General features: G+C 33.3%; 7 protein-coding genes and 1 long non-coding RNA gene across 13 annotated transcripts; 4 read left to right on the forward strand and 4 right to left on the reverse strand.

The window, feature by feature from the left end:
• Window positions 1-8481: 8481 nt before the first annotated feature.
• Window positions 8482-21809, reverse strand: LOC100776763 (clathrin heavy chain 1). Its single transcript, XM_003544252.5, has 30 exons — window positions 21583-21809; window positions 21148-21352; window positions 20829-20917; window positions 20434-20512; window positions 20131-20258; window positions 18721-18819; window positions 18513-18621; window positions 17916-17995; window positions 17600-17827; window positions 17449-17514; window positions 16851-16967; window positions 16485-16682; window positions 15554-15670; window positions 15348-15407; window positions 14987-15073; window positions 14326-14409; window positions 14091-14225; window positions 13946-14008; window positions 13765-13869; window positions 13536-13648; window positions 13176-13428; window positions 12919-13055; window positions 12567-12845; window positions 11477-12479; window positions 10744-11229; window positions 10448-10618; window positions 9700-9885; window positions 9356-9478; window positions 9151-9261; window positions 8482-9023 (listed from the first exon to the last, which is right to left on the reverse strand). Exons 1-30 carry the CDS (start codon window positions 21622-21624, stop codon window positions 8865-8867), a joined length of 5112 nt encoding a protein of 1703 aa, XP_003544300.1. The 5' UTR covers window positions 21625-21809; the 3' UTR covers window positions 8482-8864.
• A 2804-nt stretch (window positions 21810-24613) lies between these two features.
• Window positions 24614-27261, forward strand: LOC100777303 (protein CHUP1, chloroplastic). 4 transcript variants are annotated; one of them, XM_006596367.4, is made up of 5 exons: window positions 24614-25431; window positions 25541-25857; window positions 25946-26057; window positions 26516-26647; window positions 26714-27261. In XM_006596367.4, the coding sequence occupies exons 1-5, from the start codon at window positions 24760-24762 to the stop codon at window positions 26768-26770; spliced, it is 1290 nt and encodes a 429-aa protein (XP_006596430.1). In that variant the 5' UTR covers window positions 24614-24759; the 3' UTR covers window positions 26771-27261. The 4 variants fall into 4 exon arrangements, 3 of the variants coding, with proteins under 3 accessions (XP_006596430.1, XP_006596431.1, XP_003544301.2); XM_006596368.4 differs by having other exon boundaries at window positions 24615-25431; window positions 26729-27260; XM_003544253.5 differs by having other exon boundaries at window positions 24616-25431; window positions 26722-27258.
• Window positions 27262-29017: 1756 nt separating this feature from the next.
• Window positions 29018-40824, forward strand: LOC100796785 (6-phosphofructo-2-kinase/fructose-2,6-bisphosphatase). Of its 2 annotated transcripts, XM_003544844.5 has the most exons (23): window positions 29019-29321; window positions 29421-29484; window positions 29729-30024; window positions 30552-30749; window positions 31412-31621; window positions 31763-31858; window positions 32097-32195; window positions 32310-32339; window positions 33394-33447; window positions 34280-34333; window positions 34414-34491; window positions 34609-34700; window positions 34788-34845; window positions 34930-35004; window positions 36010-36057; window positions 38517-38614; window positions 39406-39481; window positions 39556-39618; window positions 39703-39794; window positions 39946-40014; window positions 40102-40165; window positions 40253-40318; window positions 40544-40824. In XM_003544844.5, the coding sequence occupies exons 1-23, from the start codon at window positions 29154-29156 to the stop codon at window positions 40619-40621; spliced, it is 2226 nt and encodes a 741-aa protein (XP_003544892.1). In that variant the 5' UTR covers window positions 29019-29153; the 3' UTR covers window positions 40622-40824. The 2 variants fall into 2 exon arrangements, with proteins under 2 accessions (XP_006596432.1, XP_003544892.1); XM_006596369.4 differs by lacking the exon at window positions 36010-36057 and having other exon boundaries at window positions 29018-29321.
• A 138-nt stretch (window positions 40825-40962) lies between these two features.
• Window positions 40963-44027, forward strand: LOC100777829 (RING-H2 finger protein ATL63). The gene has a single exon (XM_006596370.4). It carries the CDS (start codon window positions 42401-42403, stop codon window positions 43124-43126), a length of 726 nt encoding a protein of 241 aa, XP_006596433.1. The 5' UTR covers window positions 40963-42400; the 3' UTR covers window positions 43127-44027.
• Window positions 44028-46771: 2744 nt separating this feature from the next.
• LOC100778360 (CASP-like protein 1C1) lies at window positions 46772-48194 on the forward strand. The gene is made up of 3 exons (XM_003544255.5): window positions 46772-47313; window positions 47529-47631; window positions 47816-48194. The coding sequence occupies exons 1-3, from the start codon at window positions 47159-47161 to the stop codon at window positions 48059-48061; spliced, it is 504 nt and encodes a 167-aa protein (XP_003544303.1). The 5' UTR covers window positions 46772-47158; the 3' UTR covers window positions 48062-48194.
• Window positions 48195-53629: 5435 nt separating this feature from the next.
• LOC100797310 (zinc transporter 6, chloroplastic) lies at window positions 53630-56853 on the reverse strand. The gene is made up of 2 exons (XM_003544845.5): window positions 55821-56853; window positions 53630-54020 (listed from the first exon to the last, which is right to left on the reverse strand). Exons 1-2 carry the CDS (start codon window positions 56478-56480, stop codon window positions 53706-53708), a joined length of 975 nt encoding a protein of 324 aa, XP_003544893.1. The 5' UTR covers window positions 56481-56853; the 3' UTR covers window positions 53630-53705.
• Window positions 56854-58330: 1477 nt separating this feature from the next.
• On the reverse strand, window positions 58331-59175 carry LOC106795926 (uncharacterized). Of its 2 annotated transcripts, none has more exons than XR_001384547.3 (2): window positions 58828-59175; window positions 58331-58693 (listed from the first exon to the last, which is right to left on the reverse strand). It is a non-coding gene; the product is annotated as an uncharacterized lncRNA (long non-coding RNA). The 2 variants fall into 2 exon arrangements; XR_005888242.1 differs by having other exon boundaries at window positions 58807-59175.
• Window positions 59176-63007: 3832 nt separating this feature from the next.
• Window positions 63008-68346, reverse strand: LOC100797857 (uncharacterized). The gene is given in 12 exon segments (NM_001254178.2): window positions 63008-63312; window positions 63599-63675; window positions 63775-63841; window positions 64079-64201; window positions 64282-64401; window positions 64842-64933; window positions 65035-65145; window positions 65245-65325; window positions 65433-65458; window positions 65550-65586; window positions 65764-65942; window positions 68081-68346. Coding segments are annotated over 12 exon segments (1089 nt in total). The 5' UTR covers window positions 68250-68346; the 3' UTR covers window positions 63008-63305.
• Window positions 68347-69176: the final 830 nt, after the last annotated feature.

The following is a 69176-nucleotide window of genomic DNA, read 5'->3' on the forward strand; positions in this document are numbered from 1 at the left end:
TAGTCTCTTTATTTTAAAAAGAAACATTTAGGTCTCCAATTATGTTAAATTTATAATTGTTATCCTTCCATCAAATTCAAAAAACATATTTTGATAAGAAATTAATTTGGTGTGACCCAAAACATTATACAAGATTATTTTTTTTATTTACGTTGTAGGCAACCTTAATCTCTTAACCATTAACACTTTCAGTTTGATAGAAATGTCAAAATTGCAAACTTTACTAAAATGAGAAACTAAATGTAAAATAAGAAAACTAAAATTGTAAATGTTGAAAAATAGAAAGACTAAATGTCTCTATTTTAAAATAAGAGAATCAAAATTGTAAATTTTTAAAAATAAGATAACCAAATTACATTTAAGCCTATTTTTCATTACAATCACACTTTTTTTTTTCTATTTGGGTTGATATTTTCTAACAAGGTAACTAGTTTTCTGTAAATTAATAATGAAATCTAATATCTATAATTATTTGTGATATCTACTTTTTGTTTTCATATTTTTTTTAGCTTTTTTATCCCTGAACTAACATTATAAATTACATCACTATTATATTTTAACTGAAAAATGAAAAAAAAACACTATTGTGTTTTTAACTGCAAAGAAAAAAAAATCCCATCTCCCCACTGACTACATATAAATTCGAATTCCAAAATAACTATAAACTCTTACAATGACCACATCTTCTTCTTCTCTTAGTTTATTTTTATTTTAAAAAATAGAATCACAAAATACCTCTTTTTCCCTAGTCATTATAGTGGGAATTGATGAGAAGACAAAGCAAATATATATATAAATAGAAAATTGAATTAAAGTAGAAATAGAAAAGTGATGAGACCAAACTTAAACCTAACATGCTAGTTTTCCCATTACCGACGTGTTATAAAATTTACCATAAAAGAGGCAGAAATTATGAGCCACTCAAAATTAATGACAATGAAAGAGTCCACTTTTTTGTGGTATGTTTTTTGAGTGCGAGGGACAAATAGGGAGTATTCTGTTTTAATTGCGGCTCATATCACACGAAGCAAACATAAAGTGTGATAAGGGTTAGGAGGATTATCAGCACATGGAACTTGCAATGTGGTGTGTTTTTTTCTTTGTTGAATTTACCACAAATTCAAATTGGGCAACCCACATGTTAGGCAGGACAAGGTCACAAGAAGCATGCCTCATGGTCATGCCTACGCCGCAATAACGCTTTTTTACATTGGGCCAACATTTGCATATGGCAAATGGATAGGGAAATCCAATTAGTGAGTTTAATGTTGAGACAAAAAGAAAAGAAAATAAAAGGAGTTGAGAAGGTTGATAATAAAATGAAATGCAAGATGAAATTGGATTTGATGTGTTTGGACCTTAGTACCTACAACTTCCGTGATATTTTTGCCATGAATTAAGGTCGGTGTTACTTAATAACCCATCACTTCAGGTGCCAAACTTATCTACATGTAGCAGAAAGATGTATAAAGACATCATCAAAGGATCAATTAATGCTAGAGCAAAGTGAACATGAATGTTGCCATTGTCTTTATAAAACAAATGACCGTTTAGATTGAATAATTTGTAAAAATTAAAAAAGCAACACAGTTTGATTTTGCCTGAAAAAACTATTTTTTATTTTATTTTATGAAATAGTCTGTAAGATATGGATGCATCAAGAGTGGACTGGTCGTAAGCTTAAGAACAAATGTACTGTTATATTTGGCATTTGTTAAGATATGTATATCAAAGTTTAAATTAAAAGTTGTTTACTAACCTGCAAATAGTGGAGTGGGTTTAAAAAATATGGGCCTCTTCGGTTTTTTAAAAAAGTATTTTTTTTTTATTTTAAAAAAAGCATATTTTCTCTTCTAAAAAAATAGTATAAAAAACAATAGAAAAACATATTTTGATGTTTTCATTATTTATTTTCAAATCTTTGAAAACATGTAAAACTAAAATTGTTTTTTAATTATTAATAAAAATAAAAATTATAAAATACCATCTCAAACTAAAGATCAAATTTGAATATGGATGCGAGATTATCCTATTTCAAACCAATAATTTAAATAATTGCTAGAGGAGAAAAAAATTCCAAAGGCTATGTTTGGCGTCAAAGAGATGACAAGAAATAGAGGAGGAGCGTGAAAATAGGAGAGTATGAAGTGAGCTTGTTTGATATATTTAAATTTGAGTGGAAAGACATGCACGATTACATTATCTATAATCGATTTTGGATGATAGCATAAATAATTTTGTACAATATGTGCTATCAGTTTACATCTACCTATATCTTACGAAGTTTGATGAACTCACAATTACATTATCAGTCTCTTATTTTACTATAATCTTCAATGTTTCCTAAAACACACACGATGACCTTATTAATTCTCTCATTATTTGAGATTGTCCCATCTTACACCCAGTGTTCCTCAAATCACATACACGTATCAATTGTTGTATCAACTGACACCCACCTACATCTTGCACCATTAGATGAATGCACAATCTATGTCTCTCTTGTTTCGATACAATTTTCACTGCTTTCTAAAAATACATGCCCATCAAATTTCATTAGTTTCCTCTTATTTAAGCAAACACTTAATAAAAATCCCATTCATTTTTTACTTATTTCCATTAACTTTTTACGTTCTTTCCTATTTCTCACATATTTTTTGTCCTCCTACCAAACGGAGCGAGTATGGAAGAACTTCTCGCAGTGCAAAACGGTTTGCAAAGTTGTTGATATTTGAGTATATTCTCCTCTTACTCAATGGCGATGAGGTTGAAATAATCACCTAAACCTATGCAAGCAATGACAAAAAAAAAAAAAAACTTATGTTGGGTTAAAACACACCTGCTCAATGTAAAGGCACCGAAACAAGCTATATTTTTCAACGCTGTTCGATTTTTTTATTTTTATTTTTATATTTTATGGGGGTTAGTGTCAGTGAAGCATTTAACTGCGTTGTGGCTTAGGTTGCCAATTCAACAAAGTTCACCTAATTGGCTAATTCTAAAAAACGTGAACTTTGTCTTTAGAAGCAAGCTAATTAATCAAATTTGAATTTACACAAATTATTGCGTGCATGTTAGATTTTCACGTTACTTATAATAAACTCACATGATTTATTCTTGATATATGAACATTAAAGAGCAGATACCACACTGTACTAGAAGTGAAATATTATCTAATGCTTTTATCCTTTTTCTAAAAAATAGTTCAACCATTACTGCAGTTCGTTGGTCCTTTCTGTTGAACTTTCAAGCCTCTTTCCCAGCTTTGCGGAGAAAGATTATGGTAATTAAATCAAATGTTACGATAACTGCAATGAGTTTGTAGATTTTTTTTTTTTTTTTCTATTAAGCTGAGTCTCCGAAGGTGGTTCGATTCGGCCCACTTGAGGATTAAAGATGAAGCTGAATATTGATCCAAGAAAAAGGTGAGGGGTTTGAAAGACTTATAAGAGCACTCTAACACTCTTCATTAGTATTCGAACCCACAAAATAACAATATATTGATAAATGATAGAACAAATTATATTCATCTTTTCTTTTTCGTTTTTAAGACTTATTATACTTGTATTTTTTTATTAAAATATATTTCTTTTGCTTTTCATGAAATATCACTGTTACTAATGATGTTAGATTTTAATTGAAATATGTCTTAAATACCCTTTTAGTTAATTCTCATTAGAGATGACAATGGATAATATCTTGATAGGATTTTATCGTATTTGTTCTCATACATGTATTTTAAAATACTCATACATAATATTAAAAACAAGCAAGCATAACATTGATTCATTTAAACTCAAGTCATAAATAAATAACATTACAAATATAATCATTTAACTTGGATATAGTGGTTCTTAAAGTTTATAATGTTCTAATCGTTTAACAAAAATTCTAATTAAACTTAGACATTAGAGCAATTTTAGTAGTAGATTACAAATTGAGATCTTAGACAATTTTTTGGTGGACCCCACAACGCCACGTAGGATTGGAGATCTTTCTTATTTTTTTCCTTTAGTGCTAAATCTAATTTTTGGATCTTATATAACTTTTTATAAGTCCCATGTGGACCCCACTTTTTGTACGTGACCATCACTTTTTTTTTTTTTCAATTTTGTCTCTTGCCTCTTCTTCTTCCTTTCTTCTGTCCCTCCCCCTTCTTCCTTCCACGACCCACTCCCCCTTCTTCTTCCTTTTCCTTCAACGGTCTCCCCTCCCCCATCTTCCTTTTCCCTTCCGCCCCCACCCATGGCCTCCCTCCTCCTTTGTGGCCTCCACGCAAGTCCATTTTTTTTGTTCTTCCTTTTCTGTTGGTTTTTTTTTTCCTTTAGTGCTAAATCTAATTTTTGGATCTTATATAACTTTTTATAAGTCCCATGTGGACCCCACTTTTTGTACGTGACCATCACTTTTTTTTTTCAATTTTGTCTCTTGCCTCTTCTTCTTCCTTTCTTCTGCCCCTCCCCCTTCTTCCTTCCACGACCTACTCCCTCTTCTTCTTCCTTTTCCTTCAACGGTCTCCCCTCCCCCATCTTCCTTTTCCCTTCCGCCCCCACCCATGGCCTCCCTCCTCCTCTGTGGCCTCCACGCAAGTCCATTTTTTTTGTTCTTCCTTTTCTGTTGGTTTTTTTTTCCTTCATTGACCTTCTTTTCACGGGTTGCAATTGGTTAGTTTTTGTTTTAAAGTATTTTTTTTTTGTTTTTTAAAGCTTGTGCAGAGATCTTCAAGATTCTTGTACAAGAACTCATTTTGCACCCTAAAAATCTCTGCTACACCTTTATTGCAAGATCCATACAAGACCAGATCTTGAACTCAAGATCCTTACTCATGATCTGACACTAAAGTTGTTCTTATGTGATGACAGTACTTTTTAAGACTTATATATTATAAATTATAAAAAAGCACAAATTGATAGAATATTTGACCCCATCATTAGAATCAATAATTAAAACTACCAATAGAAGATTATTATAAAAAATCACAAATGAGAGGATTAGATTTAGGGTTTTACTCCACTACTTTATAGCTTTATTATAGATACAGTATTAGTCCCAAAATAAAAATACATAATTATTTTTCACATATATAATACATATTATTTATTAATGTAACAAATTATAACATGCAAGGTGGGACAGATATTATAATACTAGTACTCGCATTGATACTCACATTTATATCTGTGTAAATTTATGGTTAAATATCATCTCGTGCCCAATCTCAATATGTATGTGAATAATTATCCTTTTTGCTTGTAGATATTCTTATATACACCCATAGGACTCCGTGTAGATTGTCATTCCTAAGCCTGACGATTGCCTCTTCATCCACCGCTTCTTCATCCTCTACCCTCACCGCCACACCCCTCCATAACGACCACTAAACTTTGCGTCGCACTCTGTCCATAACCACAACCACCACCACCTTCGTGCCTCTGCTTCATTGTCAAATATGCACTCCATTGCCAGATCTAAACTCATCATCACCAGATCGAACCTCTTTGTCGCCTGATCTAGACTATGAACCGCATAGGATCTCACCTCTCTCTCTTTCTCTCTCTGACGCCTACTTTTCCTTTCTCCTGCACAATCACGCAACACATCCATGGTGATGGGAGCGTGTGCGAGTCACAACGACCTTTTCAAGTTAGGAAGAGGGAAAGACGGATATCTATTCATTTTTTAGATCTAGGTTGTCTCACAGTGTGTTTGTGTTTGAATGTTCTTTAATGGTGAAGGACCGAAGTGAGGTGAGTGATTATCAAGCTTTTTTATGCAACTTAAGAAGTCATTTTATTTCCTGGGACTAAAAAACTACACAATCGTTTATTTTGGCCATGCACCTCACCCACGTGTTCCCAGACTAATCCTACATTCCTACTAATTGATCTTCTTGTTTATGTTAAAAGTAATTAAATTTGCATATGAAAAGATTCAAAAATTGTATTGAAAGTCATGTTTTAGTCTCAAATGGAGGTTGACGGGGCTTATTTGAATTAATGGTGCTGCTAGAAATATAAAAAAAATCTTATTGTGTATCAAGTTGCAAGTAATTTATCAAGTTTTTCTGGGTTTAGGGTTAAGTGAGGAGAGCTTTTGAATGTCATTGTTTATGGTGTTCTTGGCCTTCATATACAACGTGTTCTTGGCCAAATTCAAAGTTGATCTTCCCACAAACAACGTTTGAACCAAAGCTTTGAAGGACCTTGGTAGTGAGACCAACAACAACAACGCATGCTCCTCATCAAAGAGTTTATCATCTGCATTAAAAAATTGACTTACTAGTTGATTGAACTTGTTGATGTGGTCATGGAGATCTCCTTCCATCTCCTTTTTGAGTTGATACAACTCCATATTCAAACAGAGGCGATTGGTTAGTGACTTTGACGCATAGATATTCTCAAGCTTCTCCTATTAGGCCTTTGGTGTTGTCTCCTTCAATGCGTTGTGTTTTATCTCGGGAGCAAGGGCTAACAGAATCGTGCTCACAACCCTCCTTTGGATCTTAGTCCACTTGATTTCATTTATAGAAGTCGGCCTTTCATCTTCTAACGCCTAATCAAGACCTTGTTGCACCAAAAGGTCTTGAATAAAGTACTCTGTCAAATCATAAAATTTATTTTTCCATCAACCAACGATATCTCGAACCTTTGTGTGCTCCAGGCCATAGCTCTGATACTACTGTTGGGTAATCAACTCTCACACAAACAAAAAATTACCCACACTCATTAAGGATTGTGAGAATACAACAAAATTACACTGTAGGAAAATTAATAACAAACACAAGAATTTAACGTGGTTTGACACCTTTTGCCTAAGCCCACGAAACCGTCTAAAAAAGTATTTCCATATCACAAAAATGATTACAAGATTATAACTCATCCTAAAAATAGTGTATCACTCTACAAACTTGAGTACCTCACTCAATGGTTACAAGAAATGATAATACTTTCACACAAAGATAATTTTCTCTCAACAAAGTAACTTTGTTTCACAATCTTTCTTCTCACACACTCTTTCTTCACGTGTGTTATTTCTCCACTAATTATGTTCTCTATTTATAGTGAAGATTGCTACCAACTATAATAAATAAGTTCTCTTGAAAGTTGAAACAAAAACAACTTCCAATACATCCATTTAAATAAGCTTCATATAGTAAAATACAATCTTCCACTTTGCATTTAAACCACCTAAACCTTAGTGATAAAAAAAATTCAATTCCCACTTTTGGCTTGGAACTTTACACAGAGGATGAAGATAAGAACATTTTTGCCCAAAATTTTCATTAAATATGCATGTATGTAGCACATGACAATGACAAACGGAAAGAGGTCCATTATGGGATAAATGTGTCTCTAGAAGAAAATTCAAATAATAAGAAAATTTTGTATAGGATCAAAGAAAGGAGTCAATTTGAATGTAAATAACTAATAAGTGTTAAACATAAGAATTGAGTATAATTTGCTCTAAAAGATAAACTTCTAGACAACTTTGTTGTAGGTGGTGAGTAACAACCAAGTTAGTCAAGTACTATCATGAGATAATTCCTTAAAATTATGAATATTTTAACATTGTTAAATGTGAATAACGTGAACGTAGGAAACTTCCTTCCTAATTAGGGCGTGTGTGCGTGAAGTACCAAGTAAGACAGACCTTGATTGTTTGAACCATGACATTGGCCCCTTTTGAACCTCGTTGGTGTTTTGGGTAATATTGAGCCTTTGTTATTTGATCCGAAACAAATTTTACAGCGAAAAGATCGTCAGCATCCTATGGAATTTTCTATTGTATATTTTGTAATGAAAAATAACTTTCTCTTCAAAAAGGTAAATTCTATCTTTAAAAAATGGTAACTTTTCGCCAAGAAAATCTTTTATTTTCCTGTTAAAGTAAACTGTTTTCTTGTGTTTTGTATAATATAAAATAACTTTGGAGTTTGGATTATTGTCAATAGTTTTGGTCCTGTTATGGAAATCTCCTATGGAAAATGTCTTTCCTTTCTATTTTTAACACACTTTTTTTTTTCTTTTCTAATCATGGAGGAGTCAGTCAATTCATACCTATCGGGTGAAAATCATGAAAGTAATGAGCACGGTTCAAGCATGACCCACCTTTCAAAGTTTTGAAAGAGGCCTAGCTATTGGCACCGCCCCTTTTGTTCTTCACATTGCTCACCATTTTTTTTTAAAAAAAAACTTTCATTACGTATCTTAACAAAACAGAAACTAGTTTTGTTAAGGGTATTTTTTGTCAAGAAAATATATATAAAAAAAGTGGGCAGTGTGTAAGTAGCAGGACCCTTTGAAAAGGAGTGCCCGAATTGGTTTATATGAATTTAACTCCAGGCTTAACACTGGTTCTTAAATGATATTTGAGGGTTTTATCATGAAATACAAATTTCAGTTCTCCAAATAAACATGGATATTCAGAATAAGGTAACTTACGGAACTAGTAAACAACAAAAACAAATCAAATAAACCAAACTTGTCAGTGAAAGGCAGAAGGGAAACCAACCTGCACAAAGAGAACATTACTAATATTTGATGAATATTTATATACCAAATTAACCGAACAAAATTTGAGTGAAATCCTAATCAGAATACACATGACTACACAACTAAGAAAACAATTATTTGTGAGAAAGAATCAACTATACATACAGAAACCAAACTAAAGCCTCAGAAGATTCAATCATCTCACAGGATTGATCAGACAACCCAATCTATTCAGCAATTGACTAACTTTCCATGCAAAAAAGCCACAGTCGTCAGAAGGGCTAAGGTAGATGCTTTCATTCATCGTGTTAATGTACCTAGCTTCTCCAATAAAATTTATAGCAAAAATTTCTCCTGTCTTGAATAGAGAGATCAGTAGGAGCCGCTGCCACCGCCCATTGGAGGCATGCCAAAAGGGGGCATCGGAGGCATCCCCATACCACCAATAGGGGGTGTTGGTGGTGCATACCCTCCTCCACCCATACTTGGTGGTGCAGGCAAAGCAAGTGGTAGTAACTGGGCATACATATTCTGGAGATAATTGAAACTAGTATTAATTTGATAGCCAAATATAAGATAAAATATGTGCCCAAAAGAAAAAGGATATTATCTGACTTCATTAGGAAAGGATTTGATATTGGGGGAGGGGGGAGAGTACCTGCTGTGCAAGAACTTCCTTCTCTTCCTTCTCTTTAGCTTTCTCCACTTTTTGTGCTTCAATTTTGTCCTTGATAAGCTCATCAACTTTACCAGTATACTCTCGAATAAACTAGGGGGGAAATATTAAAAAATGATTATCATTAAAAGGAAGAAAAATCATCCAGTAATAAATATAGTGAACGAAACCCCAGTGGAAAATATACCTGTAAGAGGTATGGGAAAGCAAAATCAATCATATTGTTCATCCAAGCTAGCTCAAGAGCAACATCTGGCCGTATTATATCATAACAGACAAAGAGGCAAGATGCAAAACATTCTTTCTTCTCCTGGAAAGATACAGGGAATAATATTAACATAACTCCTTTGTTAAAATTTAAAATTAAGACCAAAGAAGCATGACAAAGAAAACAAAGGTGAGGTGAAGCAATGTATTTATGAAAGCTATTTAATTTTTAGCAGAGGTCAAACCACAAAGTGGGACCTGGCAAGGTTTTGAGATATGAATAGAAGAGTTTGGTATTTCAAGGAAGGGAATAAGAAAATAGACCTGCTCAATAAAGTAAACAAGCAAATCCTCCGAGAGTTCACGGTCACCAGATTGAGAGCAAGTTTCCATACAGTCCTTGTAAAGATTGTCTTTTTTTGACAAAGCAATGGACTGCTTCCATCTTCCAGCTTTCTTATAAATGTAAGCAGCAACACGCCTCATCTCAAGAAGCTCATGCTTCTCAATCTGCACATACACATTGTTAAAGCCAATCACTAATTGTCAAACTTTAAGGCTATGCTTGGTTTAACAAAATGTTTTATGTCTTCACTTCTAATTACAAAAATGTAACCTTGTTTCCATTTCAAATATTTGTATAGGAAACAATAAAACTTGTGATTTCACAGTTTTCTGTTATAAAAAACTTCGTACCCCATTGCCCAGAGGCTCTTCGCTATGCGAAGGTATGGGGGAGGGATGTTGTACGCAGCCTTACCCTTGCATATGCAAAGAGGCTGTTTCCGGATTCGAACCCATGACCAACAAGTCACCAAGGCACAACTTTACCGCTGCACCAGGGCTCGCCCTCTCACAGTTTTCTGTTATAATTACAAAAAATTCTGTTTCCACTGTTATATAAACTTTTGAAATTAGGAAACAAAATGAAAATAAAGTGATATTTTTGTAATTAAATGTAAAAATAGAAACAGAAAAAAAAAAAAACATTTCTTCAAACCAAATGACCCCTAAGTTTCTCAGTAAGATTCAGATTTCAATTTTAGCAATTTGAAAGATACGGAAGATTCACCTTCTGTGCAAGACCTATCTGATCGAAGTTGTCATGCAGATCTATTGATTCATGAAGTCTATCATAGTCCTCCTCCTCAACATAAATTTCATTCAAAGCTTCATTAACAGCAGACACATTATTGCTTTGAACTGCAACCAAGTACGGCTTAACCAATCGGATGTGGCCAGCCTAAAAACCAGAAAAAATCAAGCAACAAATAAGAATATTGCATAAAATATTTTCAAACAGTTATTAACTTCACCAAAAGAAGATTAAAACTTAACACATTAGAAAATAGAATGAGACCTACAGACCTTCCGCATTATATCCACAACACGGGTGTGGTCCACACGAAGGGCAAGTACATTAAGAAGATCATTTATAATATCAGGATGTTCTTGCAAGTAGAAGTGAACAGCCTTATAGTAGAGCTCCACACTTGCAACCTTAACTATAATATCTTTGAATTGCATGTGGTCCCATGCTTCAGGAGAGTGATTCATTACAGTAGTTGCAGCATTATCAAACTCATCATATTGGATGTATAAGTATGTAAGTTCCATCCAATGCTGCTGCTCATCACAGGCTCGAATAAGCTTGGGAATGTTAAGCCGAGTTGAGAACAGCTTAATGTGCTCCATTAACTTCTCAGGACGATATCTTGCATAAAGAACTCCCAACTCAGTAAAGATACCCATATGGGCACGCTCCAGTCCAAGTCCACTCTCCATTAGAGATATGAGTTCATTAAAGCATCCTCTGTTCTGATAAAACTCACTAACCTCTTCCAAATCATCCACCTTCATAATAATAAAGAGAATTAGCAGTCAAACAACAGAAAATAACAAACTAATCAACAGTCTATCTGGCACTTGTTGCCAATGTTCTACATTTCCCAATTTTCATAACACAACTCATTAACTTGCACATAGAGATTTGCAACATGATTAGTAAATTTTTATATTCAAAATTTGAGGGAGGCAGGGGTAACTGGATTATCAGGATAAAGATAAAAATGTAAAAATATTCTAGAAAAAAGAATGCCACCTGAATGATGACATTAAGACCACAAATCTGAGCCAATCGGAATTCCTCAGCATCAACACAGGCAAAACAAACTTCCTTCCATGTTTTTGAACTGTTTGCTTTCCTAGCAGCATCAACAGCACCTTGGAATTGTTTAAGCTTCACCAATGTCACTGCTAACTTAGCCCAGTTTGAAATAAAAGCAAATATAATTTTTGCAGCCTCATAGAGAGCCTCATCATACAAACGGTCTCCAACATTTGGTAAATTAGCAACATTTGGCATCAATATAAACTCTTCAATTTCTCCAAGTTGGTCAATCTTTGCATATGCATATATGAGCTCACTGTCCACCTTGGGCTCTTTGGTATTCTGCCTAACCATGAGAAGGTACCTTACTAGGTCATGGTATACTTCTGCATCTTCGGAAGCTTTTATAACCTCTAAGAAGTGAGTGGAATCATCTGCACGGATGAATGACTCAATTGCATCACTTACTAAGCCTTCTCTTAGTTGTGCCTTAGCCACTTGGCTCCATACAGCCTCTTCTTCAACCCGGAATGCAAACTCCACAGCTCGATCAATGGTCCGAAGGTTATCTAGTAGGACATTAACAGCTTGAACATTCAAATTAAATTTTTTGAAAATGGCAAAAGCTTCTTCATATAGGTTTGCTTCTACTGCCACCTCCCCAACAGCAGGGCCATCAAAGTTGTCCAGCCTATTAATGTAATCCATGACTCTTGAGGGGTCTGCCTTGATTGCAGTGAGGATCAGCAAATTTTGCAGATTAAAGTTTCCACTGAAAGCAGAATTTTGTAAGACAATCTTTTCAAGAAGCTCAATCAACTCATGGGGAAGATCAGCAGTCATAAAAGCTTTCACTGCAGCTGAAACTTGATCAGGACTCTGGCTTTCAGGCAAAGCAGTGGACACCACTTGATCAATCAACTGCCTTCTGAACTCATTCTCAGGATTAAGAACTTTCTCCCAGAGGTCAGCATCCATACGCTCCACGACATATCTGATACAAACATCAAGAAATAACATGAGTGTCCCAAACTAACATTATGAAATACAATGACACCTTAATGAAGGACAGTACACACACCTGGCTTGGAGTTTGAACAAGGAATTTTTATTGGTAACATTAACAAGCTCATCATCACATTGCCCCCTTCGGTAAGCAACAACAGCAAGTGTAGGATCCCGCTTCTCACAATATTTACCAACAACACGAGAATCATAATATGGGTTGGTTGTAAGAAAATGCTCAGGATTGTTATTGCTGTCAATGATAATTTTACCCAGAGCATTATGTACATGCACATCCTGGCTTCCCTCACTTACAAGATGCTCCAAAAACTGAGTAAGCAAGCGAAGACGATTTCTGCGCATAGAAAGTGCAATGAGAAAAAATAATATGGTAATTTGGGGATGCAGGGTGGAAAAAACTTGCACACCTCTTCTCACATTCTTCAACTAAAGGCTCAACTGGAAGAAGAGAACGAACTGAAAGTATAAGACCTTTAATGAAATCTTCAGGGCATTCATCATCTAATAATTGTCCAACAACTAGAGGAGCATTTCCTGGATTCACCTATAGCAAGAAGGATAACATAAGAAATTCATGTTTGATATCAGCGTAGAAAGATTTGAAATACACTCCAATGAGAATCATAAAAATTAAATACCACACTTTACAAGTCACAACAAATACCTTCTGAACATATCCTTCAATATAACGAAGCATGTTGCTGGTATAGAGATAATGGGTGAGATCCGGAACAAAACCAAAACGATCACACACGTTTATCAATGGTCGTGCATCTGGAAGCTTGGTCTCCATTAGAAAGTTCTTGGTCTTCTCAGCATCATAAAAGTTTGATTCCCGAGTAACACGCTCCACCTCCTTAATTTGTCCAGTTTTAGCAGCTGCTTCAATATACTTGAAGTGAATATCAGGATCCTCACTGTACAAGACAGAATAAAAAGCCAAAATTAGAAAAGTAAATAGAACTTGAAAAGCAATAGTTTGTGTAGAGAACTGGTGTCATGTACATTGCTTCTTAAGAAATACCTAGAGCTCAAATATGCACCCAAGAAAAAGTATAGTCCTTCATAGGACTTGAATTGCTCAAAGAGTTTAATGCATGCATCAACACCCAGCTGTTCACAATATTCCTTAGCAGTCTGCAAATCATGTACTAGTAAGATTCTTTTATTGAAATTATAAAAAAACCAAAAAAAGATAATTGTTAAAAATATCATGGAAACATTATACCGACTACCAAGCCCTAATACAGTACCTGCACAATTATTTGAAGGTTGCCCCTAAGGTTGACCAGTAAAAGATCTTTCATGCACTCTAGCGCCCATTCTTTTGAAAGGGTTCCAAAGAACTCAACTAGAGCCTGAAAATCATTTCATGATAAGAATAAATAACAATTTTTAGATAGATCCAGTCACTTTAGCACTTGAAATTCAAACCTGCGGTTCGATGGCATGTGTATTCACAATGACACGTTTGATGTCAGGCAACTCGGAATAATGCTGCACAAGCAACACACAAGAAGGTTCAAGAAATTATTCTGACAAGAAATAACAGTCAGTCATAAGAATAGAAGCAAAGAACCTGAAGAGCCCGAATGAAAAGGCCGGCCTTTTCACAAAGCTGAGCAATCCGTGGACGGTCATAATGACTAAACATGCCATTGGCCAATATAGCATCAGCAACATTTGGAAAGGTCACAAGATTAATTTCCAGTACCTAAAAATAGTAAATATTTAAAAAAATATAAAAACAAAACAAAACTATATAACACCAATTGGCTCATGGATAGAGATTACAGCAAAGAAAGTAAGAGAACCTTCGTTTGAAGATATCCATGTTCTGGTAGGTTTGGCTTCAGCACATCCAATAAAAAGGCAGTTGCCTCGCGGATTAAATTCCTCTAAAAAGCCACAGAAGAAACATATAAACAAAAATAAGGGTAAACAATTCCAGCACATAAATAAATTTGAAACATAAGGGAATAATTGGTTCTTACTTTAACAAATTGTCCCCAATTATCAAAATTAAAGGAATAATATACCAATATCTTAGCCTGAGTAGGATAGTTATAGAAAAACACTAACCCAAGTTTAAAGAAACAGAAGGCCTGGTTTAATATAGATTCTTATATTCAATATTCAACTAAGTGGAAGACAGGTTTTAAGAAAGGGAAGGCCTGGTTTAATATAGATTGTCATTTCCAATTTCGAACTACGTGGAAGATAAAGTTACTGCATTCTCGAGCATTTTTCATTCTTCCATTTAAAACATTACACTAATGGTTTTTCAAAAACAACAGTAGAATGGGCTCAAGTAATCAAGCAATAGTGCTTCTATAAAGGATAGTGCAACAGAGGGAGGGGAATTGGGTAGGACTATATGTGATACTTCATTCTTTAAATGGTGGATCGAAATATAAATGATAGAAGAGGACAATGAACCCAACATCATTAAAGCAATAGAAGAAATAGATAAACCTGAAGAAAGAGATCGGTTATTGTGTTATAGTCAACAGGGCAACCCCCCTCCATTTGAGACATCATCAGAGCAAAATTTACAGCACCCTGCAATAAAACGAGTTCTAAATAAACAAATAAAAAAAGAGTAAACTGGCAAGATATTAGATATTGTATAAAGGTAACTAGGTAAGCATCATAAACAATATAGAATCATCACCGTTAGGATGCATTTAATTTAACTGTCAACTGTCATTCATGACTGCTATTATTTTATGCAGGTTAAACTATGATTAGAACAGAAACAAGTGTACCATATAAGAATTTCATAGAAGGTAAGGCATAAGCACTTCAAATTTTATTTTTAAAAGAAACCACTAACCTGGGCATCTGCCCTTAATATTGTTTGCAGAAGGAACATGTAATCAGGAGTGTATCCAACCTTCAGCAATTAAAAGGAAAAAATTACATTTAACATCTACTATAAAAAAAATTATTAGATTATGTAATGAGACCAAAATATAACTCATATTACTACTATTTTATGGTTCTATAAAATAAAGCCTAATAAAAAATTTGTTTCATTACCTGCTTTGAGTATATCAGAATCTTGTCAAATTCCCTCCTCTCAGCAAATGCTGCCACAACTTTCGGTGTGGCTCTGGCTTTGATAAATATTTTCAATGCAAGGTCATTATCCACTGTCTGCATTATATGCATGTCTCATAAGATTAAAAAGATCAGCAAAATAAAAAATAAAGCAAACTGAACAGACATTTAATTCCCTCCAAGGAAATAAAAAAGGCAGTAACATAAATATCTGTTCATGGATAAACAGCTTAAGAAGTACTTGATGGAGCTAATTAAAGAAGCTCTAGTGCTCTACTGTCATGTCGTAACTGCGGTCCAACTAAATAAGTTTAATAGAGTATGAATAGATATTTCAGCAGACAACAAAATCTTATAAAGGAATTTGATAATTTTTTTTATGGTAAAATTAAATTAGTCAATACCTATTGCCTAAACAATTACCTTCCTAAGCTGTATTCAGCTTTCATGGAGGCTTATTTTCATAATAATTTTCAATTTATAGCTTGCGAAAACAAGAAAAAACAGATCATACAGTTGTTTCAAAAGTTATTTTAATAAGCTCAAGTGCCCAGAGTTTGAAAACTGAAATTAATATTAGTATCCTCAAAGTGAACTAAAGCAGTAACCAGAAGAGCGAGAAGATGGAGAATGTTACAGTTTATGTTAAGTGATAGGTTATCCTTTCAATTATAAAAAGAACAGTTGCTTTTTGTAATTTCATAATAATTAGTCTCAAATTTATATGAATGGTAATCAGAGCCTTCAATAAGCAAAGGAACATGGATCACAGGAAATAACTTGTGTTCTAGCCCTAACCCTAAACTAAAATATTATATGTGTGTGTGTGTGTGTGTGTGTGTGTGTGTGTATCTGTGTGTACTCAAATGATAAAGTGATAGAGAGAATCAATTTAAGTTTCTATCACAACCTTCACAAGGTCACCAAGCTCTTCGCTGCATTCAAGTTTGTCCTCTGCTAGCCAATTTTCCAGAAGATTCTTTTTGTTTTGATTTACCACAAGCCGTGACAATTCCAATGACTCATAAGAATTGAGTTTTCCCCTGGTTAACAGAGTACCAAAGTACTGTAACAGTGGTGGTGTCTGCCCAGCTTGCACAGGTACACTCTGAAAAAAATTGATAAAAGAAATCAAGAACTAGATGAAAAAAAAGCATATTGAACTCCCATATAAATTGCCACAATGAATAAACACCACACAACTAAGAGAAAACACTTAACAGGAGCAAGAAGCACTGGCATGTACAACAGAGAAAATCTAGATACGAAAGTGTACCTGAAATTTAGCAACAGTGTCAGGAGTTCGAAGAATTCCTTGTGGAGATTCTGCAGCAAGTTCTGCAGCTTCCTTATACTTGGTCTGAGCAAATAATTCTTGAAACCGCTTGACAACCTGAGAAAAAGGCAGAAACATGACAATCATTGAAGGTCAATTATAAAACCAATAGAAAAACAAACAACAAAAAAGCCATGCTTCCCAGTTTCCACTTTATCAAATCAACTAGGAAGAAAAAAAAAGTTCATAAAAGATAAATTATACGCTAATACAATTAAAATAAAAATCAGGTACCTTGAACTTGAAGCTGTAAAGTGACCTTTCTAGTAGTACTCAACATAAAAAAAACTACACACACATAATATTGTTTGTAGTTCTCATGCACTTTTATGTCAGTCACCTAGCTGATAATTGTTCAGATCACACCCCTGGAATGCTTTTCAGAAAAAACATCCCCAGAAAATTGAAAAATATTCTAGATCTCATAAAGCATTCATTCAACTCAATAAAATCAGTAAGTCTCAAAAGTCCATATGCATGTGTATAGTTTGGCAACATTGTTAACAGCACAATATTAATCAAATGTAAATCAAGTTACCAATTCTTCTGCACCAGGGAGGTTTCCTCTTTTAGCCAGATTAACTGCAAGTTCCAAATTATTTAGCTGCAAAAATTCCAGAAACATTTAGTAGGTTCCAAAGAAATTATTCCCATAATTCTGTTACCCAAAAACATACTATATAAATTACCTGGCCACTAACAAAAGGTACAATGGCTGCCTCATTTATAGTAGCAAGCAACACCTGGCCACGTCTATTGATGGCATAAAACCCCCCTACTGAAGGTGCTTCTGTGGTCAAAAATATAGGATCGGGACTGATTCGGTTTCTATAAACTGCGGTGGAAGTCTCCAGATCATAGACAAATAACAGCCCAAGCTTTGTGATAACGTAAATCAGTCCATATTTATTTGAAATCTGCACAACAGAGCATGATAAATATTTTACAAGATGTCTATCAAGAAAGGAGAAAATATTAATTGATCATTGAAGTTCACACTTATACCTGCATTGACACAGGAAAGTCATCAGCAAAGTCTGGAGGGAAGAACAGATCTGCTTGTTTCTTAGTAAATGATGGTTTGCCTAACAACAAATGCCACAATATACCAGATGGTATCAAGAAGTATGAATTTCTAAGGAAAAAAACATTTACTTAATATGTCTCATTTTAAAATGATTCACCTGTTTAAATCATCAAAAGAAAAGAACAAACCCACTATAAATTAAGCCAAAAATAGAGAAGCCTAAACTCAGAAGTCAGAATGCATATGAAGTAGTTAAATATAATACCAATAAAAGACACTCAATCATAGCTTTCAATTATATCTTTTTGAGATAGTTTAGTCCAAAGTATTTTTAGGTTTTACTCCATTTGAAGAGGGTAGTTAACTGTGTACAATGTTAATGACCTCTGGCACTTCATATTACACAACCTCTGTTATTATTAATTTGTTGAATCAATATTACAAAAAATATATCTACTTGGAAGAAAATTTTCTGAAGATTACATAGGTTAACATTGTTCATATCAATCCATAGGAATGCCCCAACAGGTTGGTAATAGATAGATAGTCTATACAATGATCTAGCTGTCTTATACCTGGCTGGGCACCAAGTTCAATGACATGCATCTTTGATGTAACCTGTCCAGCATTCATACTCTTTGATGCAAAACAAATAAGAGTAGAATCCTTATCATTCCCAGCCACCTACACGTTGCATAAATTAAAAATGTCCATTGATTTAGAAGCAAAACTAAAATAACATTTGATATCCAAATAAATGAATCACAAAGGAGACAAAATTACTCTAAACGAAGCAAATGAGGCAGCATGTGCTTCAAGAGCCTGACTACGTTGCTGATCCACAGAGAAGAGTTGCATGTTTCCTTTTACTAGTTGTGGTCTCTACAACAAACAAAATGTGATAAAATTATTCTTACAATTAATAATCTCACAAGGTTTGATGTTCAGAAATTTAAATAACACAAAAATGTAAGCTTCGGGAACTTTTAATTTTAAAAAATATGTGCACTTCTTAACCATAAAATATAAGTCGATAATTCATTAATTAATAAAAACAATTCTATTAATAAGGTACAAGAACTAGTTTAAGGAGGATAACAATGCTTCTTAAGATAGAAACAGAAAACTCATTAGCTTAAAAAGAAAAAGTATACATAACCTTTTTGTAGTTAGTACTCATAGTTAAGAAAATCCTTTAAATGTTTTAACTGGTAACGGGAAAAAATACAAGCTTGAGCAAAAATAATACAAAATAAAAGCTTGAGAGAATATAGATACAAACCATCAAGTGAATAATTAGAAATACGTCAGGTTTATTTACTTCGTAAGAAAAACTTGAATATCTTAATTTGATTCATTGGAAAGCTTCCATAATTGTGGTTACCCCTAAACCACCTTAACCATGGTCACCCCTAATCCAAACCTGCCTTAATTGCAGCCTTCAGAACTTTCATTGTGCAAGGTGTGAGAGGGTGTGTTTAGTCTGACATCACTATTGATATGACCTAAGTAAGTAGTGCTGGTAAGGCTCGAGCAGTCCTCTTTTTACAAGCTGATTTTGTAGGGTTGAGTTCAACTCTCAAATTTTAAGAAGTTACCAGAGTCTATCCTAGATTCATTGTTGGGTCACCCGCATTTTCCATGCTCTAGGTCCATGGCCCTAGGCGTGAGGGGGCATGTTGTTGATATTTATATATCTTAATATTACATGTGTAAAACCCTTAAAAAGTTTCCGAGTAGATGAAAAATATATATCTAATTCATAAAATTACAAAAGGAAACATTAATATTTTGTAACTCAGTGCTTTGACATGTTTGTCGGCATAGATTCATAACAAGCTTGTGATCTATAATACATTTTGGTAAAAGATCAGACAGGAACTGCCTACTTACATTACCAACACATACCCATCAAAAAGAGATTTTTTGAGAGCATAACTTCTAAAGGTGGGGGAGAGGAACAGGGAGGTTGTTAGATCACCCCATAGTTTGCAAAAAATTTCTAACTAGGTGAACAAGTAAAGGTAGCACCTATAGTATTTCAAGAGACAATGCCAATGTCATTCTTACAAATGGCCACTATGAACAGGTAAGATTGCCAGAAATTTTCAGCCTATTAATATGCTGATAGGAGGAATTTCTAGCACCTAAAAATCAATGCCTGAAAATCATTAACAGAAAGAAACTGCATACCTCTGCTGAACCAGGAGCTATTCCAATCAAAACCAACCACTTTTCATTAGGATCACAACGATAACTAATAATTTGGTTATTAGCCAGATTAGCTGTTCGGTCAAACATCTTCATTGGCTCACCATTGCCTAAGATATGAGAAATGGTAAAGATATTAAATACACAAACCTAAAGTGTTCCAGGGCATACTATGAAGATGGTGTATAAGATGTTCAAATATAAAATTTAGATAGAAAATAGAATTCCATAAGAGAACAGGCAATTAAAACATCTGTTTCGTAATGGAAAATCATAAAAACTCACCTTCAACTGACCAATGATATACAGACATCTGAGTGACAATTCCCAGTGTATTTGGAGTTATCCACTTCCAAAAGACAACCTATAGGAAATGGAACATAAAAACACAATATAATTAATAATCACGTATACAATCCAACACATTGTCTTACAAAAAAATATTTACAAGGTAAGATCCAAGGATTTAAATTGCAAATCACATCATGCAATGCAGCCACAACATCTTGGCTGCGGTGGCTGCCACAACCACATAAAGTCATGATTGCTACAACTGCATAAAGTCATGACTCGTGATTGTGGATCAGATCCAATTGACCCCAATTGGCCATTTGGCCTGCATCAACCCGCAACATTGCCTTGATCGTATCTTATTCTAAATCATTATGACAAATTCACACCTGTTCTTTCATCTGATGCGAGTTCATCTTTGCTTTCGTTTCAATGTTAAAAACTTGCAAATGATCCTGAGTGGTTCCTGGAACTTGGGCTGCATATAGAACCTCGTATTCATGAGACATACAAAACACATATTTACACAAGCTACAGTTATCCAAATCATTAACTATCACAATGACGTGAACCGCATTGATCATTCAACATGATCAAATGTGTACACACAACTTGTGGATTTCGATTCTTCCCATAACCACAAAATCAGAGTACATACATAAGATGCAATTGGGAAATACCAACACAAATCAGAGCCTCCAACGTTACCTTTGAGAGCAAGAATTCTGGAATTGGGGTTCATCAAAGCCGAATCAGCGGTTATGGGCCGTCTCAAAGGCTGCATTGGCATGCTCATGTCAATGATAACAACACTGTTCTGAGGTCCAGTTTCCCTGACACAAATGTATTTATCCGATTCCATTGTCACATGAGTAAATGTAATGAACTGCTGGTTGATTCCAACGCTTCCCAGCTGCAAAAGAACGCCGAATCGCAAATCAAAAAATAGAAACACAAAAAATGTGGAAACTTCACAATGGGGTCACTAATGAAAATGGTGACAATGTTGTGTGGCATTGGGATCTGAAGAAGGAAAGGAACAAGACAGACAACCCCATTTTCTGAAAATGAAAAAAGCTTTGATTTTTGGTATGGAAATGGGAAATTAAGAAGTGGGTAGGAATGGGAAACAGAGACACTAACCGTGAAGGTCTCTTTCATGGTGATAGGAGCGTTTGCAGCCATTGCGCATGAACCAGAGCTTCAGAGAGAGAGAGAGAGAGATTTGATAGAAAGAGAATGCTGAAGTTTAGAGGAAGAAATTTGTTACGCTGCGAGTGCGAGATCTGATGCAGCGAAGCCCAAGAAGAGAGGGAGGATGAAGAGAGAAGAGTGTGACGGACGAACAGAACAGGAGAAACCGGGAGGGTATAATGGGAAATTCACATCAAACTCAGTCTGTTATAAATGCTTGGGCCTAGAAATCTGTGCTTTGGGCTAATCATTTACGGACTTAGAATACATATCGCAAAGTAAAACCAACAATGTTATTTCCACTCTTTTATGTTAAGTTCACACCCCACTTTATTTTTTTTAACATACATTTCCTAATATCCAAATATAAAGTGCCTAAAAAATAAATAAATCATTTCCAACAAGAATGGTAGCGTACTTAATACTATATACCCTACTGAGGGTCTTCACGCTACCATGCATCGTGTACTTTTATTTTTACATTACCCTTTCTAATGATAGCATTTAATTCGTAACCATAAGTTTATTTGACAGTTTCACTATCCAAGCTTTGAAATTATCAAATTAGTTTTTAGTGACACAAATGTATTAGGAACATGCTCAACTCTAGCCAGCATCTTTTGTATCGTCATATGTGGACTTGATGTTCCGAGGTGGAAGAATAGTAAATTGATTGGAAGGCAGAAACAAAAGTATTTAGTGGGCTAAAACTATTTTGCAAATTTGATATTGAAATTTGAAAAAATTTAAAGAAATTTGTGTTAGTTTTAAATTTGTCAACTGAGAAATCCTTCTTGTTTATTTTCTCACCTTTCTTCAATTAATTCATTTTTCATCAAATAAATAAGAGATATGATATGCATACAACAATTTATACAATATCATTTTTAGCGTTTATATCACAAGTGATATATATATATATATATATATATATATATATATATATATATATATATATATATAAACACTTATGAAAGTTGGTGATTTTTTCTCTTCTAAAATACATTTTTGGTTCTTTACCTTTTTAGCAAAATTAGTTTTAATCTTTTATTTTTTATTTTAATCAGTCCAAAGGATCAAAACTTATGCGAATATTTTGGGGTCTTATAGGAGAGGTAAAGATCGTAACTACGGTGATTGAAACAAAAAAAAATGATTGTGTAAAAATCTTTTAATAGTGTATGAAAATTAAAGTTTTTTATTATTAAATAAAATTTATACAAGTTCTATTAAATAATAAATAAAACTAGACAGGAAAGTATAACTCACAATATTATCTATTTATTGGACCTACGTGAATTTAACTCAGTAATAAATATAATGTGTTGAACAACGAAAAAGAAAAGTGTGCTACAAAGATATATATGTTGTTTGCATTTCTTCCCTCATCAATGTTATGTACATTATTTGTGTGGATAAGAATGATATATAAGATTTGGACGTAAAACAGCCTGCAAGGCTGGACAGTGGGGCTATATAGAAACATTTTTGAAAGGTTACGCATGTTCCATATTCATCTATGTAGGAACCCAATTTGATATTCTTAGTCTTTGATGTGTTGACCCAACAATATTCAAATTCAATGTGTACAATCTAGCCAACTATATACAGCTCCAACCGCGCAATAAATGTTAACAGAATCATAGCTGTCATTGAAACTTCACAAGAATTCCCAAATGCTGCATGAGGTGTAGACTTCTTCCCTCATATTCAGGGCATCTACATATCAACTTTACATTATTTCTTATTTCTCTAAGTTGATACTATATTTTAATTGATGCAACTTTTATAATGTGCTTGCTCTACACTGTTCTTTTTTCGAGTTAGAAAGAAAGAAGAAAGAAAGGAAGGATGAGATAAGCTACCTACCCCCAAGAGAAAAAAAACAAATTTGTTCCCTAAAAATTACTGTTAGTGATGGTAAAGAGAATGGAATGACATATAGTTTAATATATATGATGTTTTGAACAAATATTTTAAGGAGTTGGAACAATGTTTCTGATTACTTTCACGTTCTTCACCTAAAGCATAAACAGTACCAATCTACATCAATTCAATTCACACTTTCGGTAGTGGAAAGGGTAGAAGGGGTGGTGAATTTAAGTCCATGGTATTAGGAGTAGAAATGAAGAAAAGGGGCTAAGGATTTCAGGAGGGGTTTTGAGACAACATAATTAATTGGAAAAAAAATGTAGATATCATAAGGATCTTATTTGGTATGTTGTAGTAATCACCACCTTTCCTTATGAATATTTTCACGTACCCTTCTAGGAATTTCACTATGTGAGATACATTTTCCTACCTCCTTTGTCCTTTCTTTTCATTGCTTCATATGCAAAGAATGGCCAAATGCCAATCAACTAGAAGAAGAAGGGCACTTCTCAAATGATGGAAAGAAAGGTAACCATCACAATGGAGCTAGGCTGACCCAATGACACTCCAATTCCACATGTTACACTTGTACATGACAGATTTGTAAAGATTAAAGAGAGTTCCATATAGGTAGGTATTAGGAATTTGTAACCAGTTCGGTATACTAACTAGTTTTTTTGCCACGTGTATTGTAAATAGAAAATCTGAATTGAATTAAGAGTTGACATGATTAAAAAATAGAAATTAATGAGACAAGACAAACATATACTCACTAATGCCAAATAACCTCACTTGGCAAAATTTTGTGGTAAAGGTGTACCGCTAAACCCTCAAAGATATGACACCATAACAAATTAGAAAGCAAGAAATCTCAGCCCGCAAAAGATTAATCTAAAATCAAAAGCATTAAAGTAGAGTAAATTTGACCAAAGAATTTAAGGTTGTACCTAACATGACACTCTAAGTGCAGCTATCACATACTAGCGCTGCCATCAAGCCCAAGTAATCTCCTATCCCCCATAAAATTTGTCACAAAGAAATCATAATGAGTCTTTATAGCAAAGTGCATTAAAGTAGTGTGAAATGTCCAAAGCATCCTTATCAAGACTATTGTTCCTCTCATGTCCATAAAGCCATTGCAAGCATCTTCAGGGGCATTCTTGAAGATTTAACTCCTACATACCAACCTTACTTCAAAAGCAAGACCAAATTTAGAAGAAAAACAAGCAAGACCATCTAATAGCTATCTTTCTGATGAGGGAAGGGGAGACAATGCTACAGGAAGAGAATGAGTCTGAGATCACTTCTCTCAAGAAAAAACTTGAAGTCCACATGGCAAGAAATGAGTTACTACAGAATGAAAACCAGGAACTTAGAGAAGAAGTAGTTCGTTTAAAGTCACAGATAATTTCACTTAAAGCACACAACATGGAGAGGAAATCCGTTCTATGGAAGAAGTTACAGAAATCCATAGACGACAACAACAATTCAGAAGCACATCAACAACATAAAGCACCACCAGTTCAGGTAATCACATGTGAAAAGAGTTCACAAAATGAGAATGTGCATACAAATCCAGGTTTCCAAGACTCAGCAGCACCTAGAAAAGACAAACCAGCAATAGTTCCACCAGCTCCTCCACCAAGGCCTTCTCCCACCCTCCTTCTTCCTCCTTTACATAAAAAAGAGAAAGGACTTAAAGTTCAGCCAACAATAGCACCACCACCACCTCCAACACCGCCAAAATTATCATTGGTTGGGTTAAAATCAGTGCGCCGTGTGCCTGAAGTAATTGAATTGTATCGTTCCCTTACACGAAAGGATGCTAACATGGAAAACAGGATACATTCCAATGGAATTCCCACAGTAGCATTCACCAGAAACATGATTGAGGAAATTGAAAACCGCTCAACTTATCTCTCAGCTGTAAGTTTAGTTCCAAACTGCTCAATGCTCATCATATTTATGTGTCAAATTTTCTTATGTAGATTAATCTACATCTATTCTCATTGATACTATGCACATTCCTGGACAGATAAAATCAGAAGTTCAAAGACAAGGGGAGTTCATCAGTTTCTTAATTAAGGAGGTAGAGTCCACCTCTTTTGCAGATGTTTCTGAGGTGGAATCATTTGTCAAATGGCTAGATGGGGAACTATCTTCATTGGTGGATGAAAGGTCAGTGCTAAAACATTTTCCTCAATGGCCAGAACAAAAAGTAGATGCACTCAGGGAAGCAGCTTGTAACTACAGAGATCTGAAGAACCTTGAGTCTGAAGTTTCATCCTATGATGACAATCCCAAAGAGCCATTGGTTCAGACTTTGAGAAAGATACAAGCACTGCAAGACAGGCGAGCATGTACAAAATTTACAATCTGCTAAGTAAAACTTTTGAGCAATACTTAAAATCAATTGAAAGTGCCACTTTCAAATGTGCAGATTGGAGAGAAGTGTGAGTGCTAAAGAGAGGATGAGGGAGAGTACTAGCAAGAGATACAGGAATTTCCATATCCCTTGGGAATGGATGCTGGACACAGGCATTATTGGTCAGGTGGGGAGTAGATAGCTTACTTATGCCTTAAGACCACAATATAACACAACCTTTTTACAAAATAATGTTCATTGGTTAGTATGCTTTGCTTACTAATGATGATGTGTGTTTTGTTCTACATAAACGAGGTTTATTGGTCAATATGCTTAAACTCAAGCTTATGTGAAATCAAGAAGAAAAAAAGTTATTTATTGGCTACTATGTGTCTATGCCTAAACACGAGTTTATACAAAAAAGAAAAATGTTATGTATTGTAACCTAGAGTCTAGAATAGAGCTAACAAGACACTAAATGAAATCATGCTGGTGAATGACCCTTTGTGATTGTCCAAACAACCGGAAAATTGATTGGTATATAATGTTCTTGCCTCATACCCTCTATGTTATACATTTTTGTAGATGGGTCTAGTTATTACCATCAAAACCAATTGAAAGGCTTTATCTTGTTATTGACTGCAGATGAAGCTAAGTTCATTGAAGATGGCAAAGGAATTCATGAAACGGATAACCAAGGAATTAGAGTCAAATGAACTTTTGCAGGAAGATAACCTCTTTGTACAAGGAGTTAAGTTTGCATTCAGAGTGCACCAGGTAGAGTACATTCCTCAAACACCCCTAAGTTAACATTTCCTCTTATCCAACTCATCAGCCATGAAGCCTTTCAGTTTGCAGGTGGCTTTGATACTGAGACCATTGAAGCATTTGAAGAATTGAAGAAGATTGGTTGTGCTATACCAAGCTATAGTAATCTGATTAAATTCCCCATACTTGTTAAAACTTGCCAGAAACCTATATCTTAACTTAAATTGTCTTCTCTTAATTATTTGATGTATACACATTAGCCGCGGAATTGAGAAAATGTATATGCTCCTCTATGTGACTTCTTAAAGCATTGCCTACTTTTGGATAGTAGGTATATGCTTTCTTAATTATGCAAGAGATAAATCCTCATTACAGTCTGTGCTTCAAAAAGCAAACCATTTCCAAAATGAGGACCATATAGTACTTAATAGGCTGTAGTACCAAGACATGGTTGGCAGTAAAATCCCATTAAATTAAAAAGAAATAAGTTAAAATATGTTTTTCTTCCATGTAACATTATCAAAGTATGTATATCATCTTTCCAAAAAAATTCATCTATTTTTTCATCTTCACAAAATTAAAATATAGTATTTTATGATCGAGAGCAAAACTCAATTGATTCCCATACTTATGTGTCACTCTCCTTCTTAGGTGTTAATTTCTCATTAAGTGCACCCCTCACAGTGAAGCATCCAAATCCCAAAATATTATTTCCGTTTGAAGCTACTGCAAATCAGAAAACACTCACATTCTTTGTCCCTTATCTGCAAAGGTTTGCTCCTATACAAAACATAAACGAAAAAACAATGATAAATTTCATCAAGATCATCACAGCTTATTTCCCAAACAGACATGTGAAACAAAGACCCAAAAAACAAAACATACCCAGAGCTGTATAAAATGGAAAGAAATCCAGATTGGAATGTGTTCTTGAACATCTTCCGCACCATCAAACCGACAAAACATCAATAGCAAATTTTAAAAACCAAAATAAAATAAAAATGAGAAAAAACAAGACACGGAAAAAAAAAAGTAAACGAAAATTAGATGTGTGAAAGAGATGAACAAACACGCGAAAGTAGCAATCTGAAATCCTACTATAAAGGAACACAAAAAAGAGATGAACACAAATTGGTCTTAGTCATCATCCCATGTTTTTATGATAATTCAGTTCAGGGTGGTCAAGGATTAAAAAAAAAGTTTAATTAGTTTTTCCAGTTTTTAAACTTATCTGTTTTGGTTTGAGTAACAAGTGGATCTTTAGTTCACTAAGTTTCATAATCAATTTTTTAGTACCTTAAATTTATATTTTAATTTTTAAAAAGTTTCTATAATTAAATTTTTTTAACTTGTTAGTTGGAATAGACATTTTGAAAATTAAAATATAAATTTCAGAAACTAAAAAATTCATTTATTAATTATAAGAACTAAAATAAATTAGTTTTAAAACTATAAAAACTAAATGAATAATTAAACCTTAAAAAAATTTCAAATTCTCGTCTTGTTAAAAAAAACTATTTTTTCTAATGAAAAAGTATATCTATAAAATAAAATAATATTATATAGGATTAATTACATTTTTTATTCTTGACTTTTTAATTTTTGACAAATTTTACCTCAACAAATATAGGAGATATCACCACATGTGTTAAATGATGTTAAATGGGATGAAAATAATTATATGAATGATGTCTCCCATTAATTATACATAATATGACACCTCTTAATAGTAACTAAACCCTGAAATTTTAGTTAGTATAAGTAAATAATTTTCTAAAATATCCATACTAATAAGTAGTTTAGTGAAATTACCCATTTTAATAAATAAAAAAATCCTGATTTGGTGAGAAAAAAGAAGGACGCAGGTGAGCTTCATATTTCAGCTACTCAATTGAGCCTATGAGAATGAGATACATCACTTTGGACCTTTTTGTCTTCAATGCGTCATTTCTCCCTTGTACACTAATCCCTCCCTCTTCCACGAATCTTCCACCTATTATTATTGGCAGTAGCACAGAATATATTTTGATGCGATCTTACCTATTTTTTTCATTCCTTCACTTTTTGGAGTATCTCAAATTGAGGGAAGAATTTGCTTTTGCCATCTTTTATCTCGACCATTTCTTAAAAAATCTACAATTCCATACGTGCTGTTAATAAAAATTTATGATAATGATCAAATTTCTCGTACATCTTAATTGTATTTTTTTAAAATAAGAGGCTAATATCACATTTTCAATCACAAGTTAAGGAAATGCTTTTTAATTCATTATTCTTATTAGGTTAACTGAAACCTAATAATAATTAAATATAATATTTACGGAAATCTTAAAAAAAAGATTTTGTCCTTTTTAATTCTCTCTTTCCGTGTCACACTGTTAACAGTTAGACACTTGATAAAGATTTTTCGTACACATATGTAACACACATCGTTAAGAACCTTCCATTCCGTTTCAGTTCAGTTGCTGCTGCTAGTGCTATCGCACTGTCACGATCACGAAACTCTGAAGAATCAATGGTGGGGAATAGTGAAGAAGACCGAGATGGCCTTCACCAATCGCCGTTACGAATCCCGGAATTGCTCTATGTTTCGGTGAAGATGGAGAATCCCAATCTCACTCTCTCTGGGGACCTTCTCCCTCACATATCTGGCTCTTGCCCTTCTGGGGATCCTTCCAAAGCTGTAATTTTGATTCATACCCATTTCGCCATTTCGTTCCTATTATTCTGGGTCTCTCTTAGTTTTTCTTATTGTTGTTGTTTTTTGGTGTAAAATTTTCAGCTTTCTATGGAACGGGAATCAGCGTCAGTGTGGGAGTTGAGCTTTGTTGTTCCACCTAATCACGGTAATGCTTTCTCATATGCTTGATGTTTGCCTTTTCTTTTTAGGTTAAAGTTATATAATTTCTGCAAAACAGAGATTTTTTTTTAAGTGCAAAGTTTTACTGTGAGTATTGAGTGATAGCTTTATTGAGATGGTATTAAGATGTCTTGCAGGTTAGTTTTGGTGATTGTCTGGCTGAAGTGAAAGGGGTTGTGTACTAGACTGCGTTTCTAACCTGAAGTTTTGATTTTGTTTGGAATTTTCAGAAGCTTTAGAGTTTAAGTTCCTTTTGAAGCCCAAGTACATCGATAATCCTTGTTTTGTTGAGGAGGGTCCAAGTCGAGTACTTATTGGGGGAGCATTGCAATATGGTGACAGGCTGGCTTTGTTTAGGCTTGATAATGATCAAGTTCTTGAGTATCGAGTATTTGTGGAAGCAAAAAGGGCTTCTCCCTTTGATCTTGCAGCTAGTTGGAGGGCTTATCAGGAGAATTTTCGTCTTTCAACTGTACGTGGGATACCTGATGTCAGCATAAATTCAGAAGTTCAGACAGGTAGTGAGGTAAGACTCCAATTACCAGTTTTCTTTATTTGTTTTTCACTTTGGAAGATGGGGTTGTGGTTGTGGTGCAGGGGTGCATGACATTAAGAATCAGGTTTTCTAGCCATGGTCACTGTGATAGCCCAATTAATGTCTCCTCTCCTCTTTTTGATACACAATTAATTTCTCTTTCAGTTGTGTGAGCATTTTCAGGACTCAGGTTTTTTTTTTTCTTCTTCTTTAATACCAGCCAATTTTAGTTGTCATTATCTTATAGACCTGTAATTTTTTCTGTGGTACTTTTTAAATTGATAGTGCAAAACATTTATCGTCAATGGTCAAGTGATTAGTCAGGTGAAATTCAATAGTTTCTCGTAGAAGTGCATGTCTGTATCTTACATTACCAGTGCTTATCATGTATCGTAACTGATGCTCTTTATATTCCCCACTCTTTTCTCTTTTTCCAACTTTCAGTTAATATGTATATAAAAAAACTTTTTGCTAACAATTACACTGTATCTCATGCTTAATTTTTACTTTTTATTCAGAACATCTCATCTGTGAGTTTGGAACTTGATCTTGAGCATTATATTGTTCCATCTCCCCCAGTTTCTGCAAGTTCAGCACTTGTATATGCTGCTAACATGACTGAGAATCCCAGGTCACTAGATAGTGGGTTTGCCAGCATTTCGTCTTCTACTGTAGATGGTGGTGTTCCTATGATTGATCAACCAGAAACAGTAAAGGTTTAACTTTCATATTCACATTTCAAATTCATAATTTTACTTTCTAAAATGATTGGTATAAAAACATGTAAAATCAGTGCAGAGGTATTTTGACATAATTTCGATGAATCTGTGGTTATCTGTGACGTATTCAGAAGTCTTTTTACCTGAACCAGAAGCTGTGATGGATTTGTAGTTGTATTTACCTTAAAAGACTTTAATTGGTTGAGGAAGTAGATTCTTATGCTCTACATCTTAGACACATCTTCTGTACTTCTAAAGTGTGATGCTGACTAGTATGTTGAGGCTTGGAAGTGTAATGTGTTAAGTTTACTCTTTATCTCTATCTCTGTTTTCCTTTGATAAGTAACTAAAGCTGTGTTAAAAGGGTTGGAAAGTATCTCCAATTTAGACAAAATCTCTTCTACTCTGGTCCTGTATATTTGTGCTAATAATTAGGATTTTATTTCTATATTTTTGGAATTATTTTCCTGCATTACTAGTTTCATGAAATTGGGGATTGTAGATCATTTTATAACTTACAAGTAACTGCACAAATGATGTTTAAAACGCCAATTGCCTCTTCTGGAGGTGATGAGAAAAAAAAGTAAGCTAATGGATTATGTGGATTCTTGATAATGCAATATATCACATCTAATAGGCTATGTTGATGTTCCAACTAGTTTATGGAGGTTAATGCCCCTGATCCAGCTAAGGTGTACCAAAGTCCTGGAATGGTTAAATCTCAGTCAGCAGGAACCATTTTACCTCTGCAAAAGGAAGGTGATATGAGAGGACTTCTTGTTGATAGGGGTGTTGGAGTTCCCAGACTTGTAAAATCTTCTAGCTCATATGCTTTCACTACTAATCTTAATTTGTATACTGATACTAAGGTTTGTATAAAATGATTTCCATTTTTTGTTTATTATTAAAATTTATTTCCACTGGATTAATTTATGTTGCATCAAACATTTCACTTGAGGTTATTAACAAATAGTTGCTTCTGCTCCCCTCCCCTCCTGGTTTTATGGCAGAATTCAATTCCAGCTGCTGCTGGAGCTGTTGCAGCTGCTGCGATTGCAGATCAGATGCTAGGTCCCAAGGAGCATAGACATTTGGCGATTGTCATGGTATTGTTCTTGCTTGATGAATAATTACACAAACTTTTTTAGCAATACTGGTTATCACTTTGTTATGGGATTTGAGTTGGAGTTTTGAGAGAGATTCAAAATGAGACAATATATCTTGAGAAGTTAAAATTTTGGAAGTACCTGGAAAAAAAAATGCCACATTCCCATCTGTAGTTCATCTAATTTAGTAAAATAAAATATTTGAAAATGAATAATTTCATTAGTTTCTTTTCCTTAGGTGAGTTTGCCAGCTCGAGGCAAGACTTACACTGCAGCTAAACTAACAAGATATCTTCGATGGTTAGGTCATAATACCAAACACTTCAATGTTGGTAAGGTTGTTCACATTCTTGACTCATTCTTCTTAGTAATCAATCATCTTGTTGTATCTAACGAAAGGCAGGAAATATGTCAAGTTTGAATTTAACACACTTATGTTTCAATGTTGCAGTATCGTCGCCTTAAGCATGGTTCTAGTCAGGTAAACTTAATGTAGAAGAGTCAATTGAATGGTTTATGCTTTCTCATGTAATGTTTATCTACATTATATGGCAGAATAATTTTCATTAGTGCATAAATTTATTCTGATATTTAATATATATTGTGTATTTTTTAATGTTAAATGTATATCTTATTGCATGATACACTGTGCTGTTTGTCATAAGAATTAATATGGTTCATGTTAGTGTAGATTAGAGGATTTGGTCGGTGAAAATAATTCCTGTGTCTGAGAATTCTTTATCTAGAGATTGTTATTTTTCTGAAGTTTAATGGGTGACATCTATGGGTTCTTAGTTGATTTTGAGGATACAAGAATGATTATTGGAGTTTTAAAAAAAAAAGTTAGTTGGTTAAATCTGCCCTTATTACAGGAAATATGAGAAACCAATCTGTTAGGACCTCTATCAAAATATGTAAGAATAAGAATAAATAGAAAGAAATCAGGTTCTAATTGTGTTAATTATGCCACGTGACAGGCATGATTCCAATACAATGGACTTTTTGTGTTCTCTAATGTTTGCTAACAGCTCTAAGACTTTTTTAATGGCTGAAAATGGAACATGGCTTTAAATTTTTCAATAATTCAGTTTGTTCATCATGAGGATTCACAGAGGAACCACTTGGACTAAACTCAAGCTATTAAATTTTGACCAAAGAATTTTATAATTCCAAACATCCCTTCAAATTAAAGCTCATTGGGCAGAAAATGTTAAGATAACATAGGGTTACCGTTTCCTTGTACTAAACTTATAAGTTAAAACTACTATGCACTGAATTGTAATAAATAAGATGGGGGCAGTGGTCAGTACTGAACTTTATTCTGGTCAAAGAGAACTGGGGCATTACCCTAAAAATAATTAAGTTAAATCAAACATCACCAATTCTTTGATAAAATCTGTCATCCATTGAAATGTCATTAACCATGGGTGCTTGATTCCCTGGTTTATGTTAGTTTCATTCTTGGACTCATGATGTTATGGTACTGTCATGCTTTCTAGGAAAACTTACAATCCATGTCATATTCTTCTCTGCAGTCTGCTGATTTCTTTCGAGCTGACAATCCTGAAGGTGTGGAGGCACGTAATGAGGTAACTCCTGGCCAATAATATTTTTTATTTGAATACCTGAAAGAATAATTTAAATTGGTTGTGTATAATTAGGTCGTTGATGTGTATAATCAGGGAGCATTTGTAAGAGTTTATTTTAAACTTATTTATAGTATAAGCACTTGTGTAAGTGTTTAAGAGAACTTATTAAAATAACTTATGATATGTCCATAAGTTGTTTTAAAGATTATTTCAATAAGCTTTCTCGGAAAGCTTAAGAAAAAACTTACAGCTTATATGAAAGCAATTTAATTCCTTTTCAATTATGGAAACGTGTACATAAGTACTTACATGATAAGTACTTATTCAACAAGCTCCTATTTAATTTGTTTCCCAAACAAACCCTTAGTTGAAGATGATGCTTCTAGACTTTATACCATCTTATTACATTCAACTAATTATTTTTTGACTCTTAACTTTTTAATATATATTTTTTATGTAGTCACAAACAATTAACTGTGTTCAAATTATTTTATGACTAATGATCTGGTACATGTAGGAGAATAAATTTCAGAAACTATTTCTTTTATGAATTTTATAGTCTTTCAATAAGAGGTTAGTTGCTGTTTTGGTTTTGAAGCATATCCTTTGAGAGAGAAACCCATATGGTTAAAATCGTGTCTCAACTCAACTACACCATGTACTCCATATTTAAATAATGAACATAGTAAATGAAACAATATGTATTTATTTTACTGAATGTTAAGATGTGTAGACTGAACCTAGCAATTTGTCTTAGATGATTCTAGTAAAATGTAACTCCATGTCAACCTTTCTCTATGTAAAATAGTTTTAATATGTCATGTACCACTAGGTAGCAAAGATGGCATTTGAAGATATGATATCTTGGATGCAAGAAGGTGGCCAGGTAAATTCATTCTTTTAGATAACTTTGTTACTTAAGCCTTCTTTCAAATTTTTTCAACTTAAGTTTTAATTTGGATATAGGTTGGGATATTTGATGCCACAAACAGTAGCAAGCAGCGAAGAAACATGCTGATGAAATTGGCTGAAGGTAGATGCAAGGTATTGTAGTCAGTGTCTCACAGATGGGTACTGCTATGTAATATGTATGATAATTGATATGAAAATGATATTTTTAATTTTGAAGTCTTCCAATGTATCCTTGTGTTTTTGTTGCAGATCATTTTTCTGGAAACGATATGCAATGATGTTGACATAATTGAGAGGAATATACGCTTTAAAATTCAGCAGAGTCCCGACTATGCAGAAGTGTAATGTTTCCTTTTAAACCAGTGACATCTTATCCTAATGAGTAAATGGAACTGTAGATACATATACGATTAGCTTTTCTTTTGCAGATCAGATTTTGAGGCTGGGTTGCGAGACTTTAAAGAACGTGTCGCCAATTATGAGAAGGCAAGTCTTTCATATGTACTTTTAAATTTTAATGGCTATTCAAGGTGAGCTTTTGCTTTAAATAATGTTGATTTCATATACCAGGTTTATGAGACCGTAGAAGAAGGATCTTACATAAAAATGATTGACATGGCCAGTGGACATGGAGGGCAAATACAAGTAAGGTTTACATTTAATTATGTCATTTTATGTGGCAAACTGAACCATTTTACATAAATCATTGTCTGGTTAGCTAGTATTGCAAGTTTGATAATTGGTATGCATCATGCATGTTTGTTGTCCTTATAGTAGCTGTTGTTTGGGTTAGTAACATTTTTAATAGATTCTGATAGTTTAACTAGATGTAAAACCTTGGTGTGGGAAAATGACATGGTTTCACTTTCACCTCTAACTTTAAAATTTAAATAACTTATGTTGTATCCTTGAGTCCACTCTGTGCCTGTCTTAAATCTTAATTATTATTTCATGGTTCACTGCGAGTGTAGAATTGAAAGTGTGCTTGTTCTGCAAAGAACCAGTGTTTGAAAGGTATATCACTACCATATGAATGCATTAAGTTTATACAGATCACTTACCAGTATCTGAACTATACAACATATTATAACACAGACAAATTAGAAAGACTCATTAGTCAGCTCTAAACTTTGTTGGGTGACAAACTTATGATCAGAAGATAGGCTCTAAAATACGAATTGAACCGTGGGCATCTTGGTTGACCAAGCTGCGATACCATGTCAACAAACCACTCGATCTAAAAGTTATGCCAAGTAGTAAGGTGTGTGTGTATGTATGCATGTGTTTTTTTGTGTGTTCATATATATATATATATATATATATATATAAACTGTATTGTAAATAGAATTATACCATGAGTTCACATTACCTGAGTGGAACTTGAAAGGGGGACCAAAATGTGGCATAGTACCATAGCCATATACTTTATGATAAAGTGTAATGTACAAGTCATTTGTCTAACATTTAAGCACAGATGATATTAATATAATTTCTTTGTTTGAAAAATATTATAGGGAGGCTGCTCTGATATTTTGGAATTCTTGCAAATATTTGTGCATCTCCTTGAATTTTTCTATAGCCATTTAGAAACATGGTTTACAGGGTGACTTTAATTTATTAATGATTTGTAAGTTCTATCTTTTGGTTTAGGTGAAAAATATCAGTGGCTACCTACCTGGCCGGATAGTATGTTTCTTGGTAAGTTTCTTTGAAGAATGTAGTGAATTACTGTCAAAGCTTCATTGATACACAGATAAACAAAACAAATGATTAAGTTAATTAATAATATGTAACCCGGTAAGACAATATTGAGAAATGTCATAGACCGACTATCCAAAATACTCAAGCTATTAAATGAAAGCATATCAATGATTTTTTATTTATTAATTTATTTGATTTATGAATGGTTTTTGTGAAATATATGATTTGATATATTTTAATATGGGATTATTTCCCTTATTACTCATTATTTAGTTTTCCTATTTTGTAAACCTTCTTCATTATAAATAAGAGTATTTTGTGTGGTCTGATAACACACAACAGTAAATAATTCTTACATGGTATCAAAACTTAGGTTATTTTTTACAAAGGACTAACGAAAGTCGTTCTCCACCGGGGACCCTATTGTCCTCGGTAGACCTCTCTATTAGTCGTCCTACTTCAGGTGACCTATTTCCACATTCCGGTGGACCTCTCTTTGCTTGTCGTCCTATTTTCGATGACCTATTTCCACATTCCGGTGGACCTCTCTTTGCTTGTCATCCTATTTTCGATGACCTATTTCCACATTCCGGTGGACCTTTCTACTCGCCACACCTTTTCCAGCGATCTTCTTTTACTTATTTCCCCTTTCTGCCGCAACGTTCCTTTTGCCTGAAAAGTAATGTGCATGTTGTGAGCGTGCTTACACTGCCACCACACTTCCATCTCGCTGGAGTCTCCCCTCCTGACGACAACCGTGCACGCTGTCGTGTTGCAGTCTAATGACGCACACGCCATTTGGTGTGACACCTTTTCCGGCGTGATCCACTGTTTGGCGATCGATCCACCATCCTCCTCTTCCTCCGTCGACACTATTTCACTTTCTTTGGCCCTGTTTAGGTTCTGTTTGGCCTTGTTTCCCTGTGTTTCATGACCTCTACCAACCCTCCTTTAGAATTCGCTTCCGCGACAACACTCACAAATGTTCCTCGCTCAGACATATCTGTGTGCAGCTTTCTTTGCAGGTGAACAGTACCAGCACCCACTGTTGGGTCTGTTTGGCAGCCAGTGTGCCACCTTCTTGTCTTCAAGAATGCCATGCCATCCACATGCACAACCAACTCAACACACCTCTGCAGTGACCCCAGCCAGGGCTCTTTTCCGGCGAGAGAAGTTCACGCACATGACGAGTGACGCATCTTCTGTGAGCATCACACTAGAACCACCTCCTTCTGCCTCAAGGCGTGCTTTATTAACAGGTGAACACCCATTGCAACTACGGGCCTTTGTTGGCTGTCATGGAGGTTTTTCGGCACAACCACACGATTGGAACCGTCTTTATTTTCATTTCTGTTGGGTTTACCACATTTGTAGCAAGCTTGGTTCATATGACATACATGCTCCTGCTTGAGGGAGAGTGTGAAATATATGATTTGATATGTTTTAATTACAGCAGGTTAGTATGGGATTATTTCCCTTATTACTCATTATTTAGTTTCCTTATTTTGTAAGCCTCTTTCATTATAAATAAGAGTATTTCGTGTGGTCTGATAAGACAACACACAACAGTATATAATTCTTACGGTTTTGTATTTATATCACACCCCCTGACATGAACTTTGGGTTTGAAGTATCTAGCAACCCTGTACTGGAACCCAACATTTTGTTTAGGGAATTTAAGGCGGGGAGGGGGGACTTCAAAAAAGTTTTAACTCTTGATCAAAGATTCTGGTCTCATGTCATGGGCCAACTATATCGTAAGTTTTAGCTATGAAGTCAGGATACACGAATGGTTTTATATCTCTTACAAGAAAATATAGAAGGAATTTGCTGTAATTCTGACCTTTTGCCCTTCGAAGATAGACAAATTCCCTACTAATTCCCATATTGCACACATAGTGTGTTTGATTGGATTCATATAACGAAATTTATAATTGAACTTCTGTAATTGAATGGTATTTTAGGAACAATTTCAAGTCTGATTATTCTGTTGATTTTTTGGTCCCCAGTTCGTGGAGTGTCGTGCCTTTCAAGGTGGCCAAAAAGATTTTATTAATATGATGCTGGATGTGACATAAATATGTTCATATAGAAAATTTGAGTTATAATTGAGAAAAACTAATACTAATATTTAATAACATTGAAGTCGTAAATGATTAGTTTAGAACATCTTGAGCGCTTAAACAGCATTAGTGGATTTTTTGGAGGCTGATAGAGCTGGAGGGAAACATTAATGGCATTTCAAAACATAAAGAACAAACTTATAACAAATAAAGCTTGTGTGACAAAAATGAAGTTTGAAAATAAGCTTAGGGCAAAGTGTATTTTTGCTTAACTTCTGTGATAATGGTTTTTGTTGGAAGATTAATAATGTGATTTGTTATTATCTTGCATTCAGTAAATGCAACTGCAAATCACTTGTAAGCTTGTATGAGTGATTTGTTATTATCTTGCAGGTTAATACACATCTTACACCACGCCCAATATTACTTACCCGGCATGGAGAAAGTCAGTATAATGTGAGAGGCAGAATTGGTGGAGACTCTGCATTAAGGTATATTCTAATATTTGGCTTCTGTCTATATTCAATGTAATGTTAATATTTTTAATTAGGAGTAAGGACATTGGGTTAGAATCATCAGATGTAGTAAAGTTTGTTTATTTTCTCTGGCGTTGTTAGGCAGTGAAGTCCTTATTTATTTAAGACTGATTTAGCACAGTCCGACCTTGTTATTAGTGAAAAGTGAAAACTAAGGGCTCATTTGTTTGCATCTTCTTAAACAAAAAATATTTTTTTTAATTAAAAATATATAAAAAAACCTGATAATAATTATGTAAGCTTTTCCAAGAAAAAAAAGCCTCTGAAAAAACTGTCTCAGTGCTTTTCTCATAAGCTAAACATAATAGCTTCTGAAAAAAGCTCTAGAAAAAGCTATATTACAGTATTGATTTTTTAAAGCTTCAACAAAAGGGCCCTAATTCTTGGCTTTTTTGTCCTGCTCTGGCATATCTTTTGGGACTTATGGATACATCCCATCTTTAAAAACTAATAGCTTTTATGTTGTTAGGTATTACTTTTCTTTCTTTCTTCTTGCTATACTATGTTTGGGTGTACCCACTCATTTCACTGAAAAAAAAAAAATACAAGCAGCTCTTCGATTCAAGACTTGATTGAAAAATTGATTCTAACAGCTGTCATGCAAAGAGCAATGGTTTTATTTCCTCCATCTTTGAATTATTTCGTATTTGCCCTTTTCTTACAAATGTCATCTAGTTTCTTTAACAAAAGTTGCTATGAAGTTTCATCTGACTATAACTGAAACACAATGCAATTTGTTTCAACAGTGAGGCTGGAGAACTTTATAAAAAGAAGCTTGCCAAATTTGTTGAAAAGCGTCTCAAATCAGAACGAGCTGCATGTGTAAGCTTATCATAAATATATGTGCAAAATATTGAAATGATGAATAGTTTGTGATGTTTGTAACTGGTGTCTAGATATGGACTAGTACACTGCAGCGAACAATTTTGACAGCAGGTCCAATTGTTGGGTTTCCAAAGGTTAGTGCCATCCTTAAGTCAGGAAATATGGATTGACAAAAGTATACATTATTAGTGCTCCTGCACTTACTATCTATATGTTAGATACAATGGCGCGCACTTGATGAGATAAATGCCGGTGTGTGTGATGGGAAGACATATGAAGAAATCAAGAAGAACATGCCAGAGGAGTACGAGTATGTCACAAACTTGTAATTTGTCTTATTTCCAGTTGAATGCTACTGGTACATCAGATAAAAAAAACCAGTGCGTGGTGGGAGCACGTGCTGTTTAAAAATGTTTTAAACACTTTTGTTATTTTATTTTATTTTGCCTTTTCTATTGCAGATCCCGCAATAAGGACAAACTTAGGTATCGTTATCCTCGTGGAGAGTCTTACTTAGATGTTATTCAAAGGTAGATGCATCACTTCTTTTAACATTATTTAGTTCCAAACCACTACTTGCTTGATGTAAATAACTTGAATTTTTAATAATAATGCAGGTTAGAACCTGTAATTATTGAGCTTGAGCGACAACGAGCACCTGTTGTTGTGATATCTCACCAGGTTTTCACATGAACTAGATGTAAACTTGCCCTTTTATATGCCCTCCTACGGTTGACTTGTTCTAATTCTTGAGTTTGTTCATTACAGGCTGTTTTGAGGGCATTATATGCTTATTTTACTGACAGGCCTTTGAAAGAAATTGCAGATATTGAGGTAATATATTCATATTTGGCTGAATGTGATGTTCTTACTCTCGTATGAAAGATGGAGTTGATGCAAATGCCTAGTTGTGTTCATGGCAAACATTTAAGAAATAAATTTTAGTTATTTTGGTGTTACAAAAAGGAAAATCTGAGGTTCACCATCCATTTTGTGAAACGTTTTACTGTAAATCATGAATTTGCGCAAGATATCTAATGTGAGTTTGCTCATTTACAGATGCCCCTCCATACGATAATAGAGATACAATTGGGAGTTACTGGTGTTGAAGAGAAAAGATACAAACTAATGGACTGAAATGAACTGAAGGGAAAGAATAGATTTAAATGAACATTTTTGTTTTTATGAGGGGAAAAAATGATGATTATCAATTTATCGTGTATATTGTAATCTTCTAAAACCACCCCTTTTAATAATTTTTATGAGCATTCCTTAGCTTCCAATTTGAAGAATTTTGAACATCAAAACAAAAACAATACTTATTACTCAACTTTCCATCATCTCCACTTCTCCCCGCCGTTTCCATTTTCCACTCAAACGCATCCTGTTGTTTGGTTACATCCTGCATGCATGGTTGAAAATTTGGAAATGCCGAGATTATTAATATTGAGTTCTAGAATATTATGAGATGTCACCATTAACAAGAATTTAAAGAAACAGGTTTGGACCAACATCTCGAGCTGAAAATATGGAAAAAGTTGTTGTTCTGACCTGAGAGATAACAGGCTCGGGGTCTCAACATTTGCAGACCAACAAAAGAAAAGCCACAAATAAATATTCCATTTTTATGTAAATTTCTATGATAGTGATACTTCTCAAAAAAGAAAACTTTAAACAGTCATTTAAATTATGTATATGGATCATTAAATTTGTATAAAATGTCAAATTAATTAACTTATCGTAGAGTGATATAATAATAAAATAAAATATTCATTAAAGAAAAAAAAAATGAACAGAACATGTGTAATGATTTCCAAGTCCAAAAAAACCTGTGAATTATTATCAGTGGTGTATTGCAAGAGGACCTTTTGCAAGCCTATAATACTTTAACCGCTCCAAAAACTGTAAAAGGATCGATCCAATGCTGGAAACATGCAACAAAATATGGTGGAATCTATGCAAAGATCTTCTGCTATCAGCAGTTGACTGGTGGCTGTGGTAGGGTAGTCTAAGAAAGAAAGAAGAAAAAAAAAAGCCTTTTAGTTTAGTGTATGGTTTCATTCACATGGGACCCCTGAACTCTCGTTGATCTCTTTAAAACAGGAATTGAGGTCCCACATATACCCTACCAAACCCAAACAACAGAACACCCCCCTCTAATATTGACAAAGTTCTAATAAATGCGTGAAAGCCCCTAAAAAGATAATGAGTAATGTGAAAGTGAAGAAATTGTGAAGGGATGCCTCCTTTTTCATGATTGACTTAGGCTTGATGCAGTTTAGAAGAACTAAGAATATCTTATTTTATGTCTCGGTCATGAGTCATAAGACTCATAACTCGTAAGTAAAGCCTTTCCCTTAGGATCCTTTCCACCATTGCACCAAATTTAACCAACTAAAACCACAAATAAATAAACAAAAACCTGCCACATGAATCCAATAAAACCCACCTACCCTCAACTGCCGTTGCCTTCACGAGTGCTTCATTTGTGACCCATTTTTCTCTTAACCCTTCACCCCATCCCCATGCATGAGTCCTTGAGTCCCCATTACTCCCTTAGATATAGGCATTTTCCCTTTGACTTCAATTGCACCCCTCAACCTCATCCCACAATGCATGACAAATACATTTATTTACTAGAGCCAGCAACAACAAGCACCCCTAATTTATTATTCTCTTCATTTTCACGTAAACATTTCCACATCAAGTTGCAAAGAAACCACACCAAGTAAAAGAACAAAACAAGATTTTTATTCAACATTTCACAAACCGGATCTTGACTGTTTTGTTGGGTCCCCTCCTCCCAAAATCTCATTTTAAGTTCAAAGTTCAAACCTTTTCCGCAAAAATAATAAACCCTTTTCCCCATTCAAGCAAACCACACTGACTTCACTTTCATTACTTCATCCCCCTCAAATGCCGACTCAAACCGAGTCACCCAGCAACTCACTGAGTCAACTCGCTGAGAACATGTTCTCCGACAACAACCGCAACATCATGCTCGCAGCAATTATTTTCTTGCTCCTAGTTATCCTCTTCGTCCTCCTACTCCATGTGTACGCCAAATGGTTCTTATTCCAGGTACAATCACGTTCCCAGACTCGGCGGCGGCGAACTCCGGTGACCGTCTCCGGCGTTCTGGAACCTTCCCATTTCCACAGCATCAACATAGAAGCCTCACCCACGTGCTCCAAAGGCCTTGATTCGGCCACACTTTCGGCGATTCCCTTGTTTGTGCAAGGACCAGAGAAAACAGAGGAAACGGAGGAATTGGAATGTGTCATTTGCTTGAGCGTTATTGAGGAGGGTGAGATAGGAAGGAGATTGCCGAAGTGTGGCCACGCTTTTCACATGGAGTGCATTGATATGTGGTTGAGTTTACATTGCAATTGTCCAATTTGTAGAGCTCCTATTGTTGTTAGTGGCGATTCTCATTTGGGTTCTGTTGATGGTGATAGTGATGGTGTGGTTGAGATTGGGGTTGTTACACCGGGTTATGAGATTAGTGGGAGTGAACATGGTGGGGTGAGTGGTTCTGTTCCTGAAGCTTCTTCATCTTTGTTGGGTTTCTCTCTGAAGAGATTGCTGAGTAAGGTTTTTCTGTCACCTGATCATGTAACTGAATTGGATGGTTCACATTGATATGTGAACTTGTCTCAAATGTTTACATTTACACACTTTTTTTTTGTTGGCTATGATATGTTTCTTCTATATGTGAAATTGTTTGGTTTCTTTTGGAGATGTCTAGTTTCTTTCTTTTTGTTTTCCTTTCAAACCACTGGGAGAGTTAAATTATACTCCCAAATTCATAGAAAAATATGCAAGAGCAAGTTTCATTGGTCTCTTGACAAGTTTTAATGATTATCAAAAAAGCAATGTTCAATTTCCTTTTACTTTGCCAATCTCTTACCCAATGTAATGTGTCTAATATTAATTTTCACATGTAACATTTTTATTTTGTTACTGAAGCAAATTATATATTAAATGAAAAAAGAGAAACTATAAACACACAAGTGATAGTAGAGACTCCGGGAAAGTACTAATTTATTAAGTCACCACTCTCAATTGGGATGTGTTTCTACTATTGAAGTAAGTGTTAGCTAAGAAGAGTTAAGAGCATTGAAGATTTCTTCTCAAGTGCTTAAGTGTAAGAAACCATTTATTTTTAGAAGAAATCCCCCAAACCATTAGTCCTCATATTCATATATACCAAAAGAAAAGACAAAAAGAGAGTACTTGTTTGGCTGCAAGTGTTGCGTTGGTTACCCATGTGTTACAATTGATAACACTTTCTAACCGTAATTGATTGTTCTGACTTTTGATGTCCAAGCTTGTGTTGTGTTGTTTCAATCATGTATGTGGATAGGAAGAAAACGGATGGGATAGCACAGGGAAAGGACAAAATTTTATCAATGTACATGTTTGTAGTAGGTTTACTGCTCAATATTTTTTTGAAGCTCTTGAGTTGTGTATCTGATCAGAGTCAGAGTCCGGTTCTGTAAATGGGGAGGTCAGAACAAACTGCTACAAGTGAGGCCATGTATAGTGACGTTTGCTGTGCAGTATTTATTATACAAATAACATCATTTGTATTATATTTATGCTAGTGTACCAAATATTATTTTTTATGAAATTCAAAAATGTGCTAAGGCGAATTGAAGGGAGCACACCCCACTATATTATATCCAAAAAAGAAAATAAAGATCACAAGACAGAGAGTAAAATTCATGTACAATGCTTTGAACTTATAACAAAGGAGATCATATTTGTTCTTAAAAAACTCCTCTTAAATAAAAAAAGAGGAGGGAATCTCACCAAACTAAAAGTGTAAAACTATCATGAGAAGTAAGTTTATCTGCACAAAAATTATCCTCACAGTAAATATGGGAAAGAGTAAAGGACATTGAGTGAGCCATATTTATACAATTCAGTCATCTATTTCTCAGTTTACAATGAATCACATATGAAGTCTTGAAAGCTTTAATAACAAGCATGGAGTCACGCTCAATCCAATGCTTCGTCCATCCTCTCACAACGACGGTCTCAATAGTTATCATAACCCCCACTAACTCAGCATGAAGAGCAAAAGAATTCCCCAAGTTATTATAGAAACCACCTAAAAAAATAGCTCTATAATTCCTAAAAATGTCCCCACAACCAGCTAGTCCAGGGGCACCCTTGGCAGCCCCATCAGATAATTGATAAAACTTTTTTTTTTATTAAAACTCAAGCATTACAAATCACAGTATAAAAACATTAATTTTATGTTTTAACATTTTTTTTTTACTTTTAATTCTTTAACAAGTAAGTTTAACATTTGTCTTACACTATAGATGTTATGAAACATGGAATTCATGGATAAAGAAGTAGAGAGAAAAATATATCAACAATGTATTGCTTGAATGAGAGAAAAGTACAATATGATTATGTGAGTAAAGTGAGATTACAGGCTTATATAACCAACTAATTTCCTACATCTCTAATAACATTAGTTTTTTTTTTATGCTTTCTCTAATAACATTAGTTTGGATTAACATCTCAACATGCATTTACAGAAAAAAATAAGAAAGTAAAATAAATTATTTTTTAATAAACTTAAGTTAACTTATGTGCATTAATTTTTTAAAAGTTCTCTCATTAAAAAATTTCAAAAGTTTAAATGTGTAATTTGATTTTAACTCACGAGTTTAATATTTTATCTCTATTTTTTCTTTTACATGTATTTACTGAATTATCCAAATTAAGCTAAAACTATTCTTAAGTTACTTGGGTGAAGGTGACAAACAGTCTTTAAGTAACACAGCAAAAAAAAAAAAGTCTTAAGTAGTAGAAAATAAAAAAAATTGAATTCTAAGAGAACTTTTTTTTAGAAAGGTCACATAATGTTTGTATTGCCACAGCCAATAGTTTCGTAGACAATTTAAAATTTTAAATAGATCAATAGTTGAATATGTTTGCATTCACCCAAAAAAAAAAAGTTGAATATGTTTGAAAATGAATAAACAATATAATTTCACCTTATCACCTTATCAAGTACTAATTAATTTGATTAACAATTAAGTCAATAAGTCAAGATTTTGTCATTGGCCTGTACTCACAGATGTTTTATTTTCTTTGCTGTGCCCACTCCTTTCTGTTGTCAATTATATATGATATCTCTATATTTTAATTTTTAATATTTAGATGCATTGCATTGCGACAACCCCTTCCCCTCTTCTTATGCTTCTCCCTTTGATAGTATGACCTCGTGAGCATGTCACGCTCGAAAGTAGCTATCTATAGCAAACAGTGAGGGTGGTACACCTCATCAAATCAGTATCCATCTCTATTACTATTTTTCAGATAGATGTTAAATTCAGCTATAAATTTGCAATAACAAAAAAAAATCAGCTATAAATTGATTCGGTCAAGTATTAGTTACTATTAATATGTTAGTATTAGTTTGTAAGTAGTTATTATTGATTTGTTAGTAAATGTTGGTTACTTGTATAGAATAAGATCTAGAGTATCAATTAATGAAGAAAAATCTGATGGTTTAGATTCTTTGAATGTGTTTGACCCAATTTCTCAGATATTTTTTCTCTATTTTTAAGAGAGAGAAAACTAGATCAAACTTAATTCTAAGAAAAACTTAAAAATCAGTAAAAAAAATTATAAACAAAAGTCCAAAATGGAGCTTATTTAGTGGGTTAATTAAATACCTTTTTACTTTAAAAGACAAAAGGAAACTTAAAAAATTTAGGTGAAATACTAGTGCTTAAGATTAGAGTATTTTCATATTTGAATTCGTCATTAGATATATGAAACTTGTATCGAGTAAGCACTAAAAAAAAATTACAATAAATTTCATTCATACCAATTTTAAAGTCCGAAGAATGTGATGCATCATTTGAATGTGCAGCATTCTTAGATTAATGGATACACTAGGGTCAAAACATTCTTTAACATGTTATTCATTGGTTTGGTTGATATTTTTTTGGTGTGCATTGTTTTGTTTAATATAAACATGAAGCATTGGTTTGGTTCCCTGTAAGTATATATATGACATATTCTTTGTTCTTTCACTTCTTTGTCTCCCCATGTGTAAGCAATACTTTTATGGTTTTTTTTATTTTTGTAAATTGAAGTAAGCACATATAAGTTGTGTAATTATGTTCAAAATCTGTGTTTGATTAAAATGCTTCGGTTGAATTCTCTAAATCTTGTCAAGATAGGAAAGAGAAATATTAACAATATTCTCTCTTATTTTCTATTTTAATCATATATTGACTGAAATTTATTAAAAGACATCAATTTTGATGAATCACACTTATCATTTAATAATTCTGTTATCTGATTTAGACATAGACAATTAGCATTATAGAGAGAGAAAGATAAAAAATAAAGAAAAATAATTCAAGATTTAAATAAATAAAAATATGGGAATACTACGTAAATGGTACATGAAACTAATCTAACTTTCTCTACGTACACTCCACAAAAGGAGGGGACAGAGCAGCAAAACTAGGAAAAAACGTTACAGAAATTTCACCCAACCCAACCCAAAGATGTTCTGTAAATTAATTCAGCGCACAACCCCCATTATCTTCTTTCCTAACGCCCTCATATCCTAGAAATTCTTACATTTCCATTAAAAATTCATTGTGCACCAACCATTTTTCTTTCCGAAAATCCATGGCCAACACTAGAAGGATCCTCCATCTTGTGGTAAGGTTTGTGGCCTTTGCAGCAACCTTCTGTGCAGCCATTATCATGGCTGCTAGCCATGAGAGAGGTAGCATCTCCACAATGTCCTTTGAAGCAAAATACACTGTCTTTCCTTTCTTTGAGTGAGTGTCTTCTAGTGCTTTTAAATTATAATTATTAATCTTTTTTGTTCAACAAAATTGTTGATTGACTAGTCTGCATGAATCATTGTAAATTCTTGATACTTGTCTTTTCTTTGATTCTTACAAATAAAAAATTTATAATTATTAATCTTTTTTTTCAACAAAACCTTTAGTTTACTTCACAATGGAAACTAATCAAAGAAATTTCTACCTAGGTACTTTCTGGTTGTAAACTCTGTTGCCACTGTTTATGGATTTTTGGTCCTTTTTATTCCCACGGAAAGCTTGCTCTGGCAACCCGTCGTGGCCGTGGATTTGGTACATGTCCTTAAACCAAGTTTAATGGTGTCGTGTGATCCATATGATTGAGATAAGGCTATTATTATTGTGTAATTTTAAAAAAAATATGTGTAAATATTTTATTATAATATCAGCTCTATTAATTATAGATGAGTCAATTCCTTGCAAAATTTATATATTAATGGGTTGATTTTATGAGCAGGTTTTGACCATGGCACTCATCTCAAGCTTCTCTGCAGCATATGCTATAGGTATGGTGGGAATGAAAGGAAACAGTTATTGGAAACCAATATGTGGTTCAATTCCCAAATATTGTGATAAAGTGACAGGAGCTTTTGTGGCTGATTTAATTGCAGTAGTTATATACATAATTCTTCTATTAAATTCCATTCACACTGCCTTAAACCCTCTCCTCTTGAAAAAAAAATTGAGCAACTTTTCAGGTTGAGTGTGTTGGAGCATTGAGAGTAGAGTTTGTGATAGATCATTAGCTGTTGAACCCCATCATCCCTTTTAGTTTTTCTCCTTCCCTAATCCCTTCTCTCTTGTAATATTTTCTTTACTTGAAATTTGTTCTTCATCCTTCAAATTTTAAAATATCACAATCACAATTTGTCTGTATGATCTATTCAGTAATGCTATATGCTACGAAACCATTATGCACAAAGAATACAAATTCCACAAGTTTAATTTTTGTATGATCCTTTTTGTATTTCGTGTTTTAATTTTTAGAGACACATAACCCTTTTTATTTGGTCTCTTAATTTTTTAGCCTCCTAGGCCCTTTAAGGACAAAATAAACAAAGGCTTAACATGAGGATTACATGGAGTGTGTACTTTGGCTACTGTCTATCACCTTCCCTTTAATTTTTTAGTCACCTAGGCCATTTCCTAATACCTTTCTTATTCTATTAGCTAATAATATTTTCAGGTATAATATTTCTAAAAATGTGATTTTCGGAAATAAAATTTCACACCTCGAAACAAAGGCCACCTATAGTTACATGAATAGTGCCGGTTCAAAATGATCACCCATTTTCTTGTTGAGAAATTTGCCTTTTAAATTCGTCTTCTATTTTTTAAGCATAATATTAAGTGGTCGATTTGCTTAAATTAACTCCCCGTTTTCGCGTAAAAGAAAAATAAAAGTTTTTCTAACATTGAAAAAAATAAAGTGTTTTATATTATTTTAATGACTTAATTATTTTTTGTCTCTGAATTTAAGGAATATATTTTTTTAGCCCTCAAATTTAAAAATACTTTTTTAGTTTTTGAATTTTGACAATTTGTTTTTGTAGTCATTGACACAATAAATTGACATTTTATGATGACTTTTAGCACTTTGTGATGGGTTTTTTAGCATTATGGCAATTTTAAAATGCAAATCAAGCGGTTAAAAAATAAAAATCAATTTATAAGAACTAAAAATTGTTACAAAGTATCAACTTATTATACTAGAGACTAAAAAAATTAGTTTTTCAAAATTCAAGAACAAAGAAAAATAATTTTAAATTTTAGGGACTAAAAAAAGCACGCATCCCAAATTCAAACACTAAAACATTAAGTAAACCTTTTTTATAACTAGTTTTGGTAGACCAATTTGTATACTTGTTTTAGAATTTGTTGAAACTTGTTTGGCAAGAAAATGGATTGATTTTCCAAATTAAGTCATAATGTTGGTTCATTTTGAATTTACATTTTAAGACTGTTATAAAATGTTTAAAAAACTATCACAAAGTGTTAAAAATTGATATAAAATATCAATTTATTACGTTAAAAACTAAAAAAATAATGTCAAAATTTAGGGACTAAAAAGTATTTTTAAATTTCAAAGACTAACCTGTAAGAGGTTTACGGATTTCGTATAAGGCTTACGGATTGCTCAATCCATATTTGTAAGCCTCATAAGCCCAATCCATAAGCCTCATATGGATTGACCAATCTATAAGAGGCTTATGGATTGCCCAATTGGTATTAGATTTATGAAAAGACAAAATCAGAATTTTGCAAATTATGCTGGGTGTACCATTAATTTACATGGTGCGCGTAGTAACACCCGATTTTCAGCTACATAAATACCCTTTATCCAAAAAAAAGAAGATAATGCAGTACAGGCCCACTACACAGCCCACTTTGTTTAACCAAGGACTAGGAATTAAAATCATAGGATCTCAAATTCAACCAAAATTAGAGGAATCTGTGTATATACTATATACTTTCAACAAAACTTCCAAAGAAGCAAATTGTGTACAAAATAAAAATAAAGTAATGTGATAGTTTAAATTGCGTTGGCAAATAGTGGTACCGCATTACTCCACTAGGTTGGTTTAGCATCTAGCTTTCTCGATTACTTTACCCTAATTAATGTTCGTTCACTTTTAGCTTTATACGTTTTTATTTTACTAATGTGAGAATTGAAGATAACGTTAAATGTAAGGAAAAGCATAATGTCTATCTACTATTTGTCTTTATGCATTTTTATTTTACACCAAATTTAATACTACACTCAACATTCTTTATTTATTTATTTATATCTAAGATTATTAGTACTTGAAAATTATGTTGGATTTCAACTAATTTAGATCGAATCATATATGATTGATTTACTAGGATCGCAAAATTCCCATGTAATATTTAACGTAATTCCATTTCTATGGATCCGGACTCGTGATTGGTAAAGCAATCAAAACTCTTAATTTAAAAGTAGTAAATAATTTTCCAATATTTCTTCAGGTATAATTTTTTTTTAAAAAAAAAGAGTGCACGAGCAAATGATAATATGCATGTTTGAACTAAAGCTAAGAAAGCCTAAGCCTCCCTTTAATTCATTAAAATTATGGTACTAGACAAGAAAAGAAGAATAAAATAAGACAAAAACAGTTACAAGATAATTTTTTATCTTGTATATTATTTGACAAATAATAGACAGTAAAATAATATAAAATTTACTAAAATATTTAATATTAATTATTTAAAGCAATTGATATCAAATTCAATGAATTTACCAAAATAAAAAAAATAGATAGATTAGAATAAAAAAAATATGATGTTTTCTTTTTTAAAATAATTATGTTGGTTAGTTACTATTTTTTTGGTTATTAAAGAGATATAAATAGATATATGTGTTTTTTAATGCTTTATGCTTGGAAAAAAAATTGTCTCATAATTTTCTTTGGGGAACAAAAATTAGAGATTTTGTCATATAAGATCTTATATGTTTAATTTGTGTTATCCCTTAAACTTGTTTTTTCAAATCAAATCTGAAACAATTTTTGGTTCTGTCAAATACCATAATTTTTAACGGACTCTAAAGGTGTTTTTACTCTAAAAGCAACATTTTTTTCTTCATTTGATGCATCAGAATTCATTATTATAAATTAGAATTCGCAAAAACACTTTTCAAACTTTAATCCAACTATCGGCTATATCAAGAAGGTAACTTCAATTGGGAGCATAAAACTATAAAAAAAATATTATTAATTATTACAGTTCTGAATTTGAATTGTAACTTCAAAGTAATTTTAAGTAAGAAAAAAATCATTATCTCAACATATCACCTAAAGCACAAACAGCCATGTCCGATGGGTTTGAATTCAAAGTATGCCTCTTTGAACATCTTAAATGCTGGATATTGAGTTGGGTTATTGAGCTCAACCTGGTCTTGGCAAGATCTTTCACTAGAGACAGATTTGAGGTTTCCAACATGAAGAATGGATTCTTTCACAAGAACCCTGAAGATTTGTACCATTCTAAAAAAAATCATTTTTTACTTTGTCTCCCTAACTGCTTGTGGAGGGAACCAACACTTACTCAGAATGAAGAGGGGAACGAAGATGGGTTGAAAAACAACAACAACAACAACAACAGAAGAGCATCCAAGTTGAACAACAACAAAAGCAACAAGTTCAATCTCTCAAAACAACATCAACAACAGATCCAAGTTAAAAAAGAATAAAACCAAAAAAATAAAATGAATTGAAGATGGGTTGTGTGAAGGCGCGATGTAGCTCTGATCAGGCCACGATCCGATGGCACAATGCGGTGGCCCTCGCCAGCGATATACATATCTAAAGCTCTTTAGGAGAGAGGGAGGGTAGGGGCAAAGAAAGGTGGGCAGAGAGCAAAAGGGAAAGGAGGCACCACCCTTTGTGTGTGTTGTCTCTGTGAAGGAGAAGAGTGTGTTTGTTTCCTTTTTCCATGAAAAGGTTTGATGAGGGAGAAGAGAGGGTGTGATGAGGGAGAAAAGTGTGTTTGCGGGGTGAAGGAGAAGTGTTGTTCGTGATTTTATTTTTTTTAAAATAAGAATCCCACTGTTGCCTGTCACCAATCACCATATCAACATTTGCTATAAACCATTGATTTCATTTTGAATAGTTTGCTATAAATTTACTATTATGTAACTGTTTGCTAGTGTAAAATTTTTCAAGATAATTGTTTATTTTTAGAGAATCTAGTCAATGAAATTAAAATATTATAAAATTAGATATTTGAAATTCTATAAATTTACTCATTGGTGATTATATTTTTCACGCCATTTTTTATTCTCTCATTCTCATTCTTAAAAGATCCAAATCAATTTTATTGACAAATTTATTATAATTTGTTGCAAAATTACCAAATGGCTTCCTCGATCAAAAATTCTCAAGATCTTCTTTTTTTTTTCCTTCTTGTCACCATCACTACCAATGAATTTTATGCAAATTAACAAATCCATTTTATTGAAAATTCTCACAATTCACAAACTTTCCATTCAATTCCATAACACAATTCTGCCATGTTTCGTATACTTCCTAATAGTTCTAGTGGTCTACAAACTCTTTCCAATAATGAAGTAAAAACACAATTGTCACAATTTCTATCCAAGTTGGACTAGAAAATATCACACTAGAGGAAGGAGGAGAGGATTTTATGAAAAAAACAATACGAATTTACTTTTCAATTACTTATTGGTTCATGGTTTAATGTCTCAACGGATCCAATTGTCGGTGATGGTCAATCAACAAAGTGTTTTTGGTTGAAAGTATAAGAAAATTACAAAAAACTTTCAGGGCAATCTATGAGAGAGAACATTGAATCAAGTGAAATCTCAATGGCAAAAAAATTAATGCTGGCATTCAAAAGTTTAATGGTTATTACAAACAAGCTGTTGATTTGAAGAAAAGCGATTACATGGGAAACAATGACCTGATTAATATATATGTCACTTGGAAGGAAGACAAAGGAAGCGATTTTACTTTAGAGCATTCATGGAGACTACTAAAAGATCAATTTAAATAGTTAGAACAATGCACAAATACTAGTTCAAAAAGAAAACAGTTTTTTGCTACTGGGATTACTCATTGTCATTTAATTCGGAGACATTGATTGGGGTTTCAAAAGGTGATAGAACTACACGAATTGTCCGCCAATATGACAAAAGGCAATCAAAAGAAAGATGAAGGAGAAAGGAGCTCCAACGTCTCAATAGGACATATTTAGGAATATTTTAGTGACAAAAATGTTGAAATTTAAGTTTTCTTTCTCAATGTCAATATTTGTGTTTTTTTATCAATATTTTATAATCGCAAGTTTAAATTATGATCATAATTAAATATTTAAATTATTATTATGTTTTCTATTTTTTAATATTATTTTTTTTATAATTGAAATTTATATGATTAATTACATATATTTATTTTAAACTAAATTTTAAATAAAATTTTAAGGAATAATATCCATTATGAGACCTATAATAGATGACATAAGATCTTAAATTGAGATTTATTTTGGATCTTACATGACACTACGGACCCACCACAATTTGTTCAAGATCTCAAAATAAGTTCTACAATTAAAAATACTCTTGTAGATTTAGGTGTAAATATGATGACTTATATACGCATGTGTGCCCTTACATATATGCGCTAGAGGTAAAATGTAGCGCTCTATTAAATCTTTTCCCTAAAAATTTGTTATTTAATTACTACATAATTACATCTTATATTATTGAACATACGCTTATTGTGTACATCTTATATTATTGATCATTGTGTACATCTTATATTATTGATCATTAATTTTTCTTTTAGTTAAACACGCAAGGTACAAAATTTTCAAGCCCATAGGGCGAGAATAGACATTGCAGCAGAACCAAGGGTTAGGGCAACAAAAGATGCTTTCTTCAACAGGCGATTGGAGTTCATAAGCTTGTTGTGAAAAAAGTCAACTGCAATGAGATCGACAAGGGCCATGTAAATTAGTATTCCTGATGAAATTGAACCCAGTAACCCTTCCATGATTAAGGCATTTGGGCTACTATCATCATAACCTGTAAGTGAGAATAATGCCATCCCCAAAATTATTCCTATTGGTGTTGTCACTGCGAACATGAAGCACATGTATGTAATTGTTCCAAAGCTAAATCCCGCCTGTAATAATATCATCATGCAAAGGTATGGATTGGATTAACATCTTGTAGCTAAGAAAATAAAGATAAAAACAATTGTATCCACTATTATATATTAAAAAAAAAACAATATAGTTACTCTTAAACTTAAAAGAAACAGTATTGTTTTTGAAAAAAAGTCCGACAAACGTTATCTAAACCAATTTGAAATAATATTTGAAGTTTATTTAATGTACTCAATTGGGGCTCTTTTGGGATAAAAGATTACGGCTCCTTAATGATTCCTTTTCAGCAAAATCAGTTTTTTTAAAACTATTTAGACTTAAACCATTCTGGTACACTATCTCCGATCCGACACACACACCTGAGACGTAGAGGGTAACACAACACTAATTGGTGTTAGCTTAGTTTAAACAATTCGCTACGAATCAAAGACAAACATTAATACTTTATTCTGTACAGAATGACTTTATAAATACTTGAAACATTGTTATTAAATTAGGACTGAAAGGTGTAGAACCAATCAAATATTTATTAATTAAACGGTTTTTCCTTCTTTTTTTTCCGGGAAAGTAACCTGCAGTCACAAGGTCAAGCACATGCTCTAAGGTCAAGCCATGATCTCACAAACAAATTCACGGTTTCCAATTTGCAATAGTCGTTTTCCCTCGTGATTATACAGACCACCAAAAGACATGTATTAAAAAATAAAAACTAAAAACCTCGCCAAAATTTTCATTCGCGTCACTAGCTATTTTATACACTATTTTTGGTAAATTATAGTTAAGTCTCATATTTTACTATAGCTACGTTTGAACGGGTGAGGTAAACAGGGGAGGTCATTTAATAATAGAATAAAAAAAAGTGAAAGGAACACAATATATTTATTTCAAAGTTCTATAAATATTAGACTAGATGGTTTCAGAATCGAAATCCATAGTGATCCATAATATTACTCAAATCAGCCAACTTTCCCCGTCGTTAATTTGGGGAGTTTAGATATCGTTATCTCCATTATTTTAGATTATGATTTAATTACAATAATAACCTTAAGCAATCTAGCCCCTTTTTACTCCCAAAAACCATACTTAATTACTAATCGGATAAATTATAATATAACACCCTTTCTTATGAATCTTATCTTCTTTATCATATTAAAGCTACCTGAGGCACTAAAATTCATTAAAAAAATACGTTAAAGGCAGAGCAATTTCTCATTTTTTTTTAAAAAAAAAAACCAGAATCAAATAGAAAACCAAGGAATTCTCCAACTACATCAAAATATTGGGCTCAGCTGGTATGAAGCAAAATGAAAAATAAGCAATAAACAAATTTAGAAACTCCCAAACACAACGTTACAAAGACTTACACTATTTTCCTTTATAAATAAAAAAGGGGTATATAAAATAAAACTATAAATGTTGGAGATCGACAATTAACATAATGCAGCTCCTTAATACTCTTGTGTTAGTTTTCAATTAAAGCTTCACATTCATAATTTGCATATTTAAACATTGCATTAAAAATCAACCTACCTTATCTAATTAATTAACAACCAGCATTAATTTGTTTATTTTTCCTTGTAACTATCCCTAACTAACTAAAATATATAGATAGGTTTACATTTCTTCGGAAGAAGAATATAGTGATTCTACAAGAATGGAAGTTTGCAGATTCTATATCCGCTCTCAACAAAATCTTAATTGATTTTATGTGACCAAGAGTTTTGATTATTCAATCAATTTAAAAAGCAGAAATAAGAGATTCCAGTTCAATATGCTTTTTGTTAAAACACAGAGATAAGAAAAGGAAAGAAACTAACCTGAGCGACGCAGCCACCAAGACCCATGCCTTCAAATATTTGATGAAAGGCCAAAGCAGCAACGAGTGGCCGAATAGTGCAAACGTTTTGAGACATTCCCATAGTAACCCCAATTATCACTGAGTGAAATATTATCCCAATCTCCAGCACTTGCGAAACCAGCCTCTGTTTCAATTTCGCCAATTCTTCACCCTTTTCTCCGTCGCCATCGCCGGCGGATCCACCGAGCTCCACCGCGGCCTCCTTCTCCACCGGCGCGTACTGCGCGTGCGCGTGCTGCTCCACGTGCGAGCTGGCGGCGAGGTCCACGACTAGGGCAAGTAGCGCGCCGACGAGCGTGACGAGGCCCGCGAAGGGGAAGTCCCTCCAGGGATGGCGCGACGCCACGTGGCAGTCGGCGAGTGCGGCGTACGCGTCGGGGAGCACGTGGACCAGCGAGGTCGAGAGTATCACCCCCGCCGCGAAACACTTGATTACGACGATGGCCTTGTCGTAGAGAGGCTTCCCACGGAAGATTCCGGCGAGGGCCACCGGCGACGACATCCCGGCCACGCTCGTCACGAAGATGACGAATATCGAGATCATTTTCAGGTGCGCCGCCGCCGCGCCGTCCCTGCACGCCGCCGCGCGGGTAGCGTTCGTCACGCACGCCGAGGCCATGCAAGGTGTGATGAGAGAGAATGAATGAATGAAGAGAGAGAGAATTCTTGGTTGTGGAAGAAAGTGAGAGCGTTACTTGTTAATTGTTACTATTGTGGTTGAATTTGAAGAAGTGAAGTTGGAACTTGGAAGAGTATGAAGTGAGTGATAAATGATGTGGGGCTTACGTTCTAAGGTGGGGTTTGCTTCGTAATGGAATGACTCATTTTTTCACTGTTACTACTTACTGCGTCTTGATTGGTATCTTTAATGATTCACAACTCATTCCTGCTTTTTTCATAAAGAAGAAAGTCTATCTGTTTCTTTCTTTCTTGCTGAGCTACAAAACAAAAATAATGTTGGGATTTTGGAAAAATTACTCCATTTAATGAGATGAAAAAACCAATTAGTATAATCATTAACCAGCCTCTTCGTGTTGGAGTATATAAATAAATGACGACAAAGGGAAAGAAGGGCAAGAGTAAATTATTTCATGCATGTCACCCACTCATTTAAAAAAATAATATTCATTGGATAAATATTAGTTTATAAGTTAGTTTATTTTTTTTTTAAGATTTATTAAAATAAGTTATTTAAAGTAATTTATCAAATTACTTAAATAAGTTTGAGTATAAACAAATTTATTTTCTTCAAAAGATCTTATATGCTAGTCAAACAAACTTATAAACTCATCAAACATCTTATCAAAGATAGTCTTAGAGAAAAAAAAATGTTTCAAAATAAATGTTGATTTACAAACCCAATGTTACATTAAATATATTTTTACAAGATTACCTTTAATTAATATTTAGTGAGAGATTTGCATAGGAAGAGTAAATAAGTCATTAATTAGAAGGATAAAAGATATATTACAAAGTTATCTGATATTTTTTATAAAATTCAACAAATTAATTAGATTTTTCGATATTTGTGTCAAAATTTTGAATATCATATAATCGGAAACGAATGAAATATTTATTAGAATATTCACAGTAGAAATTGCTTAATGAGTTGTTTAACAATAAAATATTATTTTGGTGTGTCATCTTGCTTAAAATTAATGAGTTATTTATATAAACAACTATTATTCATGAGTTACTTAATTTTGTATTAAATATAAAAAAAAGTAATAAAATATTTGTGAATTAAACAACTTATTAATAGAAATAATCATTGAAAAACTTAATATCAAAATGATATAAATTGAGTTGTTTATATTAACAAAATTAGAGGGTAATGGTAGGCGGCCCTTTGGTGATTTATGGGCAGGAGTCCTATACTTTCATGGATTTTATCGCAAAAATAGAATGCATCATTGGTTAAAGGTAAAATTTCTAACTCTCAACATTATATATTATGCTAATAGCATCATGCTAGCACTAACCCTTGTCGTGGGAAAAGTTGGGAAAATATCTAACTACTCTCAATATAGAGTGCATTTTGCAAGGGTTTGTACATGGTTGAATTTGAAGAAGTGAAGTAGGAAGTTGGAAGATGAAAAGGGAAGTGATGAAATGATGTGGACCTGGTTTCTTTCGAAATGGAATGGGTCATTTTTTTCACTCGCTAGTTACGTGTTGATTGGAATCTTTAATGATTCTTAACTCGTTGCTTTTTTAAAAAAACAAAATTAACAAATAAAAGAAGAAAGTCTACGTTTGTTTATTGCTGTAGTAAGAAAACAAAAATAATGTTTGTAGTAACAATTAATTTACTTTTTTAAGAAAAAAAAACTTACTCAATTAAATTAGCTAGATTAAAAAAAAGTAATTAGTCTTCATGTTACTTATCAATGTACGGCACATTTATCAATGTACGGCACATTTATCAATGTACGGCACATTTATCAATGTACATGCACGCATAATGAATATTTGTAGTCACTTCTTCAATTGAATGAAAATTTCTTGAGCATATTACACTCGTAACCCCTCAACTATGAATTTATTACATACACATCCCCTCTATTCTTGATTCCTAGAGACAACCCCTCTCCGTTTTGCAATCTAGTTACACTCGAATCCCCAACTCAAGTGGTCACATGTGAGGTACATGGGTTTGTTTAATGAATTTTTTGGACACAATTGTCCTCATGTTCTTCATGAGTACACTTAATGTTTATGGCAATCAGCTGAAACATGGTGAACCAAAGAGAGAGCATACAAAATTTCAAAATCCACATAAACCAGCTACAAATTTTGGACAAACCCAGAAGACTCTACAACTTCAAAACCCTAAAATGAACAAAAATCCATCATTAATCATTTTAGCACAACCACACTTCATAACAACCCAATAAACTAAAATTCCAAAAATTGTCAAATAAGTTTTAACAGTTACAAAATACCAAATTACGAAGTTGTCGCACCTTCCTCGGTCTTGTAAACGGAGAAGGCAAAACCTCTACTTGCTGGGTTCCGATATGGCAGTTTCCTCGCAGGTTCCGACACGCCGGCGGCGGTGGAGGGCTGAGTGACCGTCATGCGGATGTTGAACATGATGGCCTTGACGGTGACGGTGACGGTGAGAATAAGGGTGGAGGTATATCAAGGAAGGAAGATAAGGGTGCAATCCTGTCATTCCACATAAAAATGTGAACATTGGTTAACACGTTTAATTAAGGGATGTCAAAGTAATACAAAAAAAGAAAAGAAATATATATGAGTGTAATAAGTTTAAAATACAGGAAGATGAATCTAATTTGCTCAAATTTGTTATATATATACACGCACCTTTATGAATATTCTTTAAACAGGTATATATATGAATTTTATGAACATTCTCGTAAGACTATATATACATATTTTCTAAAAAATAGAAAGGAAAACAAAATAAAAATAAGTAATTTCAAAGTATATATTTATACTAAAAAGTAAATTTTGCTGATGTATTTGTTTTTTTAAAAAATAAATCTTGAAGTAACTTTTAGTTTGTAAATCAACAGTTATAAAACTTTATATATAACTAGGTTAATTAGTAGTAGCAATTTTTACCTTAAAAAAAGGATTAGGAACAGTTTTAATTCCTAATTCTCTTAGGCAATATATTTTGCAAAATCGTTTCGGACTTTCAAATTTTAAAATAGTTGTTTATGGATTTGGTATATGTCTCCCTATATTTTGTTCTAATCTTTTCTTTCATTTTCTTTAATAATATTTTGTCTCCCTATATTCAATTACCTACCGGATAAATTATAATATATGAACCCTTCTCATTATCTTGAGCATATTTGACACTAAAATCCATAAATAATACTTTAAAGAAAGAGGAATTTCTCATTCTTTTTTTTTAAAATAAAAATCAGAATCAAATAAAAAACTAAAGGAGTTCTCCAACTACATCAATTATGAATGGGTTGCAAATAAAAAGCAATAACGTTAATTTTTCTTATTAGCAAATATTAGTTGCTAATTATTAGGAGGTAATGAACCTAAATCCAGTTTCTTAGTATACCCTTTTGTTATTTTTCAATTAAAATTGAAGTTTCCCATTCATGATTTGTATATTAAAAATTTGCACTAAAAATCAACTTACCTTTATTTAAGAACCTGCTTTTTTTTTTCCTGTATCGATTCTTAAGAATGGGAGTTTCCCAAACACTTTCTATTTCCGCTTTCAACAAAATCTTAATTCATTTTATATTGAAGAAGTGTTGGGGGTGGAATCTGAAGAAGTGAACGTTGGAACTTGAAAGAAGAGTATGAAAGGAATGGTAAATGCATCATGTGGACCATGCATGCTGGTTCAAGATTACGTTGTAATGTAAGGAACACTTGAGGATGGATATGACAAAGGATAAGAGTATGCACAGGTAGCAATCTCAATATGCGACGTGTGTGCCAAGTCTCAAACAACACATGACAGAGTTTATAAAGTTGAGTGATAAAACAAAATATTTGTGGCAGCCAAAAAACGAGTCAGTAAAAATAACATTTTCTGGCAGTTTCTGATGAGCGCCACAAATGCCTCTAAAGCACATTTTTAATTTGTAGTGAAATTATCTCTCGTTTAGTTGAATGAAAACGTAAATCTTGCACTAATTTTTAGTTTGTAGGTCAACAATTAATATATATATATACATATATATATATATACATATATATATATATATATAATTAAAATCATTTTCATTATGTTAAATTGTGGGTATTTATGGGTTGAGGACTTGAGGTAACTTATTACAATATTACTGATACCTTTAAATTAAAATACTGAAATCCGTAGGAGATATATGTGGACACATGTCATTTGGCATCCTAGAGACACTAATTTATCAGTCATTTTTTCCTTACTTTTAACACGTGATTAGTTCCTAACAAATTCGTTTTTTTTTTACGTGTCCTAATGAATCAAATTGATTTTTTTTTTATTGAAGAGTGTCAGTATGATATTATTAATAAAATAGGAATAAAAATATTAATTAAATAGTTAAAAGATTTGATATATTGAAAATTCCAAATATGTGTATTATTTTTAAATAATTTGAGTATTTAATATAAAAAATATTAAATACTTCTTAATAGAAGAAAGATCAATAAAGATTTGTGTTTTTTTGTTAAGTTTACACTTAAGGATCATCTATCTAGCTAGTTACAATAGTCTCAAGATATGGTAAGAAAAAAATGCTGAATCTTTCATGAACCAAATTAATCTTCTAGGGATAAAATTCTTTCCAAAACCCCTTTATAATCAAAGAAAACAAAATTCTTTCAAAACATTTTTTGGAACATAAAAATAAAAGGTCTACTAATTGAGAATTTAGTACATTAGAGGTTTGAAGTAAACAACAATTGTTACCAGTCAGAGGTTGTGGATGATCATTATACTTGAGATTGATGCTTTGACCACAAAAAGTTTCAGTAAAATGACAGGATTCCGTGCGATGAGGGACAAGCTCAATGGTATTTATAAGTCCTTTGGGGATTTGAAATAAGGGATGACGACTTTCTTCTACATGATCAAGTTGACCTTGAGGAGGTCCTTTATTGATTTATGGCCATTAATGCACTCATTGATTTAAGGTTAGATTTCTAAGTCTCAACATTATGTATTATGCTAATAGCATCTTGCTAGCACTAACCATTGTATGGTTCCATAAGGTTTGGGGATTGTGTCTCAAATGGATAGGGATATCATCAGCTTGGATCAATGATTTCTGTGGCCAGTTTTGGCAATTTTATGGTTTGGTGGGAGGTCACGGTGTGGACTTGGAGGGGTGGATGGCTGGTTCTCTATTATAAGGGCTATTTGGATTAGTAGGAAACAAAAATATTTTAAATAAATTTTTTTTACTTTAATATTAAATAGATATTATTTTTTTACTTCAAATATTAAAGTAAATTTTTTTACTTTAATATTTTTAATTATTATTATCTTTGTCCCATAAAAAATAGGTATTATTCCCCAAAAATATTTTTTTTCTAATAAAAAAATATAAAAAATAAAAGAGAAAATAAATTGATACTAATTTTACTCATTTTATCCTTTTAAATTTGTAGAAGCTTAAGTATTTTGATTATTTATTATGAGATTGTGTATTTTGTAAAAACTTATAATATTTTTTTCAGTAAAAATATTATGAACTATTTCTTTGCCTCCACTAAAAAAAATTATGAATCCATCATTGTTAGAATCAAATGGTTTTCAGACGAGGAGCTTCAACCACAACAAATTTTTGAACAAGCATTAATACAAGTGTGGCAATGGCTGAAAACAAGGAAGACAGATTTTTGTTATTCATTGTCCGAATGTATATCTAATCCATCGGTGTCTTGGGGGCAATCCGGTGTGGTAGTGTGTCTGAGAAGGGAAACAATCTGATGTGAGGAGGATGAGATATTTTGGTAATGTCTGTATTTTGCTCATAAAGTTATTATGCAAAATATATGTAACTGAGGTTTGTTGGGCTTATTATCATAAATTTGGTAAGCATGTGTGATAGGGATGGAGAAAAACAGTTGTTTGAAAACTTCAATGGTCCATTATTGACATCATTTCTATTTTATCAACAGACAAAGTTTGGGGTGTTCACAAAGTTAACGGATGACATGTGTATGTAGAAGTGGTGGAAAAAGGGAATCTCTAGAGGAGTTTATAATACCAAATAATTCTTTAGCTAATTGGACAGATAAGATACATTAATAAAATAAATTTATCTAACATTATCTCTTCTTTTTGTCTTGGTTGCTAAACAAGGCCTAAGGTTGTATCACACATTGCTCTTGCAGGCTTGCAGCTGATTATCATAGAGAATATTATACATGAATAATGTAAACAGTAACTTAATTAGTAACTAGACATTGCCATTTTACTACTAAGTGCCGGGAAGACTCAAATTGATCCCAAAAAAATAAGTCTATTTCGGAAGGAAAATAATTCAAATATGCATCAAGGAAAACACGCATATACAGATTACTAATTTCATGTTTAGATATTTGTTTGGAAAGTTTTGAATCATAGTTTGGATGAAAGTTTTGGCCATTAAATTAAGACGGTAGTAAAGTGCCACCAGCGTGACAGCAACAAGAGCCTTCAACTTCCTCATCTTGGAGGCATAAAAAAATTCAATTGGATATTTGATGTCTAAAATTATTAAATAACACTGAACAAATTCTTTAGCAATATAACGATGCAAAAAGGAGTTCTAATACATGTGGACATTTCCACTTACTAAATAAATTGACATTAAAAATAATACACATATATTAGGCCAAACAATTGAGAAACATGATCTTCCTTTAGAAAAACTTTATAGGTATTCATTTCATCCATCACCTTCTCTTCTTACCATACATCAACGCCTCCAGAATTTTTGGAGCGACATAAGTTTGGTAGCCAACAACAACTCTAATTCCTGTACAATAATGCATACACATATAATAAGATCAAAGCTTTGCATGCATAAATGTCCCATAAAACACAACGTTATGGAAGAAAAATCATCAATTAATTTAATTCTGTTTAAAAGAATGCACTGGTCCATTGTAATCAAATTCCAAACGAAAAGGCTAGAAGCAAAGGGGTAACAAGTCAGAAGATGGTAACTATTCATTGCAGTACATGATCCACATTTCTCTATAAACAAAATGCAAACCCCTCAACCAAATCTGTTTGATAAAACAGCAGAAGTTTGAACTAACCTTCTTCTTTTTGCTGGAGCAATCAATCCTCTTTTTTCTATGCTTTTATATCTATCCTTTATAAGGGTGCAGCAACCCTAAATATGAACCAGCAAAGGTAGGAAAATTTAGTTGCATGCTTAATAAAACTGAGATACCAAAATAATCAAAATCATAGCAAGAGAACACAAGCCTACCTTGAGCTTCCGAATGGATCCAGTTATCTCTTCACTTAATAAAACTTGAACAGGTGCAGGCTCAAACCTGTTGTTATAAGAAAGGAATTGATAAACATACATTTGTAAACAATCATAACTATGTTATTTTAAGGCACAAGTAACAGAAGCTCCACAAAAACTTAAGTGGTAGTTTTTAATTGTACAAAAACTGCAAATGAAATGATAACGATTTACTAATACATTGAATAACGCTTAACAACTCATCCATCCCCTTAATTGTGGCAATGGAAGTAAATTAAGATATACACAAAAGACTACTTACTTGTGCTTTCCTAAGCGGGGTGGGCGTGTCTTTAACATCTCCTGTTTAGCAACTTGTCGCCTAAGATGTCTTTTCTTCTTTTCCTCATCTTCTTCCTCAATTCCCTGAATAATTTCCGGTATGCTGTAACCAGAAGAACAAAAGATGCTTAAAAATAATCTTTTATTGTGATGCAAGTGACTGAGAGAGAGGAGTCATATTACCTATCAATTTCCTTTGACAATTCCTTCATCTTTTTAGCTTCTCCTTCTTTTCTCTGCTGTTCTTTCCGCCTAGCTCTCTTATTCAACTCAACTCTAGTTACTCTCTTTGTTTTAATGGGCCTGTCCCATGATTATTCAAACAAGAATACATCAGATGTTTAGAAAACACTTATATAGGTGCAAATACACCATGTATATATAATGCAGTGATCAAAAGGAGATTATCTGAAATCAATCACATTTACACAATGTTTATTCCAAAAATAGTAATGTGTACTCTAGAAGAAAAAAGAAATTATGCATCAAAGAAATTTAATTAATTAGCATTAGAAAGAGAACCTATTGAGTAAATGTTAAGGGCCACAATACAATATTACAAATTCAATAGATACTTAAAACAAAACCATTAATATGCATTTGAATGTCTAAATTCAAATTTAACAATGAGAAGAGGAAGAGAAAACAATAGAACAAAATGTTATTTGACATGATGGGCAATCTATATTGTCAAATAAATATAGTAAAGGGGAAATATCATGAAGTCGTATATGATAGCTCACTTTTTCTCCAATGTGCCATCTTCATTTTCACCCTCATTTTCAAGAGTACTTTCATCATTGTCACTCCCATTGTCCACATCAAGAAAATACATCTGAAAATAAAGTAGACTATTGAAAAAGCAAGACCAATGACAGAAGTCATACAAGGATTTCACCCTCCAATAATTGTATAAATAAAGAGAATGAGACTCACATCTTCTTCAGCAATAGCTTCTCCAGGAACAGTTAATGGCACTGGTTCAGGGCCCAATTCATTTTTGTAGATTTTTTGCATTTCTTCCGCAACAGCAGAAGCTAATGTATCCTGATTTAACAGATAATTTTTTAAAATTGTTCATCAAGATGCATAACATAAAAAAATATCACAAATAGCAGGGGAAAGCATCATTTCTTAAGAAACTACCTGGTGACTTTCATGTGAGGGATTGAAAGAGCAGCCTGGTGGATCAACCTCTACTGCTGGAATAAGAGCAGGTTTTGATACCTGTTGAACAGGTAGATATCATATTATCAACTAACACTGTAAGTGCAGCAAAGATAAAATGCAATATAAAATCTATTGATTAGAAAGGACACCGCTATAAAGTATACCTTTTTCACCTTCTTGTTATCCTCACCTGCATGACAATATCCAAGAATATTGTGTTTAACATCTCATAATTAAAACAAAGTAAACCAAAACTTTAAATCAATTAACATACAAGGTACCTTTATCACCCCATAGATCAAACACGACAGAATCATCCTGAAAAAGATTATTAAAAACAAGAAATGTTAACAAAAACAAATTCTAAATAAGGTTCGAGATGTAAAGCAAAAAATAAATGCTCCATTTTGTCCACATAGGATTGTAGCTGATTATTTCAAACAAAGCCAACTCCTAATAGTCCATCCTTTCTGCATTAATGGACAACTTACTGACCTTATCACCATCTTGATTGACCTCTTTCATGTTAGATTTAGAGGCCACATTACGGTTTTTAGAACACTTCTTCAGAATAGAAGATGGCACAGGCTTAACAAACTGGTTTTTCTGTAGCAGGCTATCACATCGGAGCACTCTCTCCCTATGCTTCTCAATCTTCTTCTTCACCGCAAGATCTAGCAGTTTAATTGCATAATCAAATTAGGAAAACACCGACTATCCAAGAATCAAAACAAGAATTCAAAGTTGTAAACCCATTCTGGAGAAAAGAAAATCAAACAATACAGTTTTTTCTATAACAAACAGCCAAACATAAACATTAGAAACACAAAGTCTAGTACTCTACAATGTAGCCAGAAACATTCAAATAATCATAATTGGTTATTTCCACTAAATTAGTCATTAGAAACACAAAGTCTAGTACTCTACAATGTAGCCAGAAACATTCAAATAATCATAATTGGTTTTTTCCACTAAATTAGTCAATCTCGAATAGCGGTGTGTACCCAAAACCGCTAAAGCGGATAGCAAAAAAACTAAGCTGGACTCAAATTGAAGCCCGACAAACCAAAACATAAAAAAAAAAAAAAACATTTGGACACATGGCTCAATTGCCTGAAACCTTAACTCCTTGAGCAGCTAGCTAAATACTGCACCATGCTAGAAAATGAAAGTGCAGCCTCACATTTGGCAGAGCTAGCAGATGGAATATGTGGTCAGTGGCAGTAAGAGGGAGATTATAGTTGCTAGAATACCTTAAGCAGCTGCTAAAGAACGCAGTTGCACCTGCCGCAACAGCAAGCCCACACCACACCAACATTTTGATTACTTTGCATTTGTCTTTCAGCTTACTATAGTGATATTTGTGTTGGAGAAGAAGGTAGGGGGCAAATTCGAGTTTACATCATGGCATTAGGTGTTTTAGCACCTTACCGTGGACTTGGTAATTGGTATTGGTAAGATATAATATGAATATCTTTCCCTGGTGATTGGAAGTTTAATTGATCATTTTTGTTAATGACTTCTTGGTGTGGATACTTATCTCAGTACCATATACAGATAAATGGTTTGTCATAAAGTGCAAGCTCCATATTGGGAACATTTTAATTTATATCTTGCAACAGTCTCTCTGTTCAAAATTTATCACTTCCTTTTAAGCTTGTTATGCACATTCTTTTATAAACTATGCAAGTTTTGAGATGTGAAACTTGGGGTTTATGCAGGAACAAGGCTATTGAATCATGTTCTTGATCTTCTCTCTAAGCAAAACATTTCTGAGGTTTACTTACATGTGCAAAAAACAAACAAAGAAGATACCATTAACTTCTATAAGAAATTTCAGTTTGGAATTACAGAAACAATTCAGAACCACTATACAAATATTACAACGCCAGACTGCTATATTCTCACAAGGTATACAGTTCTAAGCACAACGAAGAAGCAGCCAGTTATTTTGAGGGGAAGTGATCAGAGATTGTTGCATTGTTTTATAGGTTTTGCCATGGATCTATATCCAACACTTGAGCTAGCTCATAAAATGAAGCACATGGAGATCTCTTGCTAAGGTACTATCTATGCTATTTCACCCATTTCCCTTCATCTTTCCCCAGTCTTATCATTTCCATCAAAATACTATAAGCTACAAATTATCTAAAAGAATATCTGGAAACAATTACCGAAAATCGAGGCCCACAGAATAAACTACAAAAAAAACACATCAATCAATATATTGAAACCCAAATTACTTTAACTTGCATCTTGTTGTTATTAAAACTAAATCTACCTTTTGCGTCCTGAATTAGACTTGTATGGTTTGGGGCCGGCATATGCCTCAGTTATCAAAATATCAATCATAATATAGGATATCAGAGATCTCTTTCTATCTACCATTGTACTGAGGCCTGTGTCTGTTGGCTCAGGATTCTCACCTTTCGCCGTGGGCTTTTGGTGGTGGGAAAATGCCTAGTTTTCAAGTGTTTAGTTAAAATGTATGACCCAAAAAAAAGTGTACACTGTATAGTTAAGAAGAAATGTTTGGGACTTTGGGTTGGATAAAAAATATAAAACTGTGAGCAGCTTATACCCCAAAGTTAGAAATTAAAAAAAACATATAATATTATATACTGATACAAGGTTATGCAAATCACACAACTAATTATAATTGTTCACCTTCCAAATTTTTTTGTTTTGAATAATTTAGACGTCACCACTCAACTCAAAACCAGTTATCAAAAACATGATTTTCTGATACAAACCAACGGTTACGATAAAATCAAAAGCATGCCCAAATAAGAGAAACAGATAAAGGAAATACCTTTGGACTTGTCTTCATAAAAGAGGGAATCGCTAGAAACGGCTTGGAGAGAGCCACCAGAAAGAGCGTCCTTTGTTGATTTCTCGAAGAAATCTTCGATCTCTTCGGTGCTGATGTTAGCCCTCCATGCCTTCTTACCCTTCCTTGACCCTTTTGCTTTCTTCCCCATTCTCACGCCTGCAATGGCTTCGCTTAGTACACTTCACGATTTTGGTGTTGATTTCAGAGACAAGGGTTTTCGGAAACAATCACGAATACGCGATCCTGCTGGTGGCGGCAGAACATAACAAGGTTTATGTATGTTATTGTTATGCTATGCATAGGCGAACCATGTTGTCGTGCTCTCTTATACGGGCCTCAAAACAGGCCCAGCCCCAAAATGACGACCCGATATCACTCCTTAATAATATATATAATTATAAAAAAGAAACAAAATTATCGTTTAAAAAGTTTAAGATCATCATCCAAGGCAACCTCTAGCATGGTCCTATAAGTTAGATGGTCTTTGGTGGACCGTTTTTATGGACCAATGGATTTATTAGGTGCACATAATAATACCATACATTTCATACATTGGATTATACTTCTTTTCCCTAAATTTGTCCATTTGAAACACCAATTGCCAGAATAGGTCTACCGTTTCTCATTCCAATAACTCTAGTTATGGGTATATACAATATCGTGGTGATTTTAGAAGTTATTGGATTTGTTAAAATTTAGCTTTAGATTATTAAGATAAATTTATTTTTCATAAACAACGAAGAGGGAACAACAAGATCTATGATTTTAATAGGTTTTGATTTCAAACGGTGGGGATAACGAAGATTAAGAAAGTGGAGAAAGAAAGGGTTGAGTGAAAAAGAATTCAATGTGAAAAATATATACTATACCAACAAAGATAAGATGAATCATATGGTGAATAAAAATTATCTGCTAAAGACTACTTACCTTATTTGATCACACTAGACGTTGTCTATCATCCAATCACGACTCATCATATATAGTAAATTTACTGACTTTATGATAATTACTTTAATAATCATATTAATAATGAATTATGGTTAGATGATATTATAAAAATGTTTTACATTATTAA

Source organism: Glycine max, chromosome 14, assembly GCF_000004515.6.
Source record: "Glycine max cultivar Williams 82 chromosome 14, Glycine_max_v4.0, whole genome shotgun sequence".
NCBI lineage: Eukaryota > Viridiplantae > Streptophyta > Magnoliopsida > Fabales > Fabaceae > Glycine > Glycine max.

Bases quoted from the DNA above. Each gene is read 5' to 3' on its own strand.
- LOC100778360 (XM_003544255.5), top strand. From the start codon at position 47,159: ATGGCCAACACTAGAAGGATCCTCCATCTTGTGGTAAGGTTTGTGGCC. The intron at 47,314-47,528 runs GTGAGTGTCTTC...ATTTCTACCTAG, and splicing joins ACTGTCTTTCCTTTCTTTGA to GTACTTTCTGGTTGTAAACT. The intron at 47,632-47,815 runs GTACATGTCCTT...TTTTATGAGCAG, and splicing joins CCGTCGTGGCCGTGGATTTG to GTTTTGACCATGGCACTCAT.
- LOC100777303 (XM_003544253.5), top strand. From the start codon at position 24,760: ATGAGGGAAGGGGAGACAATGCTACAGGAAGAGAATGAGTCTGAGATC. The intron at 25,432-25,540 runs GTAAGTTTAGTT...ATTCCTGGACAG, and splicing joins GCTCAACTTATCTCTCAGCT to ATAAAATCAGAAGTTCAAAG. The intron at 26,058-26,515 runs GTGGGGAGTAGA...TATTGACTGCAG, and splicing joins ACACAGGCATTATTGGTCAG to ATGAAGCTAAGTTCATTGAA.
- LOC100796785 (XM_003544844.5), top strand. From the start codon at position 29,154: ATGGTGGGGAATAGTGAAGAAGACCGAGATGGCCTTCACCAATCGCCG. The intron at 34,846-34,929 runs GCAAGTCTTTCA...TTCATATACCAG, and splicing joins GTGTCGCCAATTATGAGAAG to GTTTATGAGACCGTAGAAGA. The intron at 40,015-40,101 runs GTAGATGCATCA...ATAATAATGCAG, and splicing joins TACTTAGATGTTATTCAAAG to GTTAGAACCTGTAATTATTG.
- LOC100797310 (XM_003544845.5), bottom strand. From the start codon at position 56,480: ATGGCCTCGGCGTGCGTGACGAACGCTACCCGCGCGGCGGCGTGCAGG. The intron at 54,021-55,820 runs GTTAGTTTCTTT...ATATTATTACAG, and splicing joins TTGGTGGCTGCGTCGCTCAG to GCGGGATTTAGCTTTGGAAC.
- LOC100776763 (XM_003544252.5), bottom strand. From the start codon at position 21,624: ATGGCTGCAAACGCTCCTATCACCATGAAAGAGACCTTCACG. The intron at 21,353-21,582 runs GTTAGTGTCTCT...GTTCTTTTGCAG, and splicing joins CCATGAAAGAGACCTTCACG to CTGGGAAGCGTTGGAATCAA. The intron at 9,886-10,447 runs GTGAATCTTCCG...GTGTATGTGCAG, and splicing joins AGATAGGTCTTGCACAGAAG to ATTGAGAAGCATGAGCTTCT.
- LOC100777829 (XM_006596370.4), top strand. From the start codon at position 42,401: ATGCCGACTCAAACCGAGTCACCCAGCAACTCACTGAGTCAACTCGCT.